The sequence below is a fragment of the Dendropsophus ebraccatus genome, chromosome 8 (genome assembly GCF_027789765.1).
Source record: "Dendropsophus ebraccatus isolate aDenEbr1 chromosome 8, aDenEbr1.pat, whole genome shotgun sequence".
NCBI classification, from domain to species: Eukaryota; Metazoa; Chordata; class Amphibia; order Anura; family Hylidae; genus Dendropsophus; species Dendropsophus ebraccatus.
This window is the reverse complement of record NC_091461.1, coordinates 4441976-4514064: the sequence shown is the minus strand read 5'-3', so window position 1 is coordinate 4514064 and position 72089 is coordinate 4441976. Positions and strand designations below refer to the sequence as shown.

Below are 72089 nucleotides of genomic sequence, written 5' to 3'. Positions count from 1 at the left end.
CAGGGGACGATAACCTATTAGGGCAGCACACAGGGGACGATAACCTATTAGGGCAGCACACAGGGGACGATAACCTATTAGGGCAGCACACAGGGGACGATAACCTATTAGGGCAGCACACAGGGGACGATAACCTATTAGGGCAGCACACAGGGGACGATAACCTATTGGGGCAGCACACAGGACAATAACCTATTGGGGCAGCACACGGGGGATGATAACCTATTGGGCCAGAACACAGGGAACGATAACCTATTGGGGCAGCACACGGGGGATGATAACCTATTGGGCCAGCACACAGGGGACGATAACCTATTGGGGCAGCAGACAGGACGATAACCTATTGGGGCAGCACACAGGGAACGATAACCTATTGGGGCAGCACACGGGGGACGATAACCTATTAGGGCAGCACACAGGACGATAACCTATTGGGGCAGCACACGGGGGACGATAACCTATTAGGGCAGCACACGGGGGACGATAACCTATTAGGGCAGCACACAGGGGACGATAACCTATTGGGGCAGCACACAGGGGACGATAACCTATTAGGGCAGCACACGGGGGACGATAACCTATTAGGGCAGCACACAGGGGACGATAACCTATTAGGGCAGCACACAGGACGATAACCTATTGGGGCAGCACACAGGGGACGATAACCTATTGGGGCAGCACACGGGGGATGATAACCTATTGGGGCAGCACACAGGGGACGATAACCTATTGGGCCAGCACACAGGGGACGATAACCTATTGGGGCAGCACACAGGACGATAACCTATTAGGGCAGCACACAGGGGACGATAACCTATTGGGCAGCACACAGGACGATAACCTATTAGGGCAGCACACGGGGGACGATAACCTATTGGGCCAGCACACAGGGGACGATAACCTATTGGGGCAGCACACAGGGGACGATAACCTATTGGGGCAGCACACAGGGGACGATAACCTATTGGGGCAGCACACAGGGGACGATAACCTATTAGGGCAGCACACAGGACGATAACCTATTGGGGCAGCACACAGGGGACGATAACCTATTGGGGCAGCACACAGGGGACGATAACCTATTAGGGCAGCACACAGGACGATAACCTATTGGGGCAGCACACGGGGGACGATAACCTATTAGGGCAGCACACCGGGGATGGATAATACATGGGCTCCACAGAGGGAATTATAATTCATTAGAGCAGTACACTCATACAATGAGGAATGCACAGAAGGGCACAGGAAGGACATACCTAGCTATTATGTGAGGGCACATTGGGCATTAAAACTATATTGGGGGTACAGAGGCAGCCTAACTACTGTAGCAAGGAGACTAAAATGTTTCTCTGAAGATTCTGGAGAGAAGATTCATGGCCAGGAGAAGATGGCCCAGGCAGAATGGAGAGAAAAAAAGAAAGATTGAATGGCCCAGATCAGAGAAGACGCCCCCTGTGAGTTGGTGTTGTTCAGTAGCAGAATTGCTTATATGTAATCACTGTATGGTAGTAATATTTATCGTCAGCAATAAATTTGATACTCAGTGGGGACACTTTAAGGGCATTATACTGTGTGGGGAGACTAAGAGTGTGCCCTTCTGGTCTCATATTCTGCTGATTATGCGCTGTGTCCAGGAAGGGGGGGGGGGCTCTGAGAGGAAATTTCGCACAGGGCGCCATCTACCCTAAGGCCGGCCCTGCCGGTACTTACGTCTCTTGCTATTCTCTATTTGCTTTACGCAGTTTACGTAGGTGACATCTTCGGAACTCTGGAACCACATGATGCCGGTGCTTATGACCGCAATGACGCAGTTACGCCCGGCCGCTCACGTGACTATGCCGCACCCAGACGCCGACCTCCGGAACTGTAAGTTATGATGGTCTGTATTTGATATATGTATTTTAACATTTGCTCTGTTTTTATTTATGTATTACCATCTAACGGTGCTCTTTACCCCTCTGATCCGGAAATTACTGATTATGACGTCATACTAGGCATTACTTAAACCACTGTCTTTGGCCATGTCTGTTAACTTGAGAAAGGCCTCCTTTTACAGGGTGGCCGAAACGCGTTGTGCTTTTTAAATAAAACTTTTTTATGGAATAACCACATTATCCTGTGGTCCACTGAACACCAGCGCCCTACACAAGCCGGGATTCTTAGGGTCCTGTAGCCTGCTGCGGCCGGCTCACTGCATTAGTTATTTATTAGGCTCATAGTTATTGTATTTTTGTCTTGTGGTCTCTGCTTTGGACCTTTTTTTATTGATACCAATCCCAGGGCTCCTTAGGACTATGTAAACTGAGGTAACACTTGTTTTGGAGGTTCTTAGTAATGTGTTCCTGAGACAACAGTCCAGGGAAAAGTTGTCCTAGTTTCAGTCTATCCTAGGCCTGGTCTGAAGGCCAGGACCCATTCGTGGTTTTCTACACTGAATCAGAGTGTGCATGCAGCTCTTTATTTTCCCCAGCACACCTGATACCCTAGCCATGTCAGGCCAGAAACCTAAGGGGGGTAATTATCACAAAAGGGACCAATCTTGACTACCACTTAGCTGACCACATCCTACAGCAGGATTGTCAAACTCAGACCCTCCTGCTGTTGAAAAACTACAATTCCCATTATGCCTGGACAGACAAAGCTTTAGCTTGTAGTTTTGTAGCAGATGAAGGGCCTGAGTTTGATACCTGTGTCCTACAATATCAAGTTAGGAAGTCCTTCAACAGACTGGACTATCCCCAGCGGAGCAAAGAGCAGATAAAGCCGAAGTACTCAATAGATCTTCGCACGGCGGTGTCAAGTAATCTTGAGTGGTTAGCTACACCCAGCAACCGTGCGACCGTGACGGGTGCCTCAGGAGTACATAACACCTCACCCCAGCTACACAACATCTAGTATCCCCGGGCTACTGTGCAGATACTGATATAATACCGCAATACTTTAGGGAAAGGGCATTTATTTGCCACTGTAACCATTTTTTTTAAGTCAGACATTTTGCCCCCTGTCTGCACAACCACTGCCGTATCCTATCCTGATGCTCTTTGACCTGTGCCATTACCCATTATCTTAGCCCATTTTCTAATACTTGGAGGGGTCCTATCATCTGAAAAATATGGTCATTTCCTGAGACTTCACATCGTAATGTTGCTTACCTGTAAGACCTCTAAGGTCAAGCACTCATGATTTCCTTCCTTAGGACACGTGGTGCTATCTGTGACATATAACAAAAGCAACAAGTCAGCTCTATGTACATACAGTATATATATAAAAGCTACAATGTATGATACTGTATGTACTCACTGTCAGCGAGGCTGAGAGCGGCCGATACCAGGAGGAGGAGGGGGACCATGGTGCGGGTGGTTGAGTTCCGGGTGTGGATGCCGCCAGTCAGTGTCCTCCTATATAGCCATGTATAGGTGACATCACCGGATACCGCCAGCTCTGATAGGAGAAGACTAATAATCACATTATTGATAGAGAAAATATTAAACACTCAATGTAAACAGCAATAAATCCCTACGAGGTGTCACCCTCCAGCTTTTCTATCATACGTGAAAACTCTTCTCAGTGACGAATGAAAACGTCTAAGTGCAGTAATACGGGGACACAGTGTACAGTAATACAGGGACACAGTGTACAGTAATACAGGGACACAGGGTACAGTAATACAGGGACACAGGGTACAGCAATATGGGGACACAGTGTACAGTAATACGGGGACACAGGGTACAGTAATACGGGGACACAGGGTACAGTAATACGGGGACACAGGGTACAGTAATACGGGGACACAGGGTACAACAATACAGGGACACAGGGTACAGTAATACAGGGACACAGGGTACAACAATACAGGGACACAGGGTATAGTAATACGGGGACACAGGGTACAGTAATACAGGGACACAGGGTACAGTAATACGGGGACACAGGGTACAGTAATACAGGGACACAGGGTACAACAATACGGGGACACAGGGTACAGTAATATGGGGACACAGGGTACAGTAATACAGGGACACAGGGTGCAGTAATACGGGGACACAGGGTACAACAATACAGGGACACAGGGTACAGTAATACAGGGACACAGGGTACAGTAATACAGGGACACAGGGTACAGTAATACAGGGACACAGGGTACAGTAATACGGGGACACAGGGTACAGTAATACAGGGACACAGGGTACAACAATACAGGGACACAGGGTACAGTAATACAGGGACACAGGGTACAGTAATACGGGAACACAGGGTACAGTAATACGGGGACACAGGGTACAGTAATACAGGGACACAGGGTACAGTAATACGGGGACACAGGGTACAGTAATACGGGGACACAGGGTACAGTAATACAGGGACACAGGGTACAGTAATACGGGGACACAGGGTACAGTAATACGGGGACACATGGTACAGTAATACAGGGTACAGTAATACGGGGGCACAGGATACAGTAAAACAGGGACACAGGATACAGTAATACGGGGACACAGGGTACAGTAATACAGGGACACAGGGTACAGTAATACGGGGACACATGGTACAGTAATACAGGGTACAGTAATACGGGGGCACAGGATACAGTAAAACAGGGACACAGGATACAGTAATACGGGGACACAGTGTACAGTAATACAGGGACACAGGGTACAGTAATACAGGGACACAGTAGTACAGTTTTTGCTCTCCTTCTTTACTTTGGACCCTGCAGATTTTACGTACAAGAGACTGTGATAGCACCTAAAGTAACTGTCACTGTAATGCCTGTACCTACTGTCACTGTAATGCCTGTACCTACTGTCACTGTAATGCCTGTACCTACTGTCACTGTAATGCCTGTACTTACTGTCACTGTAATGCCTGTACCTACTGTCACTGTAATGCCTGTACTTACTGTCACTGTAATGCCTGTACCTACTGTCACTGTAATGCCTGTACCTACTGTCACTGTAATGCCTGTACCTACTGTCACTGTAATGCCTGTACTTACTGTCACTGTAATGCCTGTACCTACTGTCACTGTAATGCCTGTACCTACTGTCACTGTAATGCCTGTACCTACTGTCACTGTAATGCCTGTACCTACTGTCACTGTCGTGCCTTTACCTAGGAGCATTTTTGTATGTGTAATATCTATGCTGCTGTAAAATACTGAATTTCCCCTTGGTGGGACTATTAAAGGATTATCTTCTCACCCTCCTGACTTGCTGCTGCTGTTGCCCTATGAGACCTTTGTGTGCAGTCAAGTCCTCCAGTAGGTGGCGCTACTCTGCTGCTTCGGGCACTGATTATACGTTGCTGCCTCATTGGGACAGTATAATAACATGTGACCGGCCCCGGGCTCTGCACTCCCTTTCTATCTGTGTGCATTTCTCTATACAATGTCATTGTATTGAAATGTATTACAGAACGCGGCAACTGAACCTGATAACTTAGAATGTAGGTTGTGAAGCCCTCTTGGAACCGGAAGTATTGTGCTGTGACTTGTTGTACTACAGACATATAAATTTCCTTGTACTTAGTGTTTGTGTAAGGCCTGAGAAAGGTACTGATGGATTATAGTGCCGAAACGCGTCGCTACTATTATTAAATTGTTTTTGCTTCTTGCTACTATTTTTTTTGGGAGTCATACTATCGGTAAACCGCGATGTGGTATATAGCATTGACCACCCATTACTAGCGTTTATACCTGTGCCATGCTATCTAGAGGATCACCTTTGGTTCCTAAAGTCTTTTAAGGATCCTGCTTTCTTTGTGCACTTCACTCCATACGCTGTATGGATGATCCTGGGCTGAGCTGCGGTATTGGATTTATGCGTGATATAGTGTCGTGCCTACAATTATCGCACAACACAATAAGGTGAGTGCATTGAAGGACATTCTCTGCACGTCTTTTATTTATTTATTTATTACAATATTGCACTACGAAGCGCCCTTCCCCCCATTTCTCTCTTGCTTAACGTAAAGAAGAAGAAGGAGGCGTCCTGGAGGTGATGATATGGCAGCACAGAGCCCAGTCATCCAGTCTGGGACTACATGAAGAAACAAAAGGATTTGAGCAGTGATGTATACAGGAGATCCAGGCTTATTCTCCAAGATGATGGAACAACCTCTCTGCAGAGAAGAACTAAGGTTAAAGGCAATAGGCACTTTACAAGGAGAATAAGTCAAATACTTGAGAGTAGAGAGAATACTTGTGCCTCTGTTTTGACTCTTTGGTCTTTGCACCACCTATTGCCCACCAGTGTCGGGCGATCCTTCCCAGTTACCTGGGATGAGCAGAGTGGTCAGAATTTTCTAATTACACCCGCGCTGCAAGATAGAGCAAAGTTGCTAGGAGCCTACGTACTCTATCTGAATCAATTCCTTTCTTCTGCTGGATACTGTCCTGCACTTTTAGACTCGTTCTCAAGTTGGAGTGATGTCGGAATTGTCCTGCGTTTAGCACTACATAGTGTGTGGAAATGCTGGTTTTCAAGAAAAAGTGCTATGGTGTCTCATGTGCATCCGTTCACTACAGAGGCCAGAGTAAGACTGTCTGGCTTGCGTCCATCCTCTACAAAAGCCAGAGTAAGGGCCCTATTACGCCAACAGATTGTCTGACTTTTTTGAGCCAGAGCCCAGAATGGACTATAAACAGAGAACAGGTAATAAAGGAAATTTCTCCTCTTTTCAAATCTTGGCTTTGGCTTAAAAAAATCTGTCACATAATCTATTGGTGTAATAGGACCCTAAGACTCACTAAGGTGTGGCTACATTTCCTCTCTCCATGTGACTTCCTTCTACAGCGGTTAGAAGGTGTGCTGTGAGTGGGTGAGAAGAGAGTGCCAGAGAAAGAAGATAGAGATAGGAGAAAAAGAGAAAGAACTCCCATTGGTGCACAAATCCTAAAACAATAACCCTTTAGTTACGTCCAGCCGTACAATACCTAGGTGTGTAATACACATAACAGTGATTTGGGACTCTTCCAGCAATAGGTGGTATTGTACAAGTTTCTTCTATCAAGACTCAAGTATTAAGGTCATCTTGACAGAGTTCTAAGCTGCCTAGACAGGTCCCCCTATGTACTCTGCAAGTCTCCTACTAAAGACTCTCTTCCAACTAAAGCCTAACCTATCTAAAACTATTCTCAAGTATTCCAAGTGGCAATCATATTCAAGCATAAGCTGCACTCAGGCCATGAGACAAGTGCTTAGCGGTACCAACACCGGCCCAACTTCCCCGCTTACTACATTCTGATTGGTTGACATCTGGGTATTCAGATTCCCATTGATGGCTAGAATGGAGAAAGCTATAGCTAAGCGCTTCTCTTACCGCGTCGTCACAGCACAAGATGAGCCTCTTAGGTCCTTTAGGTGTGGATGAAGGACCAGCAGATCCCACCTTGGCCAGCCGACTCCCCAGACCTGCAGCCCAATGAAAACCTCTGTAATGGGATAAAGAGAAAGATAAATAGTCACAAGCCACCAAAGCCAGGCTGCTGGACTAACTGCACCAGGAGTGACATTTAGCAATGTAACAGACTGGTGGAAAGACGGATTAGAGCCAGGGTCACCAATCAGGGTTACTCCACCAAACATTGATTTGTGGACCCCACCTAAGTTGTAATATTACTGGACTCTTCTCTTATTCTGACTGGTTGGCACATAAAAAAAAAATGCTTTAAAATCAAGCAGGCCTGACATGTCACGTCCCGGGTCCCCAACCAGACCTAGAAGCAACTGGGGACCGGGAATGGGAGCTGAGGACAGCGGACCCCAGCAGAGGATAGCAAAGGATAGCAGACCCCAGCAGAGGATAGCGGACCCCAGCACTGGAGCCAGGAGGTAGGTTGCATGTTCACCCACCTCCTTCTCAGCTGGTTTGAAAAAGAGCCCGGACTTGTTCTTTAAATCTTTTGCAGAGCAGTGTATATATATTTGTCTTATCTCCAGACAGTTACAGCCACCAACTTGTTTCTTTGTGGAAGCAAAAGCCAGAAATACAAAGATGAGGTTCGGACATAACAGAGGGCTTGCCAAAGATGTCGCCTTCTTAGGCAGCCTTGTAAGAGGTCAGATAAGGAGATGACAATGAACAGTCCCATAAGTCATTGTGTAACACAGCACACCACCAGGGTGTATAAATAGTATAACAGTTGTGTGAATACCAATGATAAAGCATCACACTCACCATGTGCCTCTGTATAAATACACAGAGAAACATACAAAGCAAAGACGGCGCTCAAATAAAGCAGCTTAAACAAGCAAAGAACAGAAGACATTACAATAGCTCCTCCTCCTTGGCCCCGGGCGGCTCGGCTGTGTGCATCCATGACTCCGGAGAGCAGCAGGGTCTGCACATATAAATCATCCCCTGAGATGTGTCACATGTCGCCCAGTGCAGAAAGTCCCATCAAGCGGAACAGCAGAATCAATTGTTTAGCTGGAATAGTGCAGTTTTGGTGCATAACTCTGCACTCCCCTGGTGTCCTCCTCCATGTCTTCAGCATCTTCAGCCGCCTCCAGCCCGCTTAGCCAATCACTGCCTAAGGGGCTATCCTGTCTGTAAGTAATTGGCTGAGCGGGCTGAAGGTGGGTGAAAAGGACACAGGGGGACAGCAACACTATAGAGGACACCGGGGGAGAGTGTTATCACACTACAGAGAAAACTGGGGGGCACTACAGAGGACACCGGGGGACACCGACGCGCCAGAGGACACCAACACTACAGAGGACAATGGGGGACACAACACTACAGAGGACACTGGGGATACCGCCACTATAGAGGACACCGGGGGAGAGTGTCATCACACTACAGAGAAAACTGGGGGGCACTGCCACTACAGAGGACACCGACGCGGCAGAGGACACCGGGGAACACCAACACTATCGAGGACACTGGGGGACACGGCCACTATTGAGGACACCGGGGGAGAGTGTCATCACACTACAGAAAAAACTGGGGGGGCACTGCCACTACAGAGGACACAACACTATAGAGGACACCGACACTACAGAGGACAACGGGGGACACAACACTACAGAGGGCACCGGGGGACACCGACAGTACAGAAGACACTGGGGGACACCGACAGTACAGAAGACACTGGGGGACACCGACAGTACAGAAGACACTGGGGGACACCGACATTACAGAGGACACCGGGGAACACCGTCACTTCAGAGGATACCGACACTACAGAGGACACTGGAGGACACTAACACTACAGAGGGCACCGGGGGATATGGCCACTACTGAGGACAACGGGAGACACCGACATTACAGAGGACACCGGGGAACACTGACACGCCAGAGGACACCGGGGAACACCGTCACTTCAGAGGATACCGACACAGCATAGGACACCGGGGAATACGGCCTTAATAGAGGACACTGGGGGGCACTGACACTACAGAGAACATCAGGGGACAGTGACATCCCACTACAGAGGACACCGTGGGACAATGACATTACCGAGGAGACGTAGGAGTGTGTGCCGTATACTGGGTAGCTATGTGGTGTTGCGGCTGCTAGGTGGGTGTGGGGTCACTTGGACACTTGTCACGGTGGCCAGGAGTGGTGTTGGAACAAAACGGCACTGCGTTTGAAAGAGAGGATAATTCAAGTGTAGGTGCAGGTGTGACAAAAATAGGATAGATTCTATTGACTTAACCAGTTGAACAATTTATTTGAATCTTCAGTGCAAGACGCGGGATAAAGTGTAGAAGAGTGAGGAATACTATTCATAACTAGTTCACAGAGTGCCAAGTTGGGTGGTACGAGCCCCAGTGCTTTACAACTGGGCATAGCAGACTTTCTGAGACTTCCCAGAAGAGCTGTGCGCAGACACTAGGATACGTCAGCTTTCCTGCTATTTGTCCTACTTGGGTCAGTACCTAGCTATAGTTGTTACTGCCCTTTAGTTAAGAAGGCATGGACAAGGTTTTCCTCAGAGGACAGCTACCCCATGAAATACTGGAGATAGGCAGCAACAGTGAAGAAGCATGCTTGCTTGAGTGTCTCAGTCCCTCCCCACCTCTACCGACAGAAGACTGAAGACCACAAAAGACCTCCCACCAGGAACTAACCACCCTTTTATAGGAGTGAACTAAACCTTTCTGTCATTGGTGGGGCTCTGTTGAGAGAAGAGGAAGGATAGGAGGAAAAAGTGAGGAGAAAGCACCTGCACTTGTGATAAGACAAGGAAAATGTGGTGGTTGACTACTAGTTTGAAGATGGTGGTGGTTAGCCTGGTTATTAGCTCAGCCAGAGGTGTAAGTTGTTGTGACGCCAGTGCTAGTCCAGCAACCTGCCAGGTTGTGATTGGCTCTTGTCACAGCAGTCCTGAGTGGCAACTGACCCACCCGGACTATCGGTACTGCCACCCACAGAGGGGAGAAATTAACCTAAGGTGTCAGTACAGGTGCCAGTGCGAATAGAGATGAGCAGAGTCTTGTGCATTAGTATAAATATTTAACAACTTTACTGGAAGTTTTGTAGTTTCACAGTACAGTTTCACAAGTAATAAATTTTGACACACACTTGAATGCTTGACCTTAGTGCTTCAGGGAGGTGCTTGAGAGAAGTAGAAGAGGTAGTTGCAGTAGTGCTTGTGGAGAGTAGAGTAGAGTAGAAGAGAGGAGTTTGCCAGTGGAGCACTAACCCAGTGTAGCCTTGTACTCTGCCGGAACCTTGAGAGATATCTTTTAGTAGTGAAGTGTTACTCGTACTCACGTTTAGACACTGTTTTACCGCCTTCTGGTAGCGTAAAACCAGTCACAGTAGGGGAGTACGAGCCCCAGCCATGGTTATTTGGGTGTAGCTAGGTGTCCAAGTCTTCCCAGTTACTTGCACTGCGCAGTAGGATAAGTAGACCTTTGTATACAGGTTGCTTTGTCCTACTGAGGCTAGTTTCTATCTTTTCAGGATACTGCCCTGCACTTTTGAGACAGGTTCCTGGCGTGGGTCAGGGTGTTCCTTGGTGACTACTCTCCCTTGTTGGTGCTTAGCACTGCATGGTGAATATAATAGTTTGGCTGAGAGAACTGTTGATCTCTATCTGCATCTGCTCACTTTGTTGGCTAGACTCAACTGAACTGAGTGTCCCTGACAGGAGTCCTGGCATAAGCCAGGCCCTGGCTTAGCTTCTGCAGGAATGGTTCGCTTTTTGTGACCTCTTTCACTGAGAATCAGACTAGAACTAACTGCACTTTCTCCACCAGTGTAACTCCTCCTACAGGGGACTTTGTGTGCCTGCCTGTTAGTGGTGGGGATAAGTATGTGCAGGAGAAAAAAGAAAGAGGATAGGTAGAGAAGAAAAGAGCGCAGCGTCGGACTGGGCCACCGGGGAGCCGGGGGATGCCCCGGTGGGCCCCACCCCTTCCTCCCTCTTGCAGGGCCCTTCCCCTAAGCCAGAGAGGGGCCTCCCGTTTGGAAGCTGCCTAGTGTCGGGAGCTCAAGGGGCCCCCTGCTGGCTCCCACACTGCTGGGGTGAGTCCAGCACGGCATCAGGGCCCGTTCTTTGTATAATCATTGGCCCTCCCCTCCCCCCTGCTCACCTGGCTCCTTACATCAGCTCTGGGCCTCAGCGCTGCCCTCTTCCTGCCTGTCACCAGAGCAGCAGCAGCAGCAGGGCCTCCTCCATCCCCCTCCCCTCTGCAATCACGTGACTCTCCTGTTGCTATGTGCAGTCGGTGCACAGGAGATGGGGAGAGGCTGCAGGCTGCCCGGGAGAAGAGAAGATGGAGACAAGAAGACTGAAGCTTCCTGCCCTGCTGAACATGTGAGTGTGTGTGTATATACTTGTCTATCTGTCATCCGTGTGTGTCTGTACATGTGTCATGTGTTTATGCATGTGAGTGATATATATATGTGTGTTTTCTATCATGTATATAGTGTATATTATGTAATGTAGTTCTATAGATAGTTTATGTCACAAACTTGCCGGACGTAGGTGGGGAACAGAACAAGACAGTGAGCCCTAACCACTAGAACCCACCTTCTGATCCTACCTACTTGCCTCAACGGCCCTAAACGGCCGTGGACAACCACGGTGTCAGTCCCTGTCCTACACCAAGTGATACACAAAACAAGACAGACGAAACAAACACAATAATGCAAAGTCTACGGTCCGGGTCAGCAACGGCGGTCAGCGAGGTACAAAAACGTAAGGCAGAAGAAGAGTCAGAGACAGGCAAGGAGGTCAGGGCAGGCAGCAGACAAAGCAGGTTGGAAGATCAAGCAATAGGTCAGGCAACAGAAGTAACAGAACCAGGAGAGCTGAAGCGCTTAGCTGAGTAACACTCAATAGCCAGCAGGGAAATGAAGAGCCTGCTGCTTTTTTATCTGGAATCAGGGACGGGGTCCAGCACTTGATTGGATCAGCCCTGAACCCAGCACCCAGCTCAGCTGGACAGGTCTATAAGGAGTAACCCCTGCACTGCCAGAGTGTAACAGGCAATGCGGGTGTGGCTGGGAAACTAAGACAGCATTCAGACAGGACTGCAAACAAAAAACAACCAGAGGCTCAGCGCTTCCTCGGTCGCCCAGTACGGACCGAGGAGCGCAAAGTCACATTCCTGACAGTACCCCTCCTCTTATGAGGGGCCTCAGGACCCTTATTTAAAGGACCCGGTTTAGAGGGGTTATGGTCATGAAACTTCCGGATGAGACGTGGGGCATGTATATCCTTACTGGCAACCCACGTATTTTCTTCAGGACCATATCCCTTCCACTGGACAAGATATTGGATGGAATTTTGAATTTGACGAGAGTCCAATATCCTGTCCACTTCAAACTCCAGCTCCCCCTGGATGACCAGAGGAGCAGGGAGGACTGAAGGAAGCACAGGATTAACATATTTTTTGAGAAGAGACTTATGAAATACATTGTGAATTCTCATAGACCCAGGTAATAGTAATCTGAATGAAACAGGATTAATGATCTCTGTGATAACGTACGGACCAATGTACTTCGGTGCTAGTTTACCAGAGGGAACCTTCAATTTCAAGTTTTTAGTTGAGAGCCATACCTTTTCTCCTATACCGTAATCTGGGCCAGATATGCGTCTTTTGTTCGCCTGTTTCTTAGCTGTCTCTTGGGCTTTGACCAAGTTCTGAAGAGCTTGGGCCCAAACTGTGCACAGTTTAGAATAAATACCTTCGGCCGAAGGGTTTACGGACTCTGACGCATGTACAGAAGAATATCTGGGATTAAAGCCATAATTACAATAAAATGGCGACATCTTGAGTGACTGATTTTCACGATTATTTAGAGCAAATTCCGCTAAGGATAGAAACTCTCTCCATTTATCTTGGCTCCCTGCAACAAAACACCTCAAAAATTGTTCCAGAGATTGGTTCACCCTTTCTGTCTGGCCATTAGATTGTGGGTGAAAAGCCGACGAAAAGGATAATGAGATGCCCAGCCGACCACAAAATTCTCTCCAAAATCTGGAGACAAATTGTACCCCCCTGTCAGAAACTACATTTTCTGGAACACCATGCAAACGTAAGATATGGTTTATGAACAATGTAGCCAAGGTACGAGCATTAGGGAGCTTACGCAGGGGAATAAGGTGACACATCTTAGAAAATCTGTCAACAACCACCCAAATGACTGTTTTTCCCTTAGAGGGTGGCAAATCGGTAATAAAATCCATAGAAATATGAGTCCAAGGTCTGGTAGGCACCGGAAGGGGATGGAGGAGACCTTCAGGTAGTCTACGCAGAACCTTGGATCTGGCGCAAGTTTCACAGGCGTCGACAAATGATTTGACATCTCTTGCCCATGAAGGCCACCAATAATGCCGTGAGAGTAAGTACTTAGTACCTGCAATTCCCGGGTGACCAGCCAACACAGAATTATGAATCTCCTCCAAAACCTTAAGGCGAAGGTTTGGAGGAACAAACAGTTTAGACTCAGGAGTGTTCCGGGGAGCCAGAGACTGAGATTCCGCAATCCGAGCTGCCAGATCGGGTTGCAAAGTGGCCACCACCACCCCGGGTGACAGGATGGTCTCTGGTTGCTCCCTGGGAACCGTGTCGATGTCAAAGCTGCGCGATAAGGCGTCAGCTTTAACATTTTTAGACCCAGGTCGAAAAGAAATTTCAAAATTAAATCGTGTAAAGAACAAAGCCCATCTGGCCTGACGAGGAGTGAGACGTTTGGCTTTATCCAAATATATCAGATTCTTATGATCTGTTAACACCTTAATTCTATGTTTAGCCCCTTCCAGAAAATGTCTCCATTCATCAAAGGCTAATTTAATGGCCAGAAGTTCTCTGTTACCTATGTCATAGTTGCTTTCGGCTTTGGAGAACTTCCTAGAAAAGTAGGCTATGGGTCTGAGGTTGGTGAGGGTCTCTGAACCTTGTGAGAGAACTGCTCCTACCCCAACCTCAGATGCGTCAACTTCAATGACAAAGGGTTGTTCAAAGTCAGGCTGAGTTAACACAGGAGCTTCAGCAAAACACCTCTTAAGCTTGTCAAATGCCAGGATAGCCTCAGGACTCCAATTAACCAGGTCTGCCCCCTTTTTGGTTAGATCAGTTAATGGTTTAGCAATAACAGAAAAACCCTTGATGAACTTTCTATAGTAATTGGCGAATCCCAGGAACCTTTGTAGGGCCTTAAGGCTACTGGGTCGCTCCCAATTTTCAATGGCTGTCACTTTAAGGGGGTCCATACAAAATGAGTTGGAGGTGATCTTATACCCTAAGAATGAGACCTCCTGTATCCCAAACTGGCATTTTGACAGCTTGGCGCAGAGGTGATTTTGCCTTAGCAATTCTAACACAGTACGAACATGCTGAACATGAGAGCACCAATCAGGAGAAAATATCAAAATATCATCTAGATATACCACCAAAAAACGACCCAGATGTTCACGGAACACGTCATTAACAAAATGTTGGAAGACTGCCGGAGCATTACATAATCCAAAGGGCATAACGAGGTATTCGAAATGTCCCTCAGGAGTATTAAAGGCAGTCTTCCACTCGTCTCCCTCCTTTACTCTTATTAGGTTGTATGCTCCCCGCAAATCAATCTTAGAGAACCATTTGGCTCCCACAATTTGGTTAAACAAGTCTGGAATGAGAGGCAGAGGGTGTTGATTTTTCACAGTGATCTTATTCAATTCTCGATAATCAATACAGGGGCGTAGACCACCATCTTTTTTACCCACAAAAAAGAATCCCGCCCCCATGGGAGAAGAGGAGGGACGGATGTGACCTTTACGCAAGCTATCCTTGATATAATCTCGCATAGCCTCTCTTTCTGGACAGGACAAATTAAATATTCTACCCTTAGGGTACTTAGACCCTGGTATCAAGTCAATAGTGCAATCATAGGGACGATGGGGAGGTAATCCATCCACCGATCTCTCATCAAACACATCAGCATAATCAAGCAGAAACTCCGGAATCTCCCCATCATCAGAAGAACATTCAGCAAGCGACAAAGAAATACAATGAGGAGCACACTCTGGTCCCCATCGAACCAGTTCCCTGTTGGGCCAGTCAAACACGGGGTTATGCTGGTCCAACCAGGGTAACCCCAGAATAATATCAGCAGACAAATTTTCCATAAGCAAAAAGTCAAGCTTTTCAAAATGAACTGATCCCACCTTTACCTCAAGATGGGGGGTAATGTAGCGTATATTACCCTGAGCAAAAGGGGCAGAGTCCGCTCCAGTCACATTCAACGGACATTTAAGCTGAAGTGGACATGCCCCCAGACCAGACCAGAAAACAGTATTAATAAAGTTAGCAGAAGCCCCAGAGTCAACCTGGGCATATCCCGAGATAAATTTATCTCCCAAAGTCAAAGAAATAGGCAACAACAACTTCTTTTTCTTGTCGAAGGTTACCTGTGCACCTGAATGACCCCCTCGATAATCATTCAGGCGCTGAAGTTTTCCGGCGGTGAACCAGGTCTAGCGGTACATTGTCGTACTTGATGCCCCGCTTTGCCACAGTAGAGACACAGATGGTTCTGGAGGCGATATGCACGTCTGGCCTTGGCGTCAGTTGACCCGATCTGCATAGGTTCGTCTTGCGGAGGGGACACAGGAGAGGAAGAAGAAGGTTTAGGAGGTAAGGTCAAAGGACATGAACCAGAAGGGAATTTAGACGTTTCTCTCTCTTTGCGTCTGTCCCGCATACGCCTATCTACCCGTATGGCTAAGGTCATAGTTTCCTCCAGAGTCTCAGGATTAGGATAGGCTACTAACAAGTCCTTCAGTTGGTCAGACAAGCCCGCACGAAACTGGAAACGCAGAGCTGGGTCATTCCAAGTAGAGGGTACACACCACTGCCTAAAGTCAGCACAGTATTCTTCCACTGGTCTCTTACCCTGTCTGAGTGTCGTCAATTGGCGCTCTGCCTCTGCTGCTCGGTCTGGGTCATCATACAGAAGGCCCAAGGCTGAAAAAAATCTGTCAACGGTCATTAAATCAGGGGAGTCAGAAGGTAGTGAGAATGCCCATTCTTGGGGTGGGCCCTGCAGGAGGGACATAATAATGCCCACCCTCTGGGTCTCATCTCCGGAGGAGCGGGGACGTAGCCGAAAAAATAATCTGCACCCCTCCCGAAAGGTCCGGAAATTTCTCCTTTCCCCTTTAAATTTCTCAGGGAGCTGCACTGGGGGTTCAGGAGCCTGCGGGGGGGGTCAGACACATCTGCCTGGGCAAGGACTCTTGTTCCTGCACACGCTCAGCAAGGGTCTGAACCAACGTATTCAGACCCTGCATCTGGGTCACCAGGGTGTTCATAGGGTCCATGATGCAGGTGACCCAAAAATCTTCTTTCAGGCTGGCTATTCTGTCACAAACTTGCCGGACGTAGGTGGGGAACAGAACAAGACAGTGAGCCCTAACCACTAGAACCCACCTTCTGACCCTACCTACTTGCCTCAACGGCCCTAAACGGCCGTGGACAACCACGGTGTCAGTCCCTGTCCTACACCAAGTGATACACAAAACAAGACAGACGAAACAAACACAATAATGCAAAGTCTACGGTCCGGGTCAGCAACGGCGGTCAGCGAGGTACAAAAACGTAAGGCAGAAGAAGAGTCAGAGACAGGCAAGGAGGTCAGGGCAGGCAGCAGACAAAGCAGGTTGGAAGATCAAGCAATAGGTCAGGCAACAGAAGTAACAGAACCAGGAGAGATGAAGCGCTTAGCTGAGTAACACTCAATAGCCAGCAGGGAAATGAAGAGCCTGCTGCTTTTTTATCTGGAATCAGGGACTGGATCCAGCACTTGATTGGATCAGCCCTGAACCCAGCACCCAGCTCAGCTGGACAGGTCTATAAGGAGTAACCCCTGCACTGCCAGAGTGTAACAGGCAATGCGGGTGTGGCTGGGAAACTAAGACAGCATTCAGACAGGACTGCAAACAAAAAACAACCAGAGGCTCAGCGCTTCCTCGGTCGCCCAGTACGGACCGAGGAGCGCAAAGTCACATTCCTGACAGTTTATATGTGTAATCTGCATGCTTTTGTATCTGTGTATCCATGCTGGTGAGTCTGTGTGTGTTAGTATGATTAGATGTATATATGTAAGGTGTGTTGTGTCTGCATGTTTGTGTATGTCTGCAGTATGTCTATTTGTGTATATATGTATACAGTGTGTATGTCTGCAGTATGTCTATTTGTGTATATATGTATACAGTGTGTATGTCTGCAGTATGTCTATTTGTGTATATATGTATACAGTGTGTATGTCTGCAGTATGTCTATTTGTGTATATATGTATACAGTGTGTATGGCTGCAGTTTGTCTATTTGTGTATATATGTATACAGTGTGTATGTCTGCAGTATGTCCATTTGTGTATATACTGTATGTATACAATGTGTATGTCTGCAGTCTGTCTATTTGTGTATATATGTATACAGTGTGTATGTCTGCAGTCTGTCCATTTGTGTATATATGTATACTGTATGTATGTCTGCAGTCTGTCCATTTGTGTATATATATTGTGGGGATCAGTCTCAATATCTGTCTTTTGCTATGAGACCAGCAGCAGGTTTAAAAAAAAATAAGTGGTTTATTGTCCATAACAGCAAACAAAACCTACATCTTTCTTCAGCCAACACCCAGGTATGGAGCAGAGTCCGTGAAAACAGTCAATTGGCTCACATAGGGCTCTCACCCGGATAGACGCTGCCAGACACCAAACAGCTCCTGGAAGTCTCCTTTGTCCTCAGAGAAGCCACACACAGCTCCTTCTCCCCAGCAGCACACTCTGCAGACTGGAGATACACACACTCACTCTCAGCTGGTTCTCCCAGGCTTACAAGGCCACCCCAAAACCTGGACCTGGAGTGTGGGAGCAGCCACCCACCCACTCTTTGGCTCCCATGAAAGACCGTCCCAGACTAAACTGCATTGCAGCCATACTAAATTTTAAACGTGTGCCAGTGGCCTATTGCCGCTGACACCAGTTATCATAGTCTTTCACCTCACCAAAGCCAGGATCCTTGGTGAGACATATCTACCATCTATGACGGTGCCATGCGCCTTCTTACATACCCCCCCCCCCCCTCTGCCCAAAGCCGGGGTTCTGGGCACCTTCAGCAACCATGCAATGTACCCTCGACAAGGCGTCTGCATTACCCTGCAATTTTCCTGGCCTATGCTCTACTGTAAAATTGAAGTCCTGTGGTGCCAGGAACTAGCGGGTGACTTGGGCATTTTTTCCTGTTTTCTCCCTCAACCATTTAAAAGGGGCATGATCCGACATCAGCCTAAACTTGCGCCCTAACCAGGGGCGGATTAACTTTCCCATAGGCCCCGGGCTATTCACCAAGCCTGGGCCCCCCCACCCCACTGTAACTATGGCGGCACTAGCCTGGCCCCCCCACCCCACTGTAACTATGGCAGCACTAGCCTGGCCCCCCCACCCCACTGTAACTATGGCAACACTAGCCTGGCGTTCATAGTACAGGACAGATAATGTCATGAAGTCCTGATTTGTGCAAAATTGCCATTAAAAAACAGTGATTTTTTGCAAATCATGGCAGAAGTGTAGCCAGGAGACAGTACACCACTGAAAGTATAAGTCTTTTTGGGTGGTCATGGGCCCCCAGGAGCTCAGGGCCCCGGGCTGCCGCCCGAAACGCCCCTATTATAATCCACTACTGGCCCTAACAAATAGTACTGTAGGGAATCTAGGGCCCACTTGATGGCTAGGCACTCTTTCTCAATAATTGAGTAGTTCTGTTCTGCGGGGGACAGCTTCCTGCTCAAATAACTCACCTGATGTTCTTCTCCGTTTATCACTTGGGATAACACCGCCCCTAGACCTACATCTGATGCATCAGTCTGGATGACAAATTCTCTTTCGAAGTCTGGGGCTACCAACACCGGCTGTTTACAGAGGGCGACCGACGCCGGCTGTTTACAGAGGGCCGACTTCAGATTCTGGAAGGCCTTTTCAGCCTCTGGAGACCACTTAACCATGGCTGACTTCCCCCCTTTTGCTGACTTCCCCCCTTTTGTTAGGTCAGTTAGGGGAACTGCTATCTCTGCAAACTTGGGGATGAATCTTCTATAATACCCCACAATTCCTAGGAATGCCCTGATCTGTTTTTTGTTAAGTGGGCGGGGCCAGCTTTGAATTGCCTGTATTTTATTTAGCTGGGGTTTTATTTCCCCTCTTCCCACAATGTACCCCAGGTATCGGGCCTCTTCCATCCCCATGGCACACTTACTTGGATTAATGGTAAAACCGGACTTCCTTAATGAGTTCAGGATGGCTTGAACTTTACCTAGGTGACTTTCCCAATCGTGACTAAATATTACTATATCATCCAAGTAAGCAGCGGCATATTTCCTGTGGGGACGTAGGACCCGATCCATGGCCCTCTGAAACGTGGCGGGGGCCCCTTGCAAACCAAATGGCATTCTAACATATTGGAAAGAACCCTCAGGTGTAGAGAAGGCCGTCTTTTCCCTAGCCTCATTAGACAATGGGATCTCCAATATCCTTTTGTTAGGTCTAGGGTAGTGATGTAGCGAGCCGGACCTAGCCTCTCAATAAGCTCGTCTACCCGGGGCCTGCGGTAAGCATCCACCTTAGACACTTCATTTAGTTTGCGATAATCATTGCAGAAGCGCCGCTCTCCATTGGGTTTAGGGACTAGCACAATGGGACTGGACCAGCCGCTTTTAGATTCCTCAATAACCCCTAGGTTTAACATTCTCTGCACTTCCCCTGCCACAATTTGCCTACGGGCCTCAGGAATCCTGCATGGCTTTAAATTTACCCTCACATGAGGTTCTGTAATGATTTTGTGTTCCACCACTTCTGTTAGCCCTGGTGCATCAGTAAATAAGTCCCTATTTTGCTGCAACAGTTGCCTGCACTGATGTTTTTGGGAGGGGGATAGGGTCTCAGCAATACTCACATTCTCCCAGGTGACCTCTGGTTGGGATAACAGACAAGGGGATTCTGGAGGGTCCCTATCCTTTCACGGTTTGAGCAAGTTGACATGATATATTTGATAGGGTTTCCTCCTACCTGGCTGGTGTACCCGATAGTTGACTTCCCCCAGCTTCTCAACTATCTCATACGGCCCTTGCCACTTTGCCAGGAACTTGCTTTCTACCGTGGGTACTAGTACAAGAACCCGCTCCCCTGGACTGAACTGTCTCACCCTGGCTGACCTATTATATACTCTAGCTTGTGCCTGTTGGAGGTGTTCTCTGGCAATGGGAAGTACCTGAGCTATACGATCTTGTAGTTGAGCCACATGCTCAATGACACTTTTATGGGGCGTGACTTCACTCTCCCAGGTCTCTTTGGCTATATCTAACAGGCCTCGGGGGTGTCTGCCATACAGCAACTCAAAGGGTGAGAAACCTGTAGAAGCTTGAGGGACCTCTCTGATAGCAAACAGAAGACTGGGTAACAGGTAATCCCAGTCCCGGACATCCTTCTCAACTACTTTCTTCAACATGGCCTTTAAGGTTTTGTTAAAACGCTCCACAAGGCCATCTGTCTGTGGGTGATATACAGAGGTGCGAAGTTGGGTGACCTTTAATACCTTACAAAGATCCTGCATGACCTTTGACATGAATGGCGTCCCCTGGTCTGTCAGGATTTCCTTCGGCAGCCCTGTTCGGGAAAATATGTGCCATAACTCTCTAGCAATGACTTTGGAGGAGGAATTTCTTAGGGGCACTGCTTCTGGGTACCTGGTGGCATAATCTAGGACCACCAGAATATATTGGTGACCCCTCGCTGACTTCACCAGGGGCCCTACCAGATCCATAGCAAGTCTCTGAAAGGGGACCTCGATAATAGGTAGTGGTATTAGAGGGTTACGGAAGTTTGTGACCGGGGTGGTTACCTGACATACCGGACAGAACTGGCAGTAATCCCTCACTTCCCGGTAACACCCTGGCCAATAGAACCGTAACAGAATTCTCTCTTTGGTCTTATCCGCCCCTAGGTGTCCTCCCAACATATGACTGTGGGCCAGGTCCATTACCATACGTCTGTATGGTTTAGGAACTAGAAGTTGTTCCACCACTTCCTCACGGATTTTGGTTACCCGGTACAATAAGTTCCCATTCATTGCAAAGTGGGGAAACCTTTCATCTGCCCCTAGCTCTTGGGGTACCCCATTAAGTACCACAACTGTATTAAAGGCACCTTTTAGGGTTTCGTCCTGTATTTGGGCAGTCCCAAAGTCTCCTCGGGACACCTCTAGGTCTGGGACCTCCTCAAGGGTCACTTCCTCCTCCCCCTCCCCTACCATGACTGATAAAGGGAATTCAGGGGCATCATCATGACCAGTGTTCCCGGGGCTGTCTTGGTACCTGGGACCTTTTTCCAGTACACTTTCCCACAGTATGTCTGCAGTATGCCTATTTGAGTATATATGTATACAGTATGTATGTCTGCAGTATGTCTATTTGTGTATATATGTATACAGTATGTATGTCTGCAGTATGCCTATTTGAGTATATATGTATACAGTATGTATGTCTGCAGTATGTCTATTTGTGTATATATGTATACAGTATGTATGTCTGCAGTATGCCTATTTGAGTATATATGTATACAGTGTGTATGGCTGCAGTATGCCTATTTGAGTATATATGTATACAGTATGTATGTCTGCAGTATGTCTATTTGTGTATATATGTATACAGTGTGTATGTCTGCAGTAATTCTGTTTGTGTATATATGTATACAGTATGTGTGTCTGCAGTATGTCTATTTGAGTATACATGTATACAGTATGTATGTCTGCAGTATGTCTATTTGTGTATATATGTATACCGTGTATATGTCTGCAGTATGTCTATTTGTGTATATATGTCTACAGTGTGTGTGTCTGCAGTATGTCTATTTGTGTATATATGTATACAGTATGTGTGTCTGCAGTATGTCTATTTGTGTATATATGTATACAGTGTGTATGTCTGCAGTATGTCTATTTGTGTATATATGTATACAGTGTGTATGTCTGCAGTATGTCTATTTGAGTATACATGTATACAGTATGTATGTCTGCAGTATGTCTATTTGTGTATATATGTATACAGTGTGTATGTCTGCAGTAATTCTGTTTGTGTATATATGTATACAGTATGTGTGTCTGCAGTATGTCTATTTGAGTATACATGTATACAGTATGTGTGTCTGCAGTATGTCTATTTGTGTATATATGTATACAGTGTGTATGTCTGCAGTATGTCTATTTGTGTATATATGTATACAGTGTGTATGTCTGCAGTATGTCTATTTGTGTATATATGTATACAGTGTGTATGTCTGCAGTATGTCTGTGTATATATGTATACTGTATGTATGTGTGCAGTATGTCTATTTGTGTATATATGTATACAGTGTGTATGTCTGCAGTATGTCTATTTGTGTATATATGTATACTGTATGTATGTGTGCAGTATGTCTATTTGTGTATATATGTATACAGTGTGTATGTCTGCAGTATGTCTATTTTTGTATATATGTATACAGTGTGTATGCCTGCAGTATGTCTATTTGTGTATATATGTATACAGTGTGTATGGCTGCAGTATGTCTATTTGAGTATATATGTATAGAGTATGTATGGCTGCAGTATGTCTGTGTATATATGTATACAGTGTGTATGTCTGCAGTATGTCTGTGTATATATGTATACTGTATGTATGTCTGCAGTATGTCTATTTGTGTATATATGTATACAGTGTGTATGTCTGCAGTATGTCTATTTGAGTAGATATGTATACAGTGTGTATGTCTGCAGTATGTCTGTGTATATATGTATACTGTATGTATGTCTGCAGTATGTCTATTTGTGTATATATGTATACAGTGTGTATGTCTGCAGTATGTCTATTTGTGTATATATGTATGTATACAGTGTGTATGTCTGCAGTATGTCTATTTGTGTATATATGTATACTGTATGTATGTGTGCAGTATGTCTATTTGTGTATATATGTATACAGTATGTATGGCTGCAGTATGTCTATTTGTGTATATATGTATACAGTATGTATGGCTGCAGTATGTCTATTTGTGTATATATGTATACAGTATGTATGTCTGCAGTATGTCTATTTGTGTATATATGTATACAGTGTGTATGTCTGCAGTGTGTATGTCTGCAGTATGTCTATTTGTGTATATATGTATACAGTGTGTATGTCTGCAGTCTGTCTATTTGTGTATATATGTATACAGTGTGTATGTCTGCAGTATGTCTATTTGTGTATATATGTATACAGTATGTATGTCTGCAGTATGTCTATTTGTGTATATATGTATACAGTGTGTATGTCTGCAGTATGACTATTTGTGTATATATGTATACAGTGTGTATGGCTGCAGTATGTCTATTTGTGTATATATGTATACAGTGTGTATGGCTGCAGTATGTCTATTTGTGTATATATGTATACAGTGTGTATGTCTGCAGTCTGTCTATTTGTGTATATATGTATACAGTGTGTATGTCTGCAGTATGTCTATTTGTGTATATATGTATACAGTGTGTATGTCTGCAGTATGTCTATTTGTGTATATATGTATACTGTATGTATGTGTGCAGTATGTCTATTTGTGTATATATGTATACTGTATGTATGTCTGCAGTATGTCTATTTGTGTATATATGTATACCGTGTGTATGTCTGCAGTATGTCTATTTGTGTATATATGTATACAGTATGTATGTCTGCAGTATGTCTATTTGTGTATATATGTATACTGTATGTATGTGATGAGATGTTCACACTCTGGAGGTCCAGTTGTGCCGGAGATCCGTGAGGCTTGGGCTCTGATCAGCTGAGGATTCTCACATCGAAGATGATAGGTGTTGTAGTAGATATAACAGTAAGACTTTAATCAATGGATGACGGGTTTCATCAGATGAGATCATCAGATCTATTGAGGATTCCCTTAGAAACGCCTCATCCATTGATTTAAATCTTACTCCTACGTCTACTACAACTCCTATCATCTGTGATGTGAGAATCCTGACTCAGCTGATCAGCGCCCAAGCCTCATGGATCTCCTGCACAACTGGGACCTCCAGAGTGCAAACTTCTTCTCAACTATTGTACCGACTCAAGAATAAAGATATAAGCAGCAGACACAAGTGGAATTATGCCCCCCTCAACAGACTGCACCCCTCAGGAGCAGCAGTATCAGTGATAGGTAGGATAATACCCCCTCACCAGACTGCACCCCCTCCGGAGCAGTAGTATCAGTGATAGGTAGGATAATACCCCCTCACCAGACTGCACCCCCTCCGGAGCAGCAGTATCAGTGATAGGTAGGATTATGCCCCCTAACCAGACTGCACCCCCTCCGGAGCAGTAGTATCAGTGATAGGTAGGATAATACCCCCTCACCAGACTGCACCCCCTCCGGAGCAGTAGTATCAGTGATAGGTAGGATTATGCCCCCTAACCAGACTGCACCCCCTCCGGAGCAGCAGTATCAGTGATAGGTAGGATAATACCCCCTCACCAGACTGCACCCCCTCCGGAGCAGTAGTATCAGTGATAGGTAGGATAATACCCCCTCACCAGACTGCACCCCCTCCGGAGCAGTAGTATCAGTGATAGGTAGGATTATGCCCCCTAACCAGACTGCACCCCCTCCGGAGCAGCAGTATCAGTGATAGGTAGGATAATACCCCCTCACCAGACTGCACCCCCTCCGGAGCAGTAGTATCAGTGATAGGTAGGATAATACCCCCTCACCAGACTGCACCCCCTCCGGAGCAGTAGTATCAGTGATAGGTAGGATTATGCCCCCTAACCAGACTGCACCCCCTCCGGAGCAGCAGTATCAGTGATAGGTAGGATAATACCCCCTCAACAGACTGCACCCCCTCCGGAGCAGCAGTATCAGTGATAGGTAGGATTATGCCCCCTAACCAGACTGCACCCCCTCCGGAGCAGCAGTATCAGTGATAGGTAGGATTATGCCCCCCTCATCTGACTGCACCCCTCCGGAGCAGCAGTATCAGTGATAGGTAGGATAATACCCCCTCAACAGACTGCACCCCCTCCGGAGCAGTAGTATCAGTGATAGGTAGGATAATACCCCCCTCACCAGACTGCACCCCCTCCGGAGCAGCAGTATCAGTGATAGGTAGGATAATACCCCCTCAACAGACTGCACCCCCTCCGGAGCAGTAGTATCAGTGATAGGTAGGATAATACCCCCCTCACCAGACTGCACCCCCTCCGTAGCAGCAGTAGTATCAGTGATAGGTAGGATAATGCCCCCCCTCACCAGACTGCACCCCCTCAGGAGCAGTAGTATCAGTGATAGGTAGGATAATACCCCCTCAACAGACTGCACCCCCTCCGGAGCAGTAGTATCAGTGATAGGTAGGATTATGCCCCCTAACCAGACTGCACCCCCTCCGGAGCAGCAGTATCAGTGATAGGTAGGATTATGCCCCCCTCATCTGACTGCACCCCTCCGGAGCAGCAGTATCAGTGATAGGTAGGATAATACCCCCTCAACAGACTGCACCCCCTCCGGAGCAGTAGTATCAGTGATAGGTAGGATAATACCCCCCTCACCAGACTACACCCCCTCCGGAGCAGCAGCAGTATCAGTGATAGGTAGGATAATACCCCCTCAACAGACTGCACCCCCTCCGGAGCAGCAGTATCAGTGATAGGTAGGATAATACCCCCCGCACCAGACTGCACCCCCTCCGTAGCAGCAGTAGTATCAGTGATAGGTAGGATAATGCCCCCCCTCACCAGACTGCACCCCCTCCGGAGCAGTAGTATCAGTGATAGGTAGGATTATGCCCCCTCACCAGACTGCACCCCCTCCTGAGCAGCAGTATCAGTGATAGGTAGGATAATACCCCCTCACCAGACTGCACCCCCTCCGGAGCAGTAGTATCAGTGATAGGTAGGATTATGCCCCCCTCACCAGACTGCACCCCCTCCGGAGCAGCAGTATTAGTGATAGGTAGGATAATACCCCCTCACCAGACTGCACCCCCTCCGGAGCAGCAGTATCAGTGATAGGTAGGATAATACCCCCTCACCAGACTGCACCCCCTCCGGAGCAGTAGTATCAGTGATAGGTAGGATTATGCCCCCCTCACCAGACTGCACCCCCTCCGGAGCAGCAGTAGTATCAGTGATAGGTAGGATAATACCCCCCTCACCAGACTGCACCCCCTCCGGAGCAGTAGTATCAGTGATAGGTAGGATAATACCCCCCTCACCAGACTGCACCCCCTCCGGAGCAGTAGTATCAGTGATAGGTAGGATAATACCCCCCTCACCAGACTGCACCCCCTCCGGAGCAGCAGTATCAGTGATAGGTAGGATAATACCCCCCTCACCAGACTGCACCCCCTCCGGAGCAGTAGTATCAGTGATAGGTAGGATTATGCCCCCCCCCCCCCCTCACCAGACTGCACCCCCTCCGGAGCAGTAGTATCAGTGATAGGTAGGATTATGCCCCCCCCCTCACCAGACTGCACCCCCTCCGGAGCAGTAGTATCAGTGATTGGTAGGATTATGCCCCCCCCCCCCTCACCAGACTGCACCCCCTCCGGAGCAGCAGTATCAGTGATAGGTAAAATAATACCCCCTCACCAGACTGCACCCCCTCCGGAGCAGCAGCAGTATCAGTGATAGGTAGTATAATGCCCCCCCTCACCAGACTGCACCCCCTCCGGAGCAGTAGTATCAGTGATAGGTAGGATAATACCCCTCACCAGACTGCACCCCTCCGGAGCAGTAGTATCAGTGATAGGTAGGATTATGCCCCCCCCTCACCAGACTGCACCCCCTCCGGAGCAGTAGTATCAGTGATAGGTAGGATAATACCCCTCACCAGACTGCACCCCCTCCGGAGCAGTAGTATCAGTGATAGGTAGTATAATGCCCCCCCCTCACCAGACTGCACCCCCTCTGTAGCAGCAGCAGTATTAGTGATAGGTAGGATTATGCCCCCCTCATCTGACTGCACCCCCTCTGGAGCAGCAGTATCAGTGATAGGTAGGATAATACCCCCCTCACCAGACTGCACCCCCTCCGGAGCAGTAGTATCAGTGATAGGTAGGATTATGCCCCCCCCCCTCACCAGACTGCACCCCCTCCGGAGCAGTAGTATCAGCATACCTCCCAACTGTCCCGGATTCCGCGGGACAGTCCCGTTTCCGCGGTCCTGGAGGGGCCCCCCGAGTCCCGCATTATATGTGGCCCCAGCGAAAAATGCAATAAAAAAGTAACTCACCTGTCCGCCGGTCCCAGCAGCTCCTCTCCCGGCAGAGCGCGCACTCCTGTCATCCTCTGGGGCGGGCAGCGGGGTACAGAGACACTGACTGTACCGGAAGTAATTCATATAGAGGCTGCAGGTCACTGCAGTCAGTGTCTCTGTACCCCGCTGCCCGCCCCGGAGGATGACGGGAGTGCGCGCTCTGCCGGGAGAGGAGCTGCTGGGACCGGCGGACAGGTGAGTTACTGGTTTATTGTTTTTTTCGTTGGGGCCACACTAATGGGGGGATTGGCTACTCTGTGGGGCGCTATATGGGGGCATTGGCTACTATGGGAGGCACTATATGGGGGATTGGCTACTATGGGGGGCACTCTATGGGGATTGGATAATATGTGTGGCACTATATGGGGGCATTGGCTACTATGTGGGGCATTGGCTACTATGTGCGGCACTATATGGGGGATTGGCTACTATGTGGGGCACTATATGGGGGATTGACTACTATGAGGGGCATTGGCTACTATGTGGGGCATATTTGGGGGCATTGGCTACTATGTGGGCACTATATGGGGGCATTGGCTACTATGTGGGGCATATTTGGGGGCATTGGCTACTATGTGGGCACTATATGGGGAGCATTGGCTACTATGTGGGGCACTATATGGGGGCATTGGCTATTATGTGGGGCATATTTGGGGGCATTGGCTACTATGTGGGGCATATATGGGGGCATTGGCTACTATGGGAGGCACTATATGGGGGATTGGCTACTATGTGGGGCATATATGGGGGCATTGGCTACTATGGGAGGCACTATATGGGGGATTGGCTACTATGGGGGGCACTATATGGGGATTGGATAATATGTGGGGCACTGTATGGGGGGCATTGGCTACTATGTGGGGCACTATATGGGGGATTGGCTACTATGAGGGGCATTGGCTACTATGTGGGGCATATTTGGGGCATTGGCTACTATGTGGGCACTCTATGGGGGATTGGCTACTATGTGGGGCATATATGGGGCATTGGCTACTATGTGGGGCACTATATGGGGGATTGGCTACTATGAGGGGCATTGGCTACTATGTGGGGCATATTTGGGGCATTGGCTACTATGTGGGCACTCTATGGGGGATTGGCTACTATGTGGGGCATATATGGGGCATTGGCTACTATGTGGGCACTGTATGGGGCATTGGCTACTATGTGGGGCATATATGGGGGCATTGGCTACTATGTGGGGCACTATATGGGGGATTGGCTACTATGTGGGGCACTATATGGGGATTGGCTACTATGTGGGGCACTATATGGGGATTGGCTACTATGTGGGGCACTATATGGGGCATTGGATACTATGTGGGGGATTGGATACTATGTGTGGCACTATTGGGGGGATTGGATACTATGTGGGGCACTATATGGGGCATTGGATACTATGTGGGGGATTGGATACTATGTGTGGCACTATTGGGGGGATTGGATACTATGTGGGGCACTATTGGGGGGATTGGATACTATATAGGGCATTCTTGGGGGGATTGGATACTGTGTAGGGCACTATTCAGTCAGCAGCATGTGGTGACTGTAGGGGAGTGGCTATGGAGGGTTGCTATGGGGGCGTGGCTATGGAGGGTTGCTATGGGGGCGTGGCTATGGAGGTTGCTATAGGCCGTGGCTATGGGGACCGCGGCGCACATGTCCCTCTTTGCTCTTTGCAAAAGTTGGGAGGTATGGTATCAGTGATAGGTAGGATAATACCCCCTCACCAGACTGCACCCCCTCCGGAGCAGTAGTATCAGTGACACATCACACATGGACAGGGAGGTGTTCTGTAGAGATAGAGGGGCCCCGGAGTCCTTCCTGTGTGGCCCCTGACATCCCTCCAGCTCTATGACACATCACACATGGACAGGGAGGTGTTCTGTAGAGATAGAGGGGCCCCGGAGTCCTTCCTGTGTGGCCCCTGACATCCCCCCAGCTCTATGACACATCACACATGGACAGGGAGGTGTTCTGTAGAGATAGAGGGGCCCCGGAGTCCTTCCTGTGTGGCCCCTGACATCCCCCAGCTCTATGACACATCACACATGGACAGGGAGGTGTTCTGTAGAGATAGAGGGGCCCCGGAGTCCTTCCTGTGTGGCCCCTGACATCTGCCCGGCTCTATGACACATCACACATGGACATGGAGATGTTCTGTAGAGATAGAGGGGCCCCGGAGTCCTTCCTGTGTGGCCCCTGACATCCCCCAGCTCTATGACACATCACACATGGACAGGGAGGTGTTCTGTAGAGATAGAGGGGCCCCGGAGTCCTTCCTGTGTGGCCCCTGACATCCCTCCAGCTCTATGACACATCACACATGGACAGGGAGGTGTTCTGTAGAGATAGAGGGGCCCCGGAGTCCTTCCTGTGTGGCCCCTGACATCCCCCAGCTCTATGACACATCACACATGGACAGGGAGGTGTTCTGTAGAGATAGAGGGGCCCCGGAGTCCTTCCTGTGTGGCCCCTGACATCCCCCCAGCTCTATGACACATCACACATGGACAGGGAGGTGTTCTGTAGAGATAGAGGGGCCCCGGAGTCCTTCCTGTGTGGCCCCTGACATCCCTCCAGCTCTATGACACATCACACATGGACATGGAGATGTTCTTTAGAGATAGAGGGGCCCCGGAGTCCTTCCTGTGTGGCCCCTGACATCCCCCAGCTCTATGACACATCACACATGGACATGGAGATGTTCTATAGAGATAGAGGGGCCCCGGAGTCCTTCCTGTGTGGCCCCTGACATCCCCCAGCTCTATGACACATCACACATGGACAGGGAGGTGTTCTGTAGTGATAGAGGGGCCCCGGAGTCCTTCCTGTGTGGCCCCTGACATCCCCCCAGCTCTATGACACATCACACATGGACAGGGAGGTGTTCTGTACAGATAGAGGGGCCCCGGAGTCCTTCCTGTGTGGCCCCTGACATCCCCCCAGCTCTATGACACATCACACATGGACAGGGAGGTGTTCTGTAGAGATAGAGGGGCCCCGGAGTCCTTCCTGTGTGGCCCCTGACATCCCCCAGCTCTGTGACACATCACACATGGACAGGGAGGTGTTCTGTAGAGATAGAGGGGCCCCGGAGTCCTTCCTGTGTGGCCCCTGACATCCCCCCAGCTCTATGACACATCACACATGGACAGGGAGGTGTTCTGTAGAGATAGAGGGGCCCCGGAGTCCTTCCTGTGTGGCCCCTGACATCCCTCCAGCTCTATGACACATCACACATGGACATGGAGATGTTCTATAGAGATAGAGGGGCCCCGGAGTCCTTCCTGTGTGGCCCCTGACATCCCCCAGCTCTATGACACATCACACATGGACATGGAGATGTTCTATAGAGATAGAGGGGCCCCGGAGTCCTTCCTGTGTGGCCCCTGACATCCCCCAGCTCTATGACACATCACACATGGACAGGGAGGTGTTCTGTAGTGATAGAGGGGCCCCGGAGTCCTTCCTGTGTGGCCCCTGACATCCCCCCAGCTCTATGACACATCACACATGGACAGGGAGGTGTTCTGTACAGATAGAGGGGCCCCGGAGTCCTTCCTGTGTGGCCCCTGACATCCCCCAGCTCTATGACACATCACACATGGACATGGAGGTGTTCTGTAGAGATAGAGGGGCCCCGGAGTCCTTCCTGTGTGGCCCCTGACATCCCCCAGCTCTATGACACATCACACATGGACAGGGAGGTGTTCTGTAGAGATAGAGGGGCCCCGGAGTCCTTCCTGTGTGGCCCCTGACATCCCCCAGCTCTATGACACATCACACATGGACAGGGAGGTGTTCTGTAGAGATAGAGGGGCCCCGGAGTCCTTCCTGTGTGGCCCCTGACATCCCCCAGCTCTATGACACATCACACATGGACAGGGAGGTGTTCTGTAGAGATAGAGGGGCCCCGGAGTCCTTCCTGTGTGGCCCCTGACATCCCCCCAGCTCTATGACACATCACACATGGACAGGGAGGTGTTCTGTAGAGATAGAGGGGCCCCGGAGTCCTTCCTGTGTGGCCCCTGACATCCCCCAGCTCTATGACACATCACACATGGACAGCAGGAGATTTGCAGATTATTTATTGATCGGTGGAAACAGAAGATTTATCAGAAACAGATTTGTTAATCATCAAGAAAATCAGAGAATTAATTTATCATTTATGTTTTTTTTTGTTCTTTTTTATTGTTTGCTTTCTACTCTTCTACTATTATGGTCCAATGTTCCTAGAAAAAGAAGAAAAGAAGAGATTAGTAACGATGACCTGGACCGTCCCATGTAGATGGGCTCTGCCATTACAGCAGACGTCAGTCACCTGGCTGAGACCCCCACCCACATATCACATATCAGCCCCCATCCTGCACTCCTCTCCATAAGTCTATAGAGATGACTGGCAGCAGGGAGTGAAGCGCTCTACCACACTCTTCTCCCCACTCCTCCTCCTGATCCAGGGGATTCTCAGCCGTGACACCCCGAATCATCTAAACTTTGGACGTATCCCTGTGACAAGTCAGTGAGCGCGGCGGGATTCCACCATTTCCACCTAAGACTGATATCCAGTCCTCTGACTCTATAACATACTACAATCCAATCTGTAAGATAGAAGTAAAGACTATGGGGGAGATTTATCAAACATGGTGGAAAGTGAAACTGGCTCAGTCTCCCCCGGCAACCAATCAGATTCCACCTTTCATTTTCCAAAGCGTCTGTCAGGAATGAATTGGTTGCCGGGGGCGACTGAGCCAGTCTCACTTTCCACCATGTTTGATAAATCTCCCCCTATGTCCCCTGTCCCGGGTGATCTTCCATCTTCTTCTCCTCAGATCTGATGGGATCGCCCTCTGGCCATGTGGATGGATTTGGCTGCAGGACGATCCTTCCCTCTGCTGTGTTCTCTATGGTAGATCTCGGGGGAAGGGGTCGGGTGTATTGTTTCTTCTTGAGGAGACTGAGAGCTGGTGCAGGGAATCTTACAGGGAACGCTCCCAGGATACATGGCCTCCTCATCTATATGGCTCCATAATGGATTGGAGACGTATAGAGAAGCCTCCTCCCATATGATCCCTTCCATCTGATGTGTGATTGCTGTCATCTGTATAGGATCTGGCTATCTCTTCTCCCCCCACTCCGTACGCATGTAACCCACCACACAATGTGCGCTCTGACGCCTTATTATCCATAGGAAGTAATGGGAAACCTATAGCCATTTCCAGTACCAGGAATTGTGGGACATAGACACAGAATAATATAATGTAACAGGTTGTAATAAGGAATTCCTTCAAGGTATAAAGATCCCTCACAAATGGACACGGTGACATCACAACATGGCGATGATATAACAAGCCGCAGCATGGGCATACCTCCCAACTTTGGCTAAGAGGAAAGAGGGACATGGACACGCCCCTAATCCCACCCAAAGACACGCCCCTAATCCCACCCAAAGACATTCCCCTAATCCCACACAAAGACACGCCCCTAATCCCACCCAAAGACACGCCCCTAATCCCACCCAAAGACACGCACCTAATCCCACCCAAAGACACACCCCTAATCCCACCCAAAGACACGCCCCTAATCCCACCCAAACACATGCCCCTAATCCCACCCAAAGACACGCCCCTAATCCCACCCAAAGACACGCACCTAATCCCACCCAAAGACATTCCCCTAATCCCACACAAAGACACGTCCCAATCCCACCCAAAGACACGCCCCTAATCCCACACAAAAACATGGCCCTAATCCCACCCAAAGACACACCCCAATCCCACTCAAAGACACACCCCCTAATCCCACACAAAAACATGGCCCTAATCCCACCCAAAGACACACCCCAATCCCACCCAAAGACACGCACCTAATCCCACCCAAAAACACGCCCCTAATCCCACCCAAAGACACACCCCAATCCCACCCAAAGACACACCCCTAATCCCACCCAAAGACACGCCCCAATCCCACCCAATGACACGCCCCTAATCCCACCTAAAGACACGTCCCAATCCCACCCAAAGACACGCCCCTAATCGCCCCTCATATCGCGTCCCACTGTTTTTTGCAATGTATATACACACTCATACAGGAGGATAATAAGTATATAATACACTGCTGTATACCTACACAGAATGGAGAGATATATACACACTCATACAGGAGGATAATAAGTATATAATACACTGCTGTATACCTACACGGAATGGGGAGATATATACACACTCATACAGGAGGGGGATAATAAGTATATAATACACTGCTGTATACCTACACAGAATGGGGAGATATATACACACTCATACAGGAGGATAATAAGTATATAATACACTGCTGTATACCTACACAGAATGGGGAGATATATACACACTCATACAGGAGGATAATAAGTATATAATACACTGCTGTATACCTACACAGAATGGGGAGATATATATACACACTCAGGCTGGGTTCACACTACGTATATTTCAGTCAGTATTGTGGTCCTCATATTGCAACCAAAACCAGGAGTGGATTAAAAACACAGAAAGGATCTGTGCACACACTGTTGAAATTGAGTGGATGGCCGCCATATAACAGTAAATAACGGCCATTATTTCAATATAACAGCCGTTGTTTTAAAATAACAGCAAATATTTGCCATTAAAGGACGGCCATCCACTCAATTTTCAACATTGTGTGAACAGATCCTTTCTGTGTTTTTAATCCACTCCTGGTTTTGGTTGCAATATGAGGACCACAATACTGACTGAAATATACATAGTGTGAACGCAGCCTTTATATAGGAGGATAATAAGTATATAATACACTGCTGTATACCTACACAGAATGGAGAGATATATACACACTCATACAGGGGGATAATAAGTATATAATACACTGCTGTATACCTACACAGAATGGGGAGATATATACACACTCATACAGGAGGATAATAAGTATATAATACACTGCTGTATACCTACACAGAATGGGGAGATATATACACACTCATACAGGAGGGGGATAATAAGTATATAATACACTGCTGTATACCTACACAGAATGGGGAGATATATACACACTCATACAGGGGGATAATAAGTATATAATACACTGCTGTATACCTACACAGAATGGGAAGATATATACACACTCATACAGGAGGGGGATAATAAGTATATAATACACTGCTGTATATCTACACAGAATGGAGATATAATACACTGCTGTATACCTACACAGAATGGGGAGATATATACACACTCATACAGGGGGATAATAAGTATATAATACACTGCTGTATACCTACACAGAATGGGAAGATATACACACTCATACAGGAGGATAATAAGTATATAATACACTGCTGTATACCTACACAGAATGGAGAGAGATATATACACTCATACAGGAGGATAATAAGTATATAATACACTGCTGTATACCTACACAGAATGGAGAGATATACAGTATACACTCATACAGGGGATAAGTATATAATACACTGCTGTATACCTACACAGCATGGGGAGATATATACACACTCATACAGGGAGATAATAAGTATATAATACACTGCTGTATACCTACACAGAATCGGGAGATATATACACTCATACAGGAGGGGGATAATAAGTATATAATACACTGCTGTATACTTACACAGAATGGAGAGATATATACACACTCATACAGGAGGAGGATAATAAGTATATAATACACTGCTGTATACCTACACAGAATGGAGATATATACACACTCATACAGGGGGATAAGAAGTATATAATACACTGCTGTATACCTACACAGAATGGGGAGATATATACACACTCATACAGGAGGATAATAAGTATATAATACACTGCTGTATACCTACACAGAATGGAGATATATACACACTCATACAGGAGGATAATAAGTATATAATACACTGCTGTATACCTACACAGAATGGAGATATATACACACTCATACAGCAGTGTATTATATACTTATTATCCTCCTCCTGTATAAGTGTATATATCTCCCCATTCTGTGTAGGTATACAGCAGTGTATTATATACTTATTATCCCCCTGTATGAGTGTGTATATATCTCCCCATGCTGTGTAGGTATACAGCAGTGTATTATATACTTATTATCCTCCTCCTGTATACCTACACAGAATGGAGAGATATATACACTCATACAGGGGGATAATAAGTATATAATACACTGCTGTATACCTACACAGAATGGAGATATATACACACTCATACAGGAGGATAATAAGTATATAATACACTGCTGTATACCTACACAGAATGGAGATATATACACACTCATACAGCAGTGTATTATATACTTATTATCCTCCTCCTGTATGAGTGTATATATCTCCCCATTCTGTGTAGGTATACAGCAGTGTATTATATACTTATTATCCCCCTGTATGAGTGTGTATATATCTCCCCATGCTGTGTAGGTATACAGCAGTGTATTATATACTTATTATCCTCCTCCTGTATACCTACACAGAATGGAGAGATATATACACTCATACAGGGGGATAATAAGTATATAATACACTGCTGTATACCTACACAGAATGGAGATATATACACACTCATACAGGAGGATAATAAGTATATAATACACTGCTGTATACCTACACAGAATGGAGATATATACACACTCATACAGCAGTGTATTATATACTTATTATCCTCCTCCTGTATGAGTGTATATATCTCCCCATTCTGTGTAGGTATACAGCAGTGTATTATATACTTATTATCCCCCTGTATTAGTGTGTATATATCTCCCCATTCTGTGTAGGTATACAGCAGTGTATTATATACTTATTATCCCACTGTATTGGTGTGTATATATCTCCCCATGCTGTGTAGGTATACAGCAGTGTATTATATACTTATTATCCTTCTCCTGTATACCTACACAGAATGGAGAGATATATACACTCATACAGGGGGATAATAAGTATATAATACACTGCTGTATACCTACACAGAATGGGAAGATATACACACACTCATACAGGAGGATAATAAGTATATAATGCACTGCTGTATACTACACAGAATGGAGAGATATATACACACTCATACAGGAGAGGGATAATAAGTATATAATACACTGCTGTATACCTACACAGAATGGAGAGATATATACACACATATAGGAGTCCAGAAACCACAAGCACTTAAAGGGATGGCGTCGTATTATAATGCAGCGCAGGCGACAGGAGGAGGAGACGCTGAGCAGATGATATACGGCTTCTTACAGCAGGGGAGGATTAACTTTACTATAGGCTCCGGGCTGTTCACCAGGCCTGAGCCCCCAACCCCACTGTAACTATGGCAGCACTAGCGTAGTGTTCATAGTACAGGATAGTCTTTTTGGGTGGCCATGGGTCCTGGGCTACGAAACGTACCTATTATAATCCGCTACTCTCTTACAGGGATTCTGGGTAGTCAAGTGATAAACAGCTTTCTTTGTAGATGTTGGCATATAAAGATGGCTGCCAATGATTTAGTAGGACCGCCCACTTGACCACTACAACCAGAATAAGAGGATAGAGATATATATATTACATAAATGACCAGTTATCCTGGAACTTTAGTCACAGAGCATGAAATAATCCTCCTCCTGCTCCGTAATCTGGCCGCCATTATTCATGTGAGGGGGTCCCTGTAAGTGGAACACTATCGCACTGAGGAATAGCTGATGGTTTATCACAGCTTACCGTGTGTGGTGGACGGTGGAGGAGTCCGGGAATTAACCAAGATTTATAGAAAGGCCACCAGTGGCACCAGCAGCGACACCATTAGTGAGACCACCAGTGAGACCACCAGCGAGACCACTAGTGAGACCACCAGTGAGACCACCAGTGAGACTATTAGTGAGACCACCAGTGAGACCACCAGCGACACCATTAGTGAGACCACCAGTGACACCACCGACACTAAGCAAAGGCGTCACACCTATAAGAACATTCGACTGTAGAGAAATAAGAGACATTATAGAAATGTTAGCAACAGCGAACATCTCATCACTACACACACATGGTAAATATATATATATATATATATATATATATATATATACCTCTGCAGGTCATACACATGATATATATATATACCTGCAGGTCATACACATGATATATATATATACCTGCAGGTCATACACATGATATATATATATACCTGCAGGTCATACACATGATATATATATATACCTGCAGGTCATACACATGATATATATATATACCTGCAGGTCATACACATGATATATATATATACCTGCAGGTCATACTTACCAGGTTACATATAAGATTTGCAGGAACTGATCCCACCAGACCGTCCTGTAATGAGATAATAGGGTTAGATGATCAGCCGCTCAGCCCCGTGTAATGTTCTATGATGAGAAGGATCAGGAATTATTAGTTATCTGCTCAGTTATAGGAAATCTTCCAGATATTTCTTCTACAGAATCTTCCAGAATCCGTTTTATATTACAGATATATCACAGCCGCCATATAGTGGATTATTGGAGGATGAACTCAGTGAGTAGTGCTACCTCCTCAGAGCCCCCCCAATAACAGTGCTACCTCCTCAGAGCCCCCCAATAACAGTGCTACCTCCTCAGAGCCCCCCAATAACAGTGCTACCTCCTCAGAGCCCCCTAATAACAGTGCTACCTTCTCAGAGCCCCCTAATAACAGTGCTGCCTCCTCAGAGCCCCCCAATAACAGTGCTACCTCCTCAGAGCCCCCAATAAAAGTGCTGCCTCCTCAGAGCCCCCAAATAACAGTGCTACCTCCTCAGAGCCCCCCAATAACAGTGCTGCCTCCTTAGTGCCCCCCAATAACAGTGCTACCTCCTCAGAGCCCCCCCAATAACAGTGCTGCCTCCTCAGAGCCCCCAAATAACAGTGCTACCTCCTCAGAGCCCCCCAATAACAGTGCTGCCTCCTCAGAGCCCCCCAATAACAGTGCTACCTCCTCAGAGCCCCCCAATAACAGTGCTGCCTCCTCAGAGCCCCCCCAATAACAGTGCTACCTCCTCAGAGCCCCCCCAATAACAGTGCTACCTCCTCAGAGCCCCCCAATAACAGTGTTACCTTCTCAGAGCCCCCTAATAACAGTGCTACCTCCTCAGAGCCCCCTAACAGTGCTGCCTCCTCAGAGCCCCCCAATAACAGTGCTACCTCCTCAGAGCCCCCTAATAACAGTGCTACCTCCTCAGAGCCCCCTAATAACAGTGCTACCTCCTCAGAGCCCCCCAATAACAGTGCTACCTCCTCAGAGCCCCCCCAATAACAGTGCTACCTCCTCAGAGCCCCCCCAATAACAGTGCTACCTCCTCAGAGCCCCCCCACTAACAGTGCTACCTCCTCAGAGCCCCCCAATAACAGTGCTACCTCCTCAGAGCCCCCCAATAACAGTGCTACCTCCTCAGAGCCCCCTAACAGTGCTGCCTCCTCAGAGCCCCCCAATAACAGTGCTGCCTCCTTAGTGCCCCCCAATAACAGTGCTACCTCCTCAGAGCCCCCTAATAACAGTGCTGCCTCCTCAGAGCCCCCTAATAACAGTGCTGCCTCCTCAGAGCCCCCTAATAACAGTGCTGCCTCCTCAGAGCCCCCCCAATAACAGTGCTGCCTCCTTAGTGCCCCCCAACAGTGCTGCCTCCTCAGAGACCCCTAATAACAGTGCTACCTCCTCAGAGCCCCCCAATAACAGTGCTGTCTCCTTATGCCCCCCAATAACAGTGCTGCCTCCTCAGAGCCCCCCAATAACAGTGCTGCCTCCTTAGTGCCCCCCAATAACAGTGTTACCTTCTCAGAGCTCCCCCAATAACAGTGCTGCCTTCTTAGTGCCCCCCAATAACAGTGCTGCCTCCTCAGAGCCCCCCCAATAACAGTGCTGCCTCCTCAGAGCCCCCCAATAACAGTGCTGCCTCCTTAGTGCCCCCCAATAACAGTGTTACCTTCTCAGAGCCCCCCCAATAACAGTGCTGCCTTCTTAGTTCCCCCCAATAACAGTGCTGCCTCCTCAGAGCCCCCCAATAACAGTGCTGCCTCCTTAGTGCCCCCCAATAACAATGCTACCTCCTCAGAGCCCCCTAATAACAGTGCTACCTCCTCAGAGCCCCCTAATAACAGTGCTGCCTCCTCAGAGCCCCCCAATAACAGTGCTGCCTCCTCAGAGCCCCCTAATAACAGTGCTGCCTCCTCAGAGCCCCCCCAATAACAGTGCTACCTTCTCAGAGCCCCCTAATAACAGTGCTACCTCCTCAGAGCCCCCCAATAACAGTGCTGCCTCCTTAGTGCCCCCCAATAACAGTGCTACCTCCTCAGAGCCCCCCCCAATAACAGTGCTACCTTCTCAGAGCCCCCTAACAGTGCTGCCTCCTCAGAGCCCCCTAATAACAGTGCTACCTCCTCAGAGCCCCCCCAATAACAGTGCTGCCTCCTCAGAGCCCCCTAATAACAGTGCTACCTCCTCAGAGCCCCCTAATAACAGTGCTGCCTCCTCAGAGCCCCCCAATAACAGTGCTACCTTCTTAGAGCCCCCCAATAACAGTGCTGCCTCCTCAGAGCCCCCCAATAACAGTGCTGCCTCCTTAGTGCCCCCCAATAACAGTGTTACCTTCTCAGAGCCCCCCAATAACAGTGCTGCCTCCTTATGGCCCCCCAATAACAGTGCTGCCTCCTTAGTTCCCCCCAATAACAGTGCTGCCTCCTTAGTGCCCCCCAATAACAGTGCTGCCTCCTTAGTGCCCCACAATAACAGTGCTGCCTCCTTAGTTCCCCCCAATAACAGTGCTGACTCCTTAGTTCCCCCCAATAACAGTGCTGACTCCTTAGTGCCCCCCAATAACAGTGCTGCCTCCTTATGGCCCCCCAATAACAGTGCTGCCTCCTTAGTTCCCCCCAATAACAGTGCTGCCTCCTTAGTGCCCCCCAATAACAGTGCTGCCTCCTTAGTGCCCCACAATAACAGTGCTGCCTCCTTAGTTCCCCCCAATAACAGTGCTGACTCCTTAGTTCCCCCCAATAACAGTGCTGACTCCTTAGTGCCCCCCAATAACAGTGCTGCCTCCTTAGTGCCCCCCAATAACAGTGCTACCTTCTCAGAGCCCCCTAATTACAGTGCTACCTCCTCAGAGCCCCCCAATAACAGTGCTACCTCCTTATGGCCCCCCAGTAACAGTGCTGCCTCCTTAGTGCCCCCCCAATAACAGTGCTACCTCCTTAGTTCCCCCCAATAACAGTGCTGCCTCCTTAGTGCCCCCCAATAACAGTGCTACCTCCTCAGAGCCCCCCAAAAACAGTGCTACCTCCTCAGAGCCCCCCAATAACAGTGCTACCTCCTCAGAGCCCCCTAATAACAGTGCTGCCTCCTCAGAGCCCCCCAATAACAGTGCTACCTCCTCAGAGCCCCCCAAAAACAGTGCTGCCTCCTCAGAGCCCCCCAATAACAGCGCTACCTCCTCCGAGCCCCCAAATAACAGCGCTACCTCCTCCGAGCCCCCAAATAACAGTGCTACCTCCTCAGAGCCCCCCAATAACAGTGCTGCCTCCTCAGAGCCCCCCAATAACAGTGCTACCTCCTCAGAGCCCCCTAATAACAGTGCTACCGTTTTCGTTTTTTCCTCCTCACCTTCTAAGACCCATAACTCTTTCATTTCCCCCTACAGGACCATGTGAGGGCTTGTTTTTTCAGGAACAAGTGGACTTTTTAATGGTATCTTGACTGTATACTGACTGTATTATACAGTATACAGATATACCACATTTGTGATATATAATAGGGTCCCCGTATACTGACTGTATTATACAGTATAATAGGGTACCTGTATACTGTATTATACAATATACAGGGAAAAAACATATATACAGAGGGGCAACAACATGTTACATCTGAGGCATGTTATGTTTCCTTGGCTGTGTACCTGTGAGCCGTCCTCAGGGGTGGTGACTGCTAGGAGGAGGAGTCTGGGCTTGGACTGTACAGGACTGCACTCCCTCCTCTCTTCTCTGCTGCTAGTACAGGAGGAGGAGGAGTCTGGGCTTGGACTGTACAGGGCGGCACTCCCTCCTCTCTTCTCTGCTGCTAGTACAGGAGGAGGAGGAGTCTGGGCTTGGACTGTACAGGGCGGCACTCCCTCCTCTCTTCTCTGCTGCTAGTACAGGAGGAGGAGGAGTCTGGGCTTGGACTGTACAGGACTGCACTCCCTCCTCTCTTCTCTGCTGCTAGTACAGGAGGAGGAGGAGTCTGGGCTTGGACTGTACAGGGCGGCACTCCCTCCTCTCTTCTCTGCTGCTAGTACAGGAGGAGGAGGAGTCTGGGCTTGGACTGTACAGGGCGGCACTCCCTCCTCTCTTCTCTGCTGCTAGTACAGGAGGAGGAGGAGTCTGGGCTTGGACTGTACAGGGCGGCACTCCCTCCTCTCTTCTCTGCTGCTAGTACAGGAGGAGGAGGAGTCTGGGCTTGGACTGTACAGGGCGGCACTCCCTCCTCTCTTCTCTGCTGCTAGTACAGGAGGAGGAGGAGTCTGGGCTTGGACTGTACAGGGTGGCACTCCCTCCTCTCTTCACTGCTGCTATTACAGAAGGGGGAGGAGGAGGAGTCTAGGCTTGGACTGTACAGGGCTGCACTCCCCCCTCTCTTCGCTGCTGCTAGTACAGGAGGAGGAGGAGTCTGGGCTTGGACTGTACAGGGTGGCACTCCCTCCTCTCTTCTCTGCTGCTAGTACAGGAGGAGGAGGAGGAGGAGTCTGGGCTTGGACTGTACAGGACTGCACTCCCTCCTCTCTTCGCTGCTGCTAGTACAGAAGGAGGAGGAGGAGGAGTCTGGGCTTGGACTGTACAGGGCGGCACTCCCTCCTCTCTTCGCTGCTGCTAGTACAGGAGGAGGAGGAGGAGTCTGGACTTGGACTGTACAGGGCGGCACTCCCTCCTCTCTTCTCTGCTGCTAGTACAGGAGGAGGAGTTAGGAAAGAGGAGTGAGTTGGCGGACCGGGGGACAGGTTATGCAATGTAGCATGCAGGATAAGGGGGTGGGGTGCGATTGGGGCGCACATTGAAATGCTGTGGCCATGGAGAAGCTGGGGGAGGCTAGCTCAGAGATGTCACTGAGGGCAGAGGGGACCCCCTAGGAAGCACGGCCCCCCCGGCAGCTACCTACCCTGCCCAATGGGTACCCCGCCCAAGACAGCCCTGTACATGATCACTAGGATCTGTGGATGGGGCGGTGATTCAGAGATTTATTCTGTTGTGGAGTAAGACTAGACTTGTAACTATACACAGGTGTGTGTCCAGAGCCAATGGTTCCTTCTCACAGAATGATTGTGCAGGATGTGTGTCTGTGTATATATATATCGCTGTATTCTGCCCAGATCTGTGCTATAAGAATCTAATCCGTATTACATGTATTATTTATTAAATGTAAAAGACGACGACTTACCTTAAGTATATTCAGGACATTGGTTAGAGTATCTGACAGACTTTCACCAGATCCTTCAAGTAGCCATTGCTGTAATAAATAGGAGCCGTGTAAGATTATTAGCGTTAGGTTATAGAGTCTGATCTCCCCATATCATATACACTGTATCATATAGGAGGAGTATCAGGATATAGAGAGAATATACTGTATCATATAGGAGAAGTATCAGGATATAGAGAGAATATACTGTATCATATAGGAGAAGTATCAGGATATAGAGAATATACTGTATCATATAGGAGAAGTATCAGGATATAGAGAGTATACTGTATCATATAGGAAAAGTATCAGGATATAGAGAGAGAATATACTGTATCATATAGGAGAAGTATCAGGATATAGAGAGAGAATATACTGTATCATATAGGAGAAGTATCAGGATATAGAGAATATACTGTATCATATAGGAGAAGTATCAGGATATAGAGAGAGAATATACTGTATCATATAGGAGAAGTATCAGGATATAGAGAATATACTGTATCATATAGGAGAAGTATAAGGATATAGAGAGAATATACTGTATCATATAGGAGGAGTATCAGGATATAGAGAGAGAATATACTGTATCATATAGGAGAAGTATCAGGATATAGAGAGAATATACTGTATCATATAGGAGAAGTATCAGGATATAGAGAGAGAATATACTGTATCATATAGGAGAAGTATCAGGATATAGAGAGTATACTGTATCATATAGGAAAAGTATCAGGATATAGAGAGAGAATATACTGTATCATATAGGAGAAGTATCAGGATATAGAGAGAGAATATACTGTATCATATAGGAGAAGTATCAGGATATAGAGAATATACTGTATCATATAGGAGAAGTATCAGGATATAGAGAGAGAATATACTGTATCATATAGGAGAAGTATCAGGATATAGAGAATATACTGTATCATATAGGAGGAGTATCAGGATATAGAGAATATACTGTATCATATAGGAGAAGTATCAGGATATAGAGAGAGAATATACTGTATCATATAGGAGAAGTATCAGGATATAGAGAGAGAATATACTGTATTATATAGGAGAAGTATCAGGATATAGAGAATATACTGTATCATATAGGAGAAGTATCAGGATATAGAGAATATACTGTATCATATAGGAGAAGTATCAGGATATAGAGAATATACTGTATCATAAAGGAGAAGTATCAGGATATAGAGAGAATATACTGTATTATATAGGAGAAGTATCAGGATATAGAGAGAATATACTGTATCATATAGGAGAAGTATCAGGATATAGAGAATATACTGTATCATATAGGAGAAGTATCAGGATATAGAGAGAGAATATACTGTATCATATAGGAGGAGTATCAGGATATAGAGAATATACTGTATCATATAGGAGGAGTATCAGGATATAGAGAATATACTGTATCATATAGGAGAAGTATCAGGATATAGAGAATATACTGTATCATATAGGAGAAGTATCAGGATATAGAGAATATACTGTATCATATAGGAGGAGTATCAGGATATAGAGAATATACTGTATCATATAGGAGGAGTATCAGGATATAGAGAATATACTGTATCATATAGGAGAAGTATCAGGATATAGAGAATATACTGTATCATATAGGAGAAGTATCAGGATATAGAGAGAGAATATACTGTATCATATAGGAGAAGTATCAGGATATAGAGAATATACTGTATCATATAGGAGAAGTATCAGGATATAGAGAATATACTGTATCATATAGGAGGAGTATCAGGATATAGATAGAGAATATACTGTATCATATAGGGGAAGTATCAGGATATAGAGAGAATATACTGTATCATATAGGAGAAGTATCAGGATATAGAGAGAGAATATACTGTATCATATAGGAGAAGTATCAGGATATAGAGAATATACTGTATCATATAGGAGAAGTATCAGGATATAGAGAGAGAATATACTGTATCATATAGGGGAAGTATCAGGATATAGAGAATATACTGTATCATATAGGAGAAGTATCAGGATATAGAGAGAATATACTGTATCATATAGGAGAAGTATCAGGATATAGAGAATATACTGTATCATATAGGAGAAGTATCAGGATATAGAGAGAGAATATACTGTATCATATAGGGGAAGTATCAGGATATAGAGAATATACTGTATCATATAGGAGAAGTATCAGGATATAGAGAATATACTGTAACATATAGGAGAAGTATCAGGATATAGAGAGAGAATATACTGTATCATATAGGAGGAGTATCAGGATATAGAGAGAATATACTGTATCATATAGGAGTAGTATCAGGATATAGAGAGAATATACTGTATCATATAGGAGAAGTATCAGGATATAGAGAATATACTGTATCATATAGGGGAAGTATCAGGATATAGAGAGAGAATATACTGTATCATATAGGAGTATCAGGATATAGAGAATATACTGTATCATATAGGAGAAGTATCAGGATATAGAGAGAGAATATACTGTATCATATAGGAGGAGTATCAGGATATAGAGAGAGAATATACTGTATCATATAGGAGAAGTATCAGGATATAGAGAATATACTGTATCATATAGGAGAAGTATCAGGATATAGAGAGAGAATATACTGTATCATATAGGAGAAGTATCAGGATATAGAGAATATACTGTATCATATAGGAGAAGTATCAGGATATAGAGAGAATATACTGTATTATATAGGAGAAGTATCAGGATATAGAGAATATACTGTATCATATAGGAGAAGTATCAGGATATAGAGAATATACTGTATCATATAGGAGGAGTATCAGGATATAGAGAGAGAATATACTGTATCATATAGGAGGAGTATCAGGATATAGAGAATATACTGTATCATATAGGAGAAGTATCAGGATATAGAGAGAATATACTGTATCATATAGGAGAAGTATCAGGATATAGAGAATATACTGTATCATATAGGAGGAGTATCAGGATATAGAGAATATACTGTATTATATAGGAGGAGTATCAGGATATAGAGAATATACTGTATCATATAGGAGGAGTATCAGGATATAGAGAGAATATACTGTATCATATAGGAGAAGTATCAGGATATAGAGAATATACTGTATTATATAGGAGAAGTATCAGGATATAGAGAATATACTGTATCATATAGGAGAAGTATCAGGATATAGAGAATATACTGTATTATATAGGAGAAGTATCAGGATATAGAGAATATACTGTATCATATAGGAGAAGTATCAGGATATAGAGAATATACTGTATTATATAGGAGTATCAGGATATAGAGAATATACTGTATCATATAGGAGAAGTATCAGGATATAGAGAATATACTGTATCATATAGGAGAAGTATCAGGATATAGAGAGAGAATATACTGTATCATATAGGAGAAGTATCAGGATATAGAGAATATACTGTATCATATAGGAGAAGTATCAGGATATAGAGAATATACTGTATCATATAGGAGAAGTATCAGGATATAGAGAGAGAATATACTGTATCATATAGGAGGAGTATCAGGATATAGAGAGAATATACTGTATCATATAGGAGAAGTATCAGGATATAGAGAATATACTGTATCATATAGGAGAAGTATCAGGATATAGAGAGAATATACTGTATCATATAGGAAAAGTATCAGGATATAGAGAGAATATACTGTATCATATAGGAGTATCAGGATATAGAGAGAGAATATACTGTATCATATAGGAGAAGTATCAGGATATAGAGAATATACTGTATCATATAGGAGAAGTATCAGGATATAGAGAATATACTGTATCATATAGGAGTAGTATCAGGATATAGAGAATATACTGTATCATATAGGAGGAGTATCAGGATATAGAGAGAATATACTGTATCATATAGGAGAAGTATAAGGATATAGAGAATATACTGTATCATATAGGAGAAGTATCAGGATATAGAGAATATACTGTATCATATAGGAGAAGTATCAGGATATAGAGAATATACTGTATCATATAGGAGAAGTATCAGGATATATAGAGAGAATATACTGTATCATATAGGAGAAGTATCAGGATATAGAGAATATACTGTATCATATAGGGAAGTATCAGGATATAGAGAATATACTGTATCATATAGGGGAGAAGTATCAGGATATAGAGAATATACTGTATCATATAGGAGAAGTATCAGGATATAGAGAGAGAATATACTGTATCATATAGGAGAAGTATCAGGATATAGAGAGAATATACTGTATCATATAGGAGAAGTATCAGGATATAGAGAATATACTGTATCATATAGGAGGAAGTATCAGGATATAGAGAGAATATACTGTATCATATAGGAGTAGTATCAGGATATAGAGAGAATATACTGTATCATATAGGAGGAAGTATCAGGATATAGAGAATATACTGTATCATATAGGAGAAGTATCAGGATATAGAGAGAGAATATACTGTATCATATAGGAGGAGTATCAGGATATAGAGAATATACTGTATCATATAGGAGAAGTATCAGGATATAGAGAATATACTGTATCATATAGGAGAAGTATCAGGATATAGAGAATATACTGTATCATATAGGAGAAGTATCAGGATATAGAGAATATACTGTATCATATAGGAGAAGTATCAGGATATAGAGAATATACTGTATCATATAGGAGAAGTATCAGGATATAGAGAATATACTGTATCATATAGGAGAAGTATCAGGATATAGAGAGAGAATATACTGTATCATATAGGAGGAAGTATCAGGATATAGAGAATATACTGTATCATATAGGAGAAGTATCAGGATATAGAGAATATACTGTATCATATAGGAGAAGTATCAGGATATAGAGAATATACTGTATCATATAGGAGAAGTATCAGGATATAGGAGAATATACTGTATCATATAGGAGAAGTATCAGGATATAGAGAGAATATACTGTATCATATAGGGGAAGTATCAGGATATAGAGAGAGAATATACTGTATCATATAGGAGGAGTATCAGGATATAGAGAATATACTGTATCATATAGGAGAAGTATCAGGATATAGAGAGATATACTGTATCATATAGGAGAAGTATCAGGATATAGAGAGAATATACTGTATCATATAGGAGAAGTATCAGGATATAGAGAATATACTGTATCATATAGGAGAAGTATCAGGATATAGAGAATATACTGTATCATATAGGAGAAGTATCAGGATATAGAGAATATACTGTATCATATAGGAGAAGTATCAGGATATAGAGAGAATATACTGTATCATATAGGAGAAGTATCAGGATATAGAGAATATACTGTATCATATGGGGGGAGTATCAGGATATAGAGAATATACTGTATCATATAGGAGGAGTATCAGGATATATAGAGAGAATATACTGTATTATATATAGGAGAAGTATCAGGATATAGAGAATATACTGTATCATATAGGAGAAGTATCAGGATATAGAGAATATACTGTATCATATAGGAGAAGTATCAGAATATAGAGAATATACTGTATCATATAGGAGAAGTATCAGGATATAGAGAATATACTGTATCATATAGGAGGAGTATCCGGATATAGAGAGAATATACTGTATCATATAGGAGAAGTATCAGGATATAGAGAATATACTGTATCATATAGGAGAAGTATCAGGATATAGAGAATATACTGTATCATATAGGAGAAGTATCAGGAGAGAATATACTGTATCATATAGGAGAAGTATCAGGATATAGAGAATATACTGTATCATATAGGAGAAGTATCAGGATATAGAGAGAATATACTGTATCATATAGGGGAAGTATCAGGATATAGAGAGAGAATATACTGTATCATATAGGAGGAGTATCAGGATATAGAGAATATACTGTATCATATAGGAGAAGTATCAGGATATATAGAGAGAATATACTGTATCATATAGGAGAAGTATCAGGATATATAGAGAGAATATACTGTATCATATAGGAGAAGTATCAGGATATAGAGAATATACTGTATCATATAGGAGAAGTATCAGGAGAGAATATACTGTATCATATAGGAGAAGTATCAGGATATAGAGAATATACTGTATCATATAGGGGAAGTATCAGGATATAGAGAATATACTGTATCATATAGGAGAAGTATCAGGATATAGAGAATATACTGTATCATATAGGAGAAGTATCAGGATATAGAGAGAGAATATACTGTATCATATAGGAGAAGTATCAGGATATAGAGAGAATATACTGTATCATATAGGAGAAGTATCAGGATATAGAGAGAGAATATACTGTATCATATAGGAGAAGTATCAGGATATAGAGAATATACTGTATCATATAGGGGAAGTATCAGGATATAGAGAGAATATACTGTATCATATAGGAGGAGTATCAGGATATAGAGAATATACTGTATCATATAGGAGAAGTATCAGGATATAGAGAGAGAATATACTGTATCATATAGGAGAAGTATCAGGATATAGAGAGAATATACTGTATCATATAGGAGAAGTATCAGGATATAGAGAATATACTGTATCATATAGGGGAAGTATCAGGATATAGAGAATATACTGTATCATATAGGAGAAGTATCAGGATATAGAGAATATACTGTATCATATAGGAGAAGTATCAGGATATAGAGAGAATATACTGTATCATATAGGAGAAGTATCAGGATATAGAGAATATACTGTATCATATAGGAGGAGTATCAGGATATAGAGAGAATATACTGTATCATATAGGAGAAGTATCAGGATATAGAGAGAATATACTGTATCATATAGGAGAAGTATCAGGATATAGAGAATATACTGTATCATATAGGAGAAGTATCAGGATATAGAGAGAGAATATACTGTATCATATAGGAGAAGTATCAGGATATAGAGAATATACTGTATCATATAGGAGAAGTATCAGGATATAGAGAATATACTGTATCATATAGGAGAAGTATCAGGATATAGAGAATATACTGTATCATATAGGAGAAGTATCAGGATATAGAGAATATACTGTATCATATAGGAGATGTATCAGGATATAGAGAGAATATACTGTATCATATAGGAGAAGTATCAGGATATAGAGAATATACTGTATCATATAGGAGAAGTATCAGGATATAGAGAGAGAATATACTGTATCATATAGGAGAAGTATCAGGATATAGAGAATATACTGTATCATATAGGAGAAGTATCAGGATATAGAGAATATACTGCTTCATATAGGAGAAGTATCAGGATATAGAGAATATACTGTATCATATAGGAGAAGTATCAGGATACAGAGAATATACTGTATCATATAGGAGAAGTATCAGGATATAGAGAATATACTGTATCATATAGGAGAAGTATCAGGATATAGAGAGAGAATATACTGTATCATATAGGAGAAGTATCAGGATATAGAGAGAGAATATACTGTATCATATAGGAGAAGTATCAGGATATAGAGAATATACTGTATCATATAGGAGGAGTATCAGGATATAGAGAATATACTATATCATATAGGAGGAGTATCAGGATATAGAGAATATACTGTATCATATAGGAGAAGTATCAGGATATAGAGAGAATATACTGTATCATATAGGAGAAGTATCAGGATATAGAGAGAGAATATACTGTATCATATAGGAGAAGTATCAGGATATAGAGAATATACTGTATCATATAGGAGAAGTATCAGGATATAGAGAATATACTGTATCATATAGGAGAAGTATCAGGATATAGAGAGAGAATATACTGTATCATATAGGAGGAGTATCAGGATATAGAGAATATACTGTATCATATAGGAGAAGTATCAGGATATAGAGAGAGAATATACTGTATCATATAGGGGAAGTATCAGGATATAGAGAATATACTGTATCATATAGGAGAAGTATCAGGATATAGAGAATATACTGTATCATATAGGAGAAGTATCAGGATATAGAGAGAATATACTGTATCATATAGGAGAAGTATCAGGATATAGAGAATATACTGTATCATATAGGAGAAGTATCAGGATATAGAGAATATACTGTATCATATAGGAGGAGTATCAGGATATAGAGAGAATATACTGTATCATATAGGAGAAGTATCAGGATATAGAGAGAATATACTGTATCATATAGGAGAAGTATCAGGATATAGAGAATATACTGTATCATATAGGAGAAGTATCAGGATATAGAGAGAGAATATACTGTATCATATAGGAGAAGTATCAGGATATAGAGAATATACTGTATCATATAGGAGAAGTATCAGGATATAGAGAATATACTGTATCATATAGGAGAAGTATCAGGATATAGAGAATATACTGTATCATATAGGAGAAGTATCAGGATATAGAGAATATACTGTATCATATAGGAGAAGTATCAGGATATAGAGAGAATATACTGTATCATATAGGAGAAGTATCAGGATATAGAGAGAGAATATACTGTATCATATAGGAGAAGTATCAGGATATAGAGAATATACTGTATCATATAGGAGAAGTATCAGGATATAGAGAATATACTGTATCATATAGGAGAAGTATCAGGATATAGAGAGAGAATATACTGTATCATATAGGAGAAGTATCAGGATATAGAGAGAGAATATACTGTATCATATAGGAGAAGTATCAGGATATAGAGAATATACTGTATCATATAGGAGAAGTATCAGGATATAGAGAGAATATACTGTATCATATAGGAGTAGTATCAGGATATAGAGAATATACTGTATCATATAGGAGAAGTATCAGGATATAGAGAATATACTGTATCATATAGGAGAAGTATCAGGATATAGAGAGAGAATATACTGTATCATATAGGAGGAGTATCAGGATATAGAGAATATACTGTATCATATAGGAGAAGTATCAGGATATAGAGAATATACTGTATCATATAGGAGAAGTATCAGGATATAGAGAGAATATACTGTATCATATAGGAGAAGTATCAGGATATAGAGAGAGAATATACTGTATCATATAGGAGAAGTATCAGGATATAGAGAATATACTGTATCATATAGGAGAAGTATCAGGATATAGAGAATATACTGTATCATATAGGAGGAGTATCAGGATATAGAGAATATACTGTATCATATAGGAGAAGTATCAGGATATAGAGAATATACTGTATCATATAGGAGGAGTATCAGGATATAGAGAGAATATACTGTATCATATAGGAGAAGTATCAGGATATAGAGAGAATATACTGTATCATATAGGAGAAGTATCAGGATATAGAGAGAGAATATACTGTATCATATAGGAGAAGTATCAGGATATAGAGAGAATATACTGTATCATATAGGAGAAGTATCAGGATATAGAGAGAGAATATACTGTATCATATAGGAGAAGTATCAGGATATAGAGAGAATATACTGTATCATATAGGAGAAGTATCAGGATATAGAGAATATACTGTATCATATAGGAGAAGTATCAGGATATAGAGAATATACTGTATCATATAGGAGAAGTATCAGGATATAGAGAATATACTGTATCATATAGGAGAAGTATCAGGATATAGAGAATATACTGTATCATATAGGAGAAGTATCAGGATATAGAGAGAGAATATACTGTATCATATAGGAGGAGTATCAGGATATAGAGAGAATATACTGTATCATATAGGAGAAGTATCAGGATATAGAGAGAATATACTGTATCATATAGGAGAAGTATCAGGATATAGAGAATATACTGTATCATATAGGAGAAGTATCAGGATATAGAGAGAATATACTGTATCATATAGGAGGAGTATCAGGATATAGAGAATATACTGTATCATATAGGAGGAGTATCAGGATATAGAGAGTATACTGTATCATATAGGAGAAGTATCAGGATATAGAGAGAGAATATACTGTATCATATAGGAGGAGTATCAGGATATAGAGAATATACTGTATCATATAGGAGGAGTATCAGGATATAGAGAATATACTGTATCATATAGGAGAAGTATCAGGATATAGAGAATATAAGATAGAGGAGTAGGTTTCTTACCGCTTGCTGAGTTTTAATAGCATCATCAAGAACGCATCCGACTTCTCGCTAATGTGAAATAAAAAATAAGAATAAAACTCCTAAATGACAACAAATACATCCAGGCCTCACTAGTAGTGATGAGAAAACGCGTTCGTAAATGCTCATATGTTCGTACAACATGACGCTAATTGTTCCTGTTCGCTAATCACGAATTAGACTGGTTATAATGATCATTTCCGAAAACATATTCGAACTTGAGAACGGACACAACGGCATAATTTTGGCTTAGCACCTGATAATTTGTACGCATGTGCGTAGACTGAAGCGTACACTTCGACTGTATGTTCGTTACTTGTTCGTGAATGTTTGGCGAACACGAACCAATAACAATTTTTTCTATGTTTGTGTTCAGAAACCGAACATCGGGATCTTTCCTCATCACTAATCACTAGTACTAATCATAGTAATAGTAATGTAGGGAGCAGCTAGTAATATCTGATGTCACATAGGGAGCAGCTAGTAATATCTGATGTCACATAGGGAGAAGCTAGTAATATCTGATGTCACATAGGGAGCTGCTGGTAATATCTGATGTCACATAGGGAGCAGCTAGTAATATCTGATGTCACATAGGGAGAAGCTAGTAATATCTGATGTCACATAGGGAGCAGCTAGTAATATCTGATGTCACATAGGGAGAAGCTAGTAATATCTGATGTCACATAGGGAGCTGCTGGTAATATCTGATGTCACATATGAAGCAGCTAGTAATATCTGATGTCACATAGGGAGAAGCTAGTAATATCTGATGTCACATAGGGAGCAGCTAGTAATATCTGATGTCACATAGGGAGCAGCTAGTAATATCTGATGTCACATAGGGTGCAGCTAGTAATATTTGATGTCACATAGGGGAGCAGCTAGTAATACCTGATGTCACATAGGGTTGCAGCTAGTAATATCTGATGTCACATAGGAGAGCAGCTAGTAATATCTGATGTCACATAGGGAGCAGCTATAATATCTGATGTCACATAGGGAGCAGCTGGTAATATCTGATGTCACATAGGGGAGCTGCTGGTAATATCTGATGTCACATAGGGAGCAGCTAGTAATATCTGATGTCACATAGGGAGCAGCTAGTAATATCTGATGTCACATAGGGGAGCAGCTAGTAATATCTGATGTCACATAGGGAGCAGCTAGTAATATCTGATGTCACATAGGGAGCAGCTAGTAATATCTGATGTCACATAGGGAGCAGCTAGTAATATCTGATGTCACATAGGGAGCAGCTAGTAATATTTGATGTCACATAGGGGGCAGCTAGTAATACCTGATGTCACATAGGGGAGCAGCTAGTAATATTTGATGTCACATAGGAGAGCAGCTAGTAATATCTGATGTCACCTAGATAGCAGCTAGTAATATCTGATGTCACATAGGGAGCAGCTGGTAATATCTGATGTCACATAGGGGAGCTGCTGGTAATATCTAATGTCACATAAGGAGCAGCTAGTAATATCTGATGTCACATAGGGAGCAGCTAGTAATATCTGATGTCACATAGGGAGCAGCTAGTAATATCTGATGTCACATAGGGAGCAGCTAGTAATATCTGATGTCACATAGGGAGCAGCTAGTAATATTTGATGTCACATAGGGAGCAGCTAGTAATACCTGATGTCACATAGGGTTGCAGCTAGTAATATCTGATGTCACATAGGAGAGCAGCTAGTAATATCTGATGTCACATAGGGAGCAGCTATAATATCTGATGTCACATAGGGAGCAGCTGGTAATATCTGATGTCACATAGGGGAGCTGCTGGTAATATCTGATGTCACATAGGGAGCAGCTAGTAATATCTGATGTCACATAGGGAGCAGCTAGTAATATCTGATGTCACATAGGGGAGCAGCTAGTAATATCTGATGTCACATAGGGAGCAGCTAGTAATATCTGATGTCACATACTGTACATACCAATATGTTTAAATAACAATAAAAATCAGAACTGGACTCATATTCTTAAACTTTTGTAGAATTAAAAGTGGATAATGGTGATTGACGATATTGATTGATTGAAACAACATGGCGGCCGATTTTACGGAGATTGTATTCCTCAGAGCTGGCCGTCTATGTGGGGTGAGGAGCTTCAGGTCTCTTATAACAATTGGCCTTCAGTACAAGATTTCCTTTTAGTGATCATTATTGATCGTTATCCTATTATAAATAATTTATAAACTTACCAGGAGCTTTAGGACTTGCTCTACAGTTAATGCACTTTTGTCACCCTAGAAAGTAATAGAGAATAACAAGAACATTTACATTCAGTTCTGGTCAGGAAACATCTGGAAAGCTTTGATGTAATCACCTACAAAGAGTAAATATAGTGAAGCTTCTCCATGTTTTACTACTGAGGCCTTATCAGCCAGAACACAGTAATATCTGGGCCTCACCAGCCAGAACACAGTAATATCTGGGCCTCACCAGCCAGAACACAGTAATATCTGGGCCTCACCAGCCAGAACACAGTAATATCTAGGCCTCACCGGCCAGAACACAGTAATATCTGTGCCTCACCAGCCAGAACACAGTAATATCTGGGCCTCACCAGCCAGAACACAGTAATATCTGGGCCTCACCAGCCAGAACACAGTAATATCTGGGCCTCATCCGCCAGAACACAGTAATATCTGGGTGTCACAAGCCAGAACACAGTAATATCTGGGCTTCACCAGCCAGAACACAGTAATATCTGAGCCTCACCAGCCAGAACACAGTAATATCTGGGCCTCACCAGCCAGAACACAGTAATATCTGGGCCTCATCCGCCATAACACAGTAATATCTGGGCCTCACCATCCAGAACACAGTAATATCTGGGCCTCACCATCCAGAACACAGTAATATCTGGGCCTCACCAGCCAGAACACAGTAATATCTGGGCCTCACCAGCCAGAGCACAGTAATATCTGGGCCTCACCAGCCATAACACAGTAATATCTGGGCCTCACCAGCCAGAACACAGCAATATCTGGGCCTCACCAGCCAGAACACTGTAATATCTGGGCCTCACCATCCAGAACACTGTACTATCTGGGCCTCATCAGCCAGAACACAGTAATATCTGAGCCTCACCAGCCAGAACACAGTAATATCTGGGCCTCACCAGCCAGAACACAGTAATATCTGGGCCTCATCCGCCATAACACAGTAATATCTGGGCCTCACCATCCAGAACACAGTAATATCTGGGCCTCACCATCCAGAACACAGTAATATCTGGGCCTCACCAGCCAGAGCACAGTAATATCTGGGCCTCATCAGCCATAACACAGTAATATCTGGGCCTCACCATCCAGAACACAGTAATATCTGGGCCTCACCAGCCAGAACACAGTAATATCTGGGCCTCACCAGCCAGAGCACAGTAATATCTGGGCCTCACCATCCAGAACACAGTAATATCTGAGCCTCACCAGCCAGAGCACAGTAATATCTGAGCCTCATCAGCCAGAGCACAGTAATATCTGAGCCTCATCAGCCAGAACACAGTAATATCTGAGCCCCACTATTGGTCAGAGACCATTGGATTGTTTATATTCTCCTAACCAGAGACCGGTGACACCATAGAAAGAGCTTGGAGATCTATTCCTATTATGGTGAAGTTGCCCACCCAGATGTGCTGCATAAACCACTGGGGGGCGCCTCACAGGTTTTGAAGCTCTCTCCTATGGAATCCTGTATTATTGGTTAGATGGGCATTAGGGGCCGAGCTCAGATCCTTCACCCTCTATGACTTCTGCTTCAGTGTCTCCTCTATGCGCCGGTTATCGGTGAGATCTCCCCTCTCTCTGGCCTGAGAAACAACTTTCCCCCTCTGAGGTTTTCTGCCCCCATGAGGGGTATCTGGATAACTGCAGAGATTGCTAAATTCTGGTAAAATGAATAATGTAAAATCCCATATATATCTCCATCTTATTTATAGCCGTGCACTTGTATGTATGTTATTATTACACTTACGGTGCAGAATAGTTTATTAATGCTCTTCACTAACTGATCAACGTCTTGCTAAAATAGAAGAAGACAAAATCAAATGAAAACAAATGCAAATTAGGCACATTATAGCGGTAATATGTATATAGCACAGTATAGCGGTAATATGTATATAGCACAGTATGATAGTAATATGTATATAGCTCAGTATAGCTGTAATATGTATATAGCACAGTATAGCGGTAATATGTATATAGCACAGTATGATAGTAATATGTATATAGCACAGTATAGCGGTAATATGTATATAGCACAGTATGATAGTAATATGTATATAGCACAGTATAGCGGTAATATGTATATAGCACAGTATGATAGTAATATGTATATAGCTCAGTATAGCTGTAATATGTATATAGCACAGTATAGCGGTAATATGTATATAGCACAGTATGATAGTAATATGTATATAGCACAGTATGATAGTAATATGTATATAGCACAGTATGATAGTAATATGTATATAGCACAGTATAGCTGTAATATGTATATAGCACAGTATAGCGGTAATATGTATATAGCACAGTATGATAGTAATATGTATATAGCACAGTATGATAGTAATATGTATATAGCTCAGTATAGCTGTAATATGTATATAGCACAGTATAGCGGTAATATGTATATAGCACTGTATAGCGGTAATATGTATATAGCACAGTATAGCGGTAATATGTATATAGCACAGTATAGCGGTAATATGTATATAGCACAGTATAGCAGTAATATGTATATAGCACAGCATAGCAGTAATATGTATATAGCACAGTATAGCGGTAATATGTATATAGCACAGTATAACAGTAATATTTATATAGCACAGTATAGCAGTAATATGTATATAGCACAGCATAGCAGTAATATGTATATAGCACAATATTGCAGTAACATGTATAAAACACATTATGTCGGTAATATTTATATTGTATAGTGCTATATAGCAGTATTAGTCATTTCTACGACATACCATTAATAATAATGTGCAGGGTATAACAGTACTATTACTGTGCGCAGTGTATGATATGTTATTTATATGCACGGTATATAGTGGTATTTACACACATATTTATTTATGTGCTATTTATATATAAAGTATTACAAATATCTATACAGTATATGGCGGCATTATTAATAAGTAAAGTTCCATTATATAGAGGTATTTATTATGATACAGGGATATAAAGCTCATACCTTAAGGAGTTTTGTGAGACATTCAGATGTCAAGAGCCCTTCGCCCTGTGAAAGAACAGAATCACATGTATCAAAAGTTACCGATCTGACACTAATGCTTTAAGATAAGTTATAGGAATATAAATGAGTCAGACAATATAATGTACTGGGTGTTACTGTCCAACAGTGACGGGGACCATAAAAATAATTCCAGGAGTCTTCACAAAGACAACACAGTCTTATTCTTAAACATAAAAAACAGTGATTTATTGTGTCCTTACCAGTTTGCATACTAAGTTGGTCACAGCTGGAGTCAGTCCCAGGCTGTCCTGAAGTAAAACAAAACATTTGGTGAACTCAATGTGGCTGTCATTTCTATAAAGATGGTCTTAAAGGGGACAGGGGTGGGGTCTAAGCCCTCAGGGGTGGAGTCTAAGCCCTAAGGGTCAGAGTCGTAGCCCTCAGGGGTGGATTTTAAGCCCTCAGGGGCGGTGTCTAAGCCCTCAGGGGTGGAGTCTAAGCCCTAAGGGTTAGAGTTGTAGCCCTCAGGGGCGGATTCTAAGCCCTCAGGGGCGGGGTCTAAGCCCTCAGGGGTGGAGTATAAGCCCTAAGGGTCAGAGTCGTAGCCCTCAGGGTCGTAGCCCTCGTCCCCCTGTATCATGCAGTCATTTATTATCCTCATGTTTGCAGCACTTTGTGTTCTGCCCTGAAGCTTATTTCCATCTGACCGCCATGTCCTTGTTGTTGTCCGTGTAACGTACACGTCAGGATCATTGCCCTTCTTGTACATTGTCTTGTAAGTGATCAGAACGCTGGAATTGTTTCATCAGTAACAGCCAAGGAAAACGTAACGTGAGCCCCAGATAGCGACCAATGGGGAGAATGTACATAGAGATTGGAATATAAAAGCGTCACAATCTATTTCCCAGTGATATTGTATGAGCTATATTTATATATATGGGAACCGCAGGGAAGGTTGGGCGACCTGACCAGAGGCCATGGGTCCCACGTTACTTATATTCACTGTGTCTAAAGGGAAACAAATCAAAAATAGGAAGGACACTACTATGGTGTGTGGGTGTGTTTGGGGGGCGGGGGGTTGTTAAATGTCTCCAGATTATTATTTTACAGAAGTCCCAGATCTTATTTTTACAGGTTCAGGCCATGTTCACACACAACAAAACAGCGGCCATTGTTTGATCTCACATGTGTTACTGAATAGCGGTCAGTTTTTTGTGTGGCGGCAGAGAACCATAGCCATAGTGTATACAGTGTGTATACACCACAGACGTGATTCCATGCAATCTAATGTAATGCCGCAGTGTCATTAAACAACGGCCATTGTTTAATGAAAAAATACACCGTGTGAACGAGGCCTCACACTATGTAAAAACAACAGCTGTATTTCATAACAACGGAAGCTGTTATGAAATATGGCCATTGTTTTTACATAGTCTGAACTTAGACGAAAACTGCAAGGCCAAGTTCAACGTATTTATTTTTTTGTTAAACAATGGCCGTTGATGCAGGTTTGCAATGGCGGCCGTTGTTTAATCACAGTGGTAAATTTAAACCCCTGTGGAACCATGGCTGTAGTGTATACACACGGTATACACTCCAGACCGGATTCTATGCGGCCGCACAGAGAACTGCCATTTCTATTTTGTAAATAGTCTGTGCAGACAATGTAATGTGCAGCCCCCGGCTCCGGATCCCGGCCGTACTTTACATTGTGTGCTATGACTAATTGGAGTGCGGGCACACTGAATGTGCTCCCGAATGTGCCGCCATTCCAGTTAAGTTAAAGTGATGTTCATCCGTCCGGTATTGTAGTATCAGCCTGGTTGCACAGCTCAGACAGTGGCCGTTCTGTGACACGGCCGTGTCACAGAACAGCTGCTGTTTTGCCATGTGTTAACGTGGCCTAAAACTATATTGGAAAAGTTTCCACATTCAGAGTTTCCGTTTCTCACATGAACTATTTTTATATATGAATTTCTGACTATTGGCGGAGAGAAAACTTACTGTAACTTTGAGCAGCAGAGGTCCAGCGTGTTTTACAAGTTTTCCGGAATCTTTTAGAAGGTCTTCCTGTATCGGGAAACAAAAGGCTGAATATGAGACAAGTTTCCTGGTCATTCTTCTTTACATTCTGTTCAGGATTTCAGAATAATAATCCAGAATAATAGACAGAAGGAGCGGCTGATAGAGCGGATACAATATCTAATGTATGGGTGAGATCTACGGTCACTTACCAATGTATCGCCTGTCTCGAGCGCACCGTCACCCAGACAACCAGCGCAAGCCTGTAAGGAGGAGAAGATGACAGATCCTTTATTATAGGACGTCATTCATCCATTATTAGCATTGACGCCCTGACACCACACAACCTTATATCACTTACCAATCCCCTTATTGCTTTGTCGAGAGCTTTCTTATAATTTTCATCATTTTCTGGTTCTTCAATCTGTAGAATAACAATAGAGTCAGGCGACCATGATCAGGTTACATAAATGGGATAATTACATCTAATCGTCGTAATGTCCTCCCTGAGGTCTGAAGGACGGGGCAGTATGAACATAAGTATTAGTCTATATACGGGACTATACAAACTTCCTATGGACTCCTGCCCAGCCTAAGAGATTGGATTCTGCCTGGGGAGCAGCACATGATAAGGGCCAATATCTCTAGGTTCTGAAAATTGTCTGGAGGCTCAGGATTACTTCGTCTTTCTTCCCTTCTACAGTTATATAATAGTTACATATAGACTGAACATTAGTATTGTACAGCATTCTCTATAGGGAAAATGTATAGATGACTGGCAGGAGGGATAGTACACGTTCCCCCTCCGCACTTTATTCTCCGATTCATCAAGTACTTTAGATAAGAGGCGGCTGTGCTGAGGACAGTATAGAAACTGGAGGTTTATGCAGCTTTTATTAGGCTTTGTTCACACAGGGACATAATTGTTATACTGCATCAGGTTTCGGATACTGTTAGTATTTAGGGTTCTGTTATTCTTCACAATATGAATAGCGCAGACATCATTATTATTGGAATCAGAAACACCGGAGAGGAGGAGAAAACCCCAAGGCTGTGACTGCAATGAGAACTGAGCTGCTAAAGACGAGTGATTGTGGTTCCTCCTGTTATCACACACACTATACACAATATCAGATACTTACGCTGCCGCTGTATTTACAGAGAAATGTATATAATCCGGATTTAAAATCTGAAACTTCCTAGATGAAAAAAAAGAAAAACATCTGATGAGGGACTGTAGAGGTAACAATGTCCGTGAATATCTGACCTATGTGACGGACATATTCACATGTAACATATAACATTACATATCAGGCTAAACCATTGTGCCCCGAGATAATGGAATCCTCCTCAGTAATACTATAGAGGATGGAGCCGCCATGTAATTCTGCCCATTGGTTTTTATTACTGGAGAAATAAATGACTGACAGGATCTTACCTTTAAGGCTTGGGCCAAGCATTCTTCTTTACCCACAGTAGATGCTGGTCTGGTGCACCCAAGGTCCTCTAATGTATAGAAAATAACAGAAACAAGTCAGCGCTATACATGTAAATCTATATATTCTCCAATGGATCCTATTCTATCTACATACCCTGAGCCAGGCTGAGACCGGCCAGTACCATGAATATGATGGTCTTCATTCTGCAGGTTGTGGTGTTGGATGTGACTAGCACCAGTCAGTGTTCTTCTTTATAGCCCCAAACCGGGTGACATCACTGAGCACACAGGATGGCGCTGCGCACATTGGAAGAAATCCCAAATATCGGCCACTTTCATGTTGTAGTAAGAAAACATTGAACATTTGCCAACAATGTACATCCTCCATTCACTGTAAACAGTAACAAAACTTCCCAAAGCGTCACCCTTCAGATTCTCTCCCATATGTTGCTCTAAAGGTTAAAATTATTGTGAGGCGACATGTGGGGAAAAAGTGGGTGCAGGGGGGGACATATACATAGTATATTGGGTCGAAAACTATTGCTGGGTAACAAGAAAACCTTTAAGTCACAATGGAACCATTTAAACTATAAATGGGACGGGGATGTGTCACATGGAAAGCTGTGGGAGAAATACCCAGAGATCAATGCAGCACAAACGTGTGGCCTCCAATGTAATGTAATCATATCAAAAAGATGCAACAAAATAGATCATTTAAAAGAAGTTAAGGATATGTAAACACGGTGTATTTTTTACAAAAAGGCCAGCGATTTAAATAACAGTAATTTTTTTTGGGAAAAAAGAAAAGAATGCAGTGTGTGGAATCGTATGGGGAACAGCGTCCATTGTCATTACATAGTGTGAACATAGCAAACTACCAATACCAACATATAGGGGAACATTTATTGTGCCTTTTGTGTCTATTGTTAGATAATTATACAGTGGTTGCCCCAATTCATCAGTCGTAAATTTATTTGCTTCAATTTTGTTATAGTAAGGGTGATTCCAGCCTGTACCAGTATCCTCCATACAGTGCCCATGTAGTGGTGACCGCAGCTCTGTACCAGTATCCCCCCATACAGTGCCCATGTAGTGGTGACCCCAGCTGTACACACCAATATTACCCATACAGTGCCCATGTAGTGGTGATTCCAGCCTGTACCAGTATCCCCCATACAGTGCCCATGTAGTGGTGACCGCAGCTCTGTACTAGTATCCCCCCATACAGTGCCCATGTAGTGGTGACCGCAGCTCTGTACTAGTATCCCCCATACAGTGCCCATGTAGTGGTGACCGCAGCTCTGTACTAGTATCCCCCATACAGTGCCCATGTAGTGGTGACCGCAGCTGTGTACTAGTTTCCCCTATACAGTGCCCCTGTAGTGGTGACCGCAGCTCTGTACCAGTATCCTCCATACAGTGCCCATGTAGTGGTGATTCCAGCCTGTACCAGTATCCTCCATACAGTGCCCATGTAGTGGTGACCGCAGCTCTCTACCAGTATCCTCCATACAGTGCCCATGTAGTGGTGACCTCAGCTGTACACACCAATATCCCCCATACAGTGCCCATGTAGTGGTGACCGCAGCTCTGTACCAGTATCCTCCATACAGTGCCCATATAGTGGTGATTCCAGCCTGTACCAGTATCCTCCATACAGTGCCCATGTAGTGGTGACCGCAGCTCTCTACCAGTATCCTCCATACAGTGCCCATGTAGTGGTGACCTCAGCTGTACACACCAATATTCCCCATACAGTGCCCATGTAGTGGTGACCTCAGCTCTGTACTAGTATCCCCCATACAGTGCCCATGTAGTGGTGACCGCAGCTGTGTACTAGTTTCCCCTATACAGTGCCCCTGTAGTGGTGACCGCAGCTCTGTACCAGTATCCTCCATACAGTGCCCATGTAGTGGTGATTCCAGCCTGTACCAGTATCCTCCATACAGTGCCCATGTAGTGGTGACCGCAGCTCTCTACCAGTATCCTCCATACAGTGCCCATGTAGTGGTGACCTCAGCTGTACACACCAATATCCCCCATACAGTGCCCATGTAGTGGTGACCGCAGCTCTGTACCAGTATCCTCCATACAGTGCCCATATAGTGGTGATTCCAGCCTGTACCAGTATCCTCCATACAGTGCCCATGTAGTGGTGATTCCAGCCTGTACCAGTATCCTCCATACAGTGCCCATGTAGTGGTGACCCCAGCTGTACACACCAATATTACCCATACAGTGCCCATGTAGTGGTGACCTCAGCTCTGTACTAGTATCCCCCCATACAGTGCCCATGTAGTGGTGATTCCAGCCTGTATCAGTATCCTCCATATAGTGCCCATGTAGTGGTGACCCCAGCTGTACACACCAATATCCCCCATACAGTGCCCATGTAGTGGTGACCCCAGCTGTACACACCAATATCCCCCATACAGTGCCCATGTAGTGGTGACCCAAGCTGTACACCAATATCCCCCATACAGTGCTCATGTAGTGGTGATTCCAGCCTGTACCAGTATCCGCCATACAGTGCCCATGTAGTGGTGACCCCAGCTGTACACACCAATATCCCCCCATACAGTGCCCATGTAGTGGTGACCGCAGCTCTGTACTAGTATCCCCCCATACAGTGCCCATGTAGTGGTGACCCCAGCTATGTACTAGTATCCCCCCATACAGTGCCCATGTAGTGGTGACCGCAGCTCTGTACTAGTATCCCCCCATACAGTGCCCATGTAGTGGTGACCCCAGCTGTACACACCAATATCCCCCATACAGTGCCCATGTAGTGGTGACCCCAGCTGTACACACCAGTACCCCCCATACAGTGCCCATGTAGTGGTGACCTCAGCTCTGTACTAGTATCCCCCATACAGTGCCCATGTAGTGGTGACCGCAGCTCTGTACTAGTATCCCCCATACAGTGCCCATGTAGTGGTGATCTCAGCTCTGTACTAGTATCCCCCCATACAGTGCCCATGTAGTGGTGACCGCAGCTGTGTACTAGTTTCCCCTATACAGTGCCCCTGTAGTGGTGACCGCAGCTCTGTACCAGTATCCTCCATACAGTGCCCATGTAGTGGTGATTCCAGCCTGTACCAGTATCCTCCATACAGTGCCCATGTAGTGGTGACCGCAGCTCTCTACCAGTATCCTCCATACAGTGCCCATGTAGTGGTGACCTCAGCTGTACACACCAATATCCCCCATACAGTGCCCATGTAGTGGTGACCGCAGCTCTGTACTAGTATCCCCCATACAGTGCCCATATAGTGGTGATCTCAGCTCTGTACTAGTATCCCCCCATACAGTGCCCATGTAGTGGTGACCGCAGCTGTGTACTAGTTTCCCCTATACAGTGCCCATGTGGTGGTGACCGCAGCTCTGTACTAGTATCCCCCAATACAGTGCCCATGTAGTGGTGACCTCAGCTATGTACTAGTATCCCCCCATACAGTGCCCATGTAGTGGTGACCTCAGCTCTATACCAGTATCCCCCCATAAAGTGCCCATGTAGTGGTGATCCCAGCTCTGTACCAGTATCCCCCCATACAGTGCCCATGTAGTGGTGACCGCAGCTCTGTACTAGTATCCCCATACAGTGCCCATGTAGTACTGACCGCAGCTCTGTACTAGTATCCCCCATACAGTGCCCATGTAGTGGTGACCGCAGCTCTGTACTAGTATCCCCCATACAGTGCCCATGTAGTGGTGAGTCCAGCCTGTACCAGTATCCTCCATATAGTGCCCATGTAGTGGTGACCCCAGCTGTACACACCAATATTCCCCATACAGTGCCCATGTAGTGGTGACCTCAGCTCTGTACTAGTATCCCCCCATACAGTGCCCATGTAGTGGTGATTCCAGCCTGTACCAGTATCCTCCATGTAGTGCCCATGTAGTGGTGACCCCAGCTGTACACACCAATATTCCCCATACAGTGCCCATGTAGTGGTGACCTCAGCTCTGTACTAGTATCCCCCCATACAGTGCCCATGTAGTGGTGATTCCAGCCTGTACCAGTATCCTCCATGTAGTGCCCATGTAGTGGTGACCGCAGCTCTGTACTAGTATCCCCCATACAGTGCCCATGTAGTGGTGATTCCAGCCTGTACCAGTATCCTCCATGTAGTGCCCATGTAGTGGTGACCCCAGCTGTACACACCAATATCCCCCATACAGTGCCCATGTAGTGGTGACCCCAGCTGTACACACCAATATCCCCCATACAGTGCCCATGTAGTGGTGATTCCAGCCTGTACCAGTATCCTCCATACAGTGCCCATATAGTGGTGACCCCAGCTGTACACACCAATATCCCCCATACAGTGCCCATGTAGTGGTGACCGCAGCTCTGTACTAGTATCCCCCATACAGTGCCCATATAGTGGTGACCTCAGCTGTGTACTAGTTTCCCCTATACAGTGCCCCTGTAGTGGTGGCCGCAGCTCTGTACCAGTATCCTCCATACAGTGCCCATGTAGTGGTGATTCCAGCCTGTACCAGTATCCTCCATACAGTGCCCATGTAGTGGTGACCCCAGCTGTACACACTAATATCCCCCATACAGTGCCCATGTAGTGGTGAACCCAGCTGTACACACCAATATTCCCCATACAGTGCCCATGTAGTGGTGACCTCAGCTCTGTACTAGTATCCCCCATACAGTGCCCATGTAGTGGTGACCCCAGCTCTGTACTAGTTTCCCCTATACAGTGCCCCTGTAGTGGTGACCGCAGCTCTGTACCAGTATCCCCCATACAGTGCCCATGTAGTGGTGATTCCAGCCTGTACCAGTATCCTCCATACAGTGCCCATGTAGTGGTGACCGCAGCTCTGTACTAGTATCCCCCAATACAGTGCCCATGTAGTGGTGACCTCAGCTCTGTACTAGTATCCCCCATACAGTGCCCATGTAGTGGTGACCTCAGCTCTGTACCAGTATCCCCCCATACAGTGCCCATGTAGTGGTGACCGCAGCTCTGTACTAGTTTCCCCTATACAGTGCCCCTGTAGTGGTGACCGCAGCTCTGTACCAGAATCCTCCATACAGTGCCCATGTAGTGGTGACCGCAACTCTGTACTAGTAACCTCCATACAGTGCCCATGTAGTGGTGATCCCAGCTATGTACTAGTATCCCCAATACAGTGCCCATGTAGTGGTGACCCCAGCTCTGTACTAGTATCCCCCCACACAGTGCCCATGTAGTGGTGACCCCAGCTCTGTACCAGTATCCCCCCATACAGTGCCCATGTAGTGGTGATCCCAGCTATGTACTAGTATCCCCCATACAGTGCCCATGTAGTGGTGATCCCAGCTATATACTAGTATCACCCATACAGTTCCCATGTAGTGGTGACCCCAGCTCTGTACTAGTTTCCCCAATACAGTGCCCCTGTAGTGGTGATCGCAGCTCTGTACTAGTATCCCCCATACAGTGCCCATGTAGTGGTGATCCCAGCTATGTACTAGTATCCCCCATACAGTGCCCATGTAGTGGTGACCCCAGCTATGTACTAGTATCCCCCCATACAGTGCCCATGTAGTGGTGACGACAGCTATGTACTAGTATCCCCCCATACAGTGCCCATGTAGTAGTGACCCCAGCTGTACACACCAATATCCCCCATACAGTGCCCATGGAGTGGTGAACCCAGCTGTACACACCAATATCCCTCCATACAGTGCCCATGTAGTAGTGACCCCAGCTGTACACACCAATATCCCCCATACAATGCCCACGTAGTGGTGACCCCAGCTCTGTACCAGTATCCCCCCATACAGTGCCCATGTAGTAGTGACCCCAGCTCTGTACCAGTATCCCCCCATACAGTGCCCATGTAGTGGTGACCGCAGCTCTACACACCAATATCCCCCATACAGTGCCCATGTAGTGGTGACCCCAGCTGTACACACCAATATCCGCCATACAGTGCCCATGTAGTGGTGACCCCAGCTCTACACACCAGTACCCCCCATACAGTGCCCATGTAGTAGTGACCCCAACTGTACACACCAATATCCCCCATACAGTGCCCCTGTAGTGGTGACCGCAGCTCTGTACCAGTATCCTCCATACAGTGCCCATGTAGTGGTGATTCCAGCCTGTACCAGTATCCTCCATACAGTGCCCATGTAGTGGTGACCCCAGCTGTACACACTAATATCCCCCATACAGTGCCCATGTAGTGGTGACCCCAGCTGTACACACCAATATTCCCCATACAGTGCCCATGTAGTGGTGACCTCAGCTCTGTACTAGTATCCCCCATACAGTGCCCATGTAGTGGTGACCCCAGCTCTGTACTAGTTTCCCCTATACAGTGCCCCTGTAGTGGTGACCGCAGCTCTGTACCAGTATCCCCCATACAGTGCCCATGTAGTGGTGATTCCAGCCTGTACCAGTATCCTCCATACAGTGCCCATGTAGTGGTGACCGCAGCTCTGTACTAGTATCCCCCAATACAGTGCCCATGTAGTGGTGACCTCAGCTCTGTACTAGTATCCCCCATACAGTGCCCATGTAGTGGTGACCTCAGCTCTGTACCAGTATCCCCCCATACAGTGCCCATGTAGTGGTGACCGCAGCTCTGTACTAGTTTCCCCTATACAGTGCCCCTGTAGTGGTGACCGCAGCTCTGTACCAGAATCCTCCATACAGTGCCCATGTAGTGGTGACCGCAACTCTGTACTAGTAACCTCCATACAGTGCCCATGTAGTGGTGATCCCAGCTATGTACTAGTATCCCCCCATACAGTGCCCATGTAGTGGTGACCCCAGCTCTGTACTAGTATCCCCCCACACAGTGCCCATGTAGTGGTGACCCCAGCTCTGTACCAGTATCCCCCCATACAGTGCCCATGTAGTGGTGATCCCAGCTATGTACTAGTATCCCCCATACAGTGCCCATGTAGTGGTGATCCCAGCTATGTACTAGTATCACCCATACAGTTCCCATGTAGTGGTGACCCCAGCTCTGTACTAGTTTCCCCAATACAGTGCCCCTGTAGTGGTGATCGCAGCTCTGTACTAGTATCCCCCATACAGTGCCCATGTAGTGGTGATCCCAGCTATGTACTAGTATCCCCCATACAGTGCCCATGTAGTGGTGACCCCAGCTATGTACTAGTATCCCCCCATACAGTGCCCATGTAGTGGTGACCCCAGCTATGTACTAGTATCCCCCCATACAGTGCCCATGTAGTGGTGACGACAGCTATGTACTAGTATCCCCCCATACAGTGCCCATGTAGTAGTGACCCCAGCTGTACACACCAATATCCCCCATACAGTGCCCATGGAGTGGTGAACCCAGCTGTACACACCAATATCCCTCCATACAGTGCCCATGTAGTAGTGACCCCAGCTGTACACACCAATATCCCCCATACAATGCCCACGTAGTGGTGACCCCAGCTCTGTACCAGTATCCCCCCATACAGTGCCCATGTAGTAGTGACCCCAGCTCTGTACCAGTATCCCCCCATAAAGTGCCCATGTAGTGGTGACCGCAGCTCTACACACCAATATCCCCCATACAGTGCCCATGTAGTGGTGACCCCAGCTGTACACACCAATATCCGCCATACAGTGCCCATGTAGTGGTGACCCCAGCTCTACACACCAGTACCCCCCATACAGTGCCCATGTAGTAGTGACCCCAACTGTACACACCAATATCCCCCATACAGTGCCCCTGTAGTGGTGACCGCAGCTCTGTACCAGTATCCTCCATACAGTGCCCATGTAGTGGTGATTCCAGCCTGTACCAGTATCCTCCATACAGTGCCCATGTAGTGGTGACCCCAGCTGTACACACTAATATCCCCCATACAGTGCCCATGTAGTGGTGACCCCAGCTGTACACACCAATATTCCCCATACAGTGCCCATGTAGTGGTGACCTCAGCTCTGTACTAGTATCCCCCATACAGTGCCCATGTAGTGGTGACCCCAGCTCTGTACTAGTTTCCCCTATACAGTGCCCCTGTAGTGGTGACCGCAGCTCTGTACCAGTATCCCCCATACAGTGCCCATGTAGTGGTGATTCCAGCCTGTACCAGTATCCTCCATACAGTGCCCATGTAGTGGTGACCGCAGCTCTGTACTAGTATCCCCCAATACAGTGCCCATGTAGTGGTGACCTCAGCTCTGTACTAGTATCCCCCATACAGTGCCCATGTAGTGGTGACCTCAGCTCTGTACCAGTATCCCCCCATACAGTGCCCATGTAGTGGTGACCGCAGCTCTGTACTAGTTTCCCCTATACAGTGCCCCTGTAGTGGTGACCGCAGCTCTGTACCAGAATCCTCCATACAGTGCCCATGTAGTGGTGACCGCAACTCTGTACTAGTAACCTCCATACAGTGCCCATGTAGTGGTGATCCCAGCTATGTACTAGTATCCCCCCATACAGTGCCCATGTAGTGGTGACCCCAGCTCTGTACTAGTATCCCCCCACACAGTGCCCATGTAGTGGTGACCCCAGCTCTGTACCAGTATCCCCCCATACAGTGCCCATGTAGTGGTGATCCCAGCTATGTACTAGTATCCCCCATACAGTGCCCATGTAGTGGTGATCCCAGCTATGTACTAGTATCACCCATACAGTTCCCATGTAGTGGTGACCCCAGCTCTGTACTAGTTTCCCCAATACAGTGCCCCTGTAGTGGTGATCGCAGCTCTGTACTAGTATCCCCCATACAGTGCCCATGTAGTGGTGATCCCAGCTATGTACTAGTATCCCCCATACAGTGCCCATGTAGTGGTGACCCCAGCTATGTACTAGTATCCCCCCATACAGTGCCCATGTAGTGGTGACCCCAGCTATGTACTAGTATCCCCCCATACAGTGCCCATGTAGTAGTGACCCCAGCTGTACACACCAATATCCCCCATACAGTGCCCATGGAGTGGTGACCCCAGCTGTACACACCAATATCCCTCCATACAGTGCCCATGTAGTAGTGACCCCAGCTGTACACACCAATATCCCCCATACAATGCCCACGTAGTGGTGACCCCAGCTCTGTACCAGTATCCCCCCATACAGTGCCCATGTAGTAGTGACCCCAGCTCTGTACCAGTATCCCCCCATAAAGTGCCCATGTAGTGGTGACCGCAGCTCTACACACCAATATCCCCCATACAGTGCCCATGTAGTGGTGACCCCAGCTGTACACACCAATATCCGCCATACAGTGCCCATGTAGTGGTGACCCCAGCTCTACACACCAGTACCCCCCATACAGTGCCCATGTAGTAGTGACCCCAACTGTACACACCAATATCCCCCATACAGTGCCCATGTAGTGGTGACCCCAGCTGTACACACCAATATCCCCCATACAGTGCCCATGTAGTGGTGACCCCAGCTGTACACACCAATATCCCCCATACAGTGCCCATGTAGTGGTGACCTCAGCTCTACACACCAATATCACCCCATACAGTGCTCATGTAGTGGTGACCCCAACTGTACACACCAATATCCCCCATACAATGCCCATGTAGTGGTGACCCCAGCTCTACACACCAACCCCCCATACAGTGCCCATGTAGTGGTGACTGCAGCTCTAAACACCAATATCCCCCATACAGTGCCCATGTAGTGGTGACCCCAATTGTACACACCAATATCCCCCATACAGTGCCCATGTAGTGGTGACCCCAACTGTACACACCAATATCCCCCATACAGTGCCCATGTAGTGGTGACCCCAGCTGTACACACCAATATCCCCCAATACAGTGCTCATGTAGTGATGACTGCAGCTCTGTACTAGTATCCTCCCATACAGTGCCCATGTAGTGGTGACCGCAGCTCTGTACCAGTATGCCCCCATACAGTGCCCATGTAGTGGTGACCCCAGCTGTACACACCAATATCCCCCATACAGTGCCCATGAAGTGGTGACCCTAGCTGTACACACCAATATCCCCCATACAGTGCCCATGTTGTGATGACCCCAGCTGTACTATCCCAATCCCCCCCCCCCCCATACAGTGCCCATGTAGTGGTGACCCCAGCTGTACACACCAATATCCCCCATACAGTGCCCATGTAGTA

The 72089-nt window shown here is 45.4% G+C and overlaps 1 protein-coding gene across 1 annotated transcript; it reads right to left on the bottom strand.

Moving 5' to 3' along the window:
• Positions 1–31872: 31872 nt before the first annotated feature.
• Positions 31873–62353, bottom strand: LOC138798374 (uncharacterized). Its single transcript, XM_069978798.1, has 15 exons — positions 62173–62353; positions 62019–62086; positions 61723–61779; positions 60942–61004; positions 60793–60843; positions 60563–60628; positions 58819–58866; positions 58559–58603; positions 57335–57382; positions 55558–55602; positions 53325–53372; positions 43222–43290; positions 38071–38115; positions 37498–37751; positions 31873–32002 (listed from the first exon to the last, which is right to left on the bottom strand). The coding sequence occupies exons 1-14, from the start codon at positions 62219–62221 to the stop codon at positions 37530–37532; spliced, it is 924 nt and encodes a 307-aa protein (XP_069834899.1). The 5' UTR covers positions 62222–62353; the 3' UTR covers positions 31873–32002; positions 37498–37529.
• Between the last annotated feature and the right edge of the window lie 9736 nt (positions 62354–72089).

What these genes read in the sequence shown, in the direction of transcription:
- LOC138798374 (XM_069978798.1), bottom strand. Translation starts at nt 62,221, where the DNA reads ATGAAGACCATCATATTCATGGTACTGGCCGGTCTCAGCCTGGCTCAG. An exon ending in GCTTGGCCCAAGCCTTAAAG is followed by an intron (nt 61,780 to 62,018) that starts GTAAGATCCTGT and finishes TTTTTCATCTAG; the next exon opens with GAAGTTTCAGATTTTAAATC. An exon ending in CTATTAAAACTCAGCAAGCG is followed by an intron (nt 43,291 to 53,324) that starts GTAAGAAACCTA and finishes TATTTATTACAG; the next exon opens with CAATGGCTACTTGAAGGATC.